The sequence below is a fragment of the Trachemys scripta genome, chromosome 8, assembly GCF_013100865.1.
Source record: "Trachemys scripta elegans isolate TJP31775 chromosome 8, CAS_Tse_1.0, whole genome shotgun sequence".
Taxonomy (NCBI): Eukaryota; Metazoa; Chordata; order Testudines; family Emydidae; genus Trachemys; species Trachemys scripta.
Window position 1 is genome coordinate 67,137,019 of NC_048305.1, and position 72,089 is coordinate 67,209,107.

Below are 72,089 nucleotides of genomic sequence, written 5' to 3' on the forward strand. Positions count from 1 at the left end.
ACAACAACGGCTAGCAGTCGTATTGTACCATCTGCTGTCCACAAGGCAAGGCAAGAGGATGCTGCTGTGTAGCACTGCAGTACCACGTCTGCCAGCAGCACCCAGGAGACATACGGTGACAGTGAGCTGAGCGGGCTCCATGCTTCCCGTGATATGTCGTCTGCACGGGTAACCCAGGAAAAAAGGTGAGAAATTATTTTTTGCCGTTGCTTTCATGGAGGGAGGGAGGGATGGACGGAGGCCTGATGACATGTACCCAGAACCACCAGTGACAATGTTTTTGCCCCATCAGGCATTGGGAGCTCAACCCAGAATTCCAATGGGCGGCAGAGACTGCAGGAAATGTGGGATAGCTACCACAGTGCAACACTCCAAAAGTCGACGCTAGCCTCGGTACTGTGGGCACACACTGCCAACTTAATGCGCTTAGTAGGGACACACACAATCAACTGCATCAAATCAATTTCTAAAAAATCGACTTCTATTAAATCGACGTAATTTTGTACACTAAGAAAAGTAATACCATTCCACTTAACAATTAATGTCATCATGTTTCAGTATTGATCTTATTGGTCATTCTTCCTTTGGATCTTCCATAGCTTGTGACAATGTTTCCTCTATTAACTTATAAATTGCAGCCTCTTGGCAGTGGCAAAATTCCAAATAAAATAAGTCTGGATTAGTATCTCAAGTCCTGAGCCTGCTTTCATTGAAATCAATGACAAAACTGTCATTTATATTGGGATCAGGTACAGCCTATTAATTAAAATGACACTAGGTCAAATTCTGCCCTCAGTTACACCCATGGAACCTTAGTAGGGTATGTGTGTGTATCAAGAGAGAATTTGGTCAATTGGCAGGCAATTTAGACTTAAAATGTAGAGGTTAGCTAAAAAAAGAAAAATAATAAAACCTACTACTCATAGAAATCAATTTAAACAGGTTTTCTGGTTGGGTATAGTCTCTTACAGTTTGTGCAACTATTGCAGGATTGCTGTTGCATGAGAATCTGAAAGTGAACAGACTACAAACAAAATGAAACTATCTTAATTGTCAAAGTTACATAAAGTGCAAAAAGTAAAAGTAAATTGGATATAGCAAATTATTTTTAGTTTTGTAATGTAAAGCATTAGTAGCATAATCAGGGTTTTTTTTAAAATGTGAACTTCAACCTGGCAGTTTCCCTTTAACCACTTCCCATTGTGTTTTATAATATTCATTCTGAAATTAGTATCACATAAATGCCCAGACTCAGTGTTGGTGTGTGTAGTATGTAAACGCCTATGAATCTTACTATATGTGCTCTATTACCACAGTATCCGAGTGCCTCACAGTCTTTAATGTATTCTCTTCACAATACCGTGTGAAGTATGATCTCCATTTTCCAATGGAGATGCTCTAAGTGGCCTCCAGGAGGTGTCCCACAAACAATGCCCATCCTGACCGTTCTGGTCAGCACTTCGAACTCTGAGGGGACTGAGGTACAAGACTAACCTAAGATCACAGAAGTGTGCAGGGAATTAAACGCTAGTCTACTGAGTCCCGAGGCACCCTAACCACTGGACCATCCTTCCTCTCCATGCAGAAGAAAAGAGAGACAATAGTCACCATAAATGGAAAGACCAAGGACAGCAGAAAATGTGGATGAATACAGTTTGAAATAAACAGAGTATCTGCAGGGTCCCACCTTGCTAAGCCCTGACCCGCTGCACGCACTGGTACAGGGGGCTGTAGTTGGGTTTCAGTGAACGGGGAGCTTCCGTTACCTGGGTGTCCCTGGCCTACAGGTGATGTTAAGAACTCTCTATTTCCAACGCAGCTTTCCCATATCGACCCTTCTTCTCCAGCTGTCCCGTGTAGCTCATCCCAGCCGCCGCACCCAGCTCCGCCATCGCCGCCGCCTGAAGCGAGAGGGGCTGACACTGCACAGGCTGGTCCCGCCCCTCCTTGAGCAACCCCGCCCGCCGCAGCTCTCCCATCCCCCCCGCACACCCGTCATTGCGGCGGCTTCCTTGGCTCGCCTGGCCCAGCCCAGCCCCTCCCAGCAGCCGGCTCCGTTGCTCAGGGAGGAGAGTAACGCCCCGCCCAGCCCGTGGCGAGGCAGGCCCAGGGAGCCGCCCTTCCCCTTCCCGCTGCACTCACTGGCTGCTCCTGCCGGGCTTGCCCGGGCTCTGCCTCCCCGCTCGGCTCTGGTCTCTCCTTCCCCGCTCCCCCCTGACTGCCTGCGTCTCCGGCCCGCTTCCCGCCGCTCCGCCCGTCCCCAGCGGCACCATGTTTCGCTTCCTGCGGGGCTTGGTGCTCCCCAAGGCTGCCTGCGAAGAAGCCAACAACAGCTCCAGGTACGAGAACCTCTTCAAGAAGCTGGACCTCAATGAAGACGGGAGAGTGGACGTCGCCGAGCTCCATGAGGGCCTTAAAGCCCTGGGCATCCCCCTGGGCAAAGATGCAGAAGAGGTAGGGGCTGGGTGGGGCTGGGGCCGGAATGGGTGTGAGAAGAGGTGTCTCCTGTGAAAAAACTCTGGCCTTCGAGGCAGTGAGCAGGCACTGGCCTCTGCAGTAGTGAGTGGGATGTCCCCAGTGACCACTCGCCTCTGGCCAGTGTGCAGAATGGGGCCCAGCCCGCCCAGGAGACTGTCTACACTACAGAGTTTTGTTGGCAAAAGGCAACTTTTGTCAACAAAACAATGGATGGAGGTGTACATACTGCAAGGCTCCTCCCGCCGGCAAAACTCTCCTGCTTTGCCAACAAAATAAAACTATCTCGACATGAGGCGTAGAGTTTTTTTTGCGGCAAAGTTAGATGGACAAAGTGTCAGTGGAGACACCACGCTTGGTTTCGATGCTGTAAGTGGCCTCCAGGAGGTGTCCCACAATGCCCATCCTGATGGTTCTGGTCAGCAGTTCAAACTCTGATGCCCTGCACCCAGGTACACAGGCATCTCCCCGTTTCCCCCTGCTTTTAAAGCCAGCTGCTGCAAAGCTCTTTGTCTTTCCCTGAATAGTATGATTACTCCCCAGCTGTTTTTTTATTTGTTTGCTCTGTTGCCCATTTCAGATCCCTTCTGCCCTGCGGAGGGGTACAAGGCCAAACCTATTAGAAGAAGCAGGCCTTATAACCAAAATGGAACTACATTTCTAAAGTCATTTTGCTGTATTTAGATATATCTTGTAAAAGAAGGGCTAGATCCTCCTCCAATATGTGTTGGTGTAAATCAGGAGTAACTCATTTGAAGTCCGTGGAGTTACAGTAGTCTAGGTGAAAGGAGAGACAGGCCTAAAATATACAAATCTTTTTGTCAGGGTTCTGGTGGGAAACAATTTTTTTTCCTTTTAATATGTCTAATTTAGATATCTTAGGCCAGACAATTTTTTAAATAAAATGCCAGGACTGCTCGAATCATTAGCTCTTTATAACCCCAGTCTTTGAAATGGATCTGCATTTCAGTGGGACTCTGTGCTGTCATAATGGTACACTTGTGTGCATTTAATTCAGGACTGAGGCCTGTGTTTTTAATTCCTTAGTATACAGTTTTTATTGTAGGAACTATCATGTATAGGCTCTCTGTAAGGCTGTAAATAGATTAAATGTCCTGAGTCAAAATTTTATTAATAGCTTGGCAGTTGGTCATTCTGTGGGCAGTTGGGCTTGGTCTTGCTCACAGTGTGTCATCTTTGGTATCTCGCCACCCCTTGTTGCATGATACCTGATAGCACATTCCAGGCCCAGCATAATAAAGAGAATGATTTGCTGATTTTGGCCCTGGCTGTACAATTTGCATCTCTCTGCTTGCATGATCTGAGTCATGGCAGTGTAAGTTCCTCTTGGGCAGCAGATAAGAAAAGTTTTAGTACCCTCACCCGTCAGCCTCCGTGTCAGTGGGGTGTAACATTAGCACTGGCTACTGAAGAGGAGGATGCAAGGAGAAATGATGGACATGAGCCTGGCCAATGGAGAGTTAAAATACTTTTTTTAGTTTATATGTTTATAGGACACATTCCATGACTTCACACACACACAACCCCAAAACATTCATACTTCACTGTGTTGTGATGTTCTTGTTGACTCATTGCACTTGCATGCGCTTTACTGTCAGTGATATAATTTCATTTATGAATATAAAAATCTGACTATATTACAGAAATACCATGGGCCAGATTCTTAGCTGGTGAAAATCACCCTAGCTGCACTGAGTTTCATAGAGCTATGCTGAGTTACACCAGTTGGCTAGGGGTATATTGTGAAATGGCTTATCATACATAATCCTATGGATAAGAATCTTCTTATGGTACGGTGATTTTATTCTGAGAAGGCAACATTTGATCCAATGTGTGTGACTTTTAATTAGATCTCCTTGTTAGCCAAAGCTGGGGAGATTGGCCTTACTAGGATAGCTAATCTTAAAAGTTTTCCTTTGTTTTAGTTATCTTCAATTTGTATTGACTTTCCAAATTTTGTTATCAAACCTGAGATTAGTTTGGCAAGATGGATAACTCTATCCAGTGTCACATACACAGTGTATCTCAGACGTCTGTGTAACACGGGAGGGCAAACTACAGCCTGCGGGCTGGATCCGGCCTGTCAGGGCTTTCAATAAGGCTCCCTGCCTGCCCTGGCCCTGCGCCGCTCCCAGAAGCGGTTGGCACCACATCCCTGCAGCCCCTGGGTGGGTTGGGGGGGCAGAGGGCTCCGTGCAGTGCCCTTGCCTGCAGGTACTGCCCCCCACAACTCCCGTTGACCGGGAACGGGGAACCACAGCCAATGGGAGCTCCGGGGGTGGTACCCGCAGGCGAGGGCAGCGTGTGGCGAAGCTGCCTGCCCCACCCCACCGCCAGGAGCCACTGCTGGACATGCTGGCCACTTCCGGGAGCGACACGGGACCAGGGCAGGCAGGGAGCCTGCCTTAGCCCTGCTGTGCGCCACTGTCACCCAGGAGCCGTTCAAGGTAAGCGGTGTCGGGCTGGAACCCACACCCCTTCCTGCACCCCAAGCCCATGCCTTGAGCCTCTTCCTGCACACTGTACCCTCTCCTACACCCTACCCCCTCTCCCGCACCCCTGCCCCAGCCATATACTCATGGCCCTGCATACAATTTCCCCACCCAGATGTGGCCCTCGAGCCAAAAAGCTTGCCCAACCTGATGTAACATAACCATAGTGTAACATTATGCATTTCTCTCATTTTTATTATATGGAATAAATAATTTGTTTTTTAATAATGCAATGAATTATTGATTAGGCCTCCACTTATGGGGAAAAAACTGGTGTGTGTGGGTGTGTGCACTTATCTTACAAAGAGAAGGGAAACCAGGACAAAGTGGCCTAATCATAATGTTACATATAGTGTGTATTCTTAAAACTCATCACTTTCAAGTTGATCTTGAATAAATAAAAGATTACCATACTTAAAGGAGCTTTTAGCTTCCTGACTGTCCTTGGTATTCATTCATATTCTATATTGTCATTACCCAAGGCAATTTATTAATATTCATACAGGACAATAAAACAAGATATGCACTTTTGAGACAGAAACACATATCATATGGCCTCCAAATCAGAGGGATTGATTTTGTTTTCAGTTGTGAGGGTGCAAATCCAGAGCAGGTCCACCAAAGTGAATGGAGTAACAACTGTGTAAAATAGGTGCAAGTGAGACCAGTACTGGATGCGTTGAATTAGAAAATCTGATTTAGTTGCAGTGTTCAAAACCATCATTGCAATGGGTGGATTTGTGTTCTTTATTTTTTATCAGTTACTTAAGGGAGGGACGGTACAGTCTGTTTGCTTAACTATGAGAATTGTCAGTTTTAAATTGCATACCAGCAGTGAATATCAATCCTACTTTGTATGCTCATTATTGAAAACCTGTTGCACCAGTTTCATGCCTGTAGTAAAGTTGGCCTTTTACCTGGTGCAGGGGATGAAGAGTGTGTGTGTGCGGGGGGAGGGAGCACGTTAGGGACCCAGATTTTCTCATATTTAAGGGAAACGGAATGTTTAATTTCTCTACCTATGGCACTGAAAACCCCATTTCTAAGATTATAAGTAAAAAAGTTTTATCATGGCAACCTCCTAATAATTGTGTCAGCCTCTCCAGTTTTGCTTGATAACTTTTACATATGGAAAAGCTGAATCAAATGTAGAGACTGAGAATCTCTCTGCCAATTACTGCTCAGTTACATCAGTGTAAATTGGAAATAAATCCATTGAAATCAGTGGAGTTACCTGAATTTACAGTGATGTGACTGAGAGCAGAAATTCTTCCCTTCCTTTAGCTGCTACAAAATTAAAAAACAAAACAGAACAGAAAAACCCTACCTTCCATAAGTCATGCCATGCATGCAAGGGTGGGAAAAATATATGGAATGCACTCAACTTCCTGTATGTTGGTTGTTTTAAACTTAGGCTGTACTGTAGAAATAGCCTATGTCAGCAAAATGTATGTTGCTCAGGGGTGTGAACATTCCACCCCTCTGAGCGACGTAGGCTACACTGACATAAGCATTTATGTGCACAGCGAGAGAGCTTCTCCCTACACCCTGGGCATGTCTACACTACAAAATTATTTCGACCTAAGTTATGTCAGCATACAGCTGCCGCAGTAATTAAATTGCATTTGCACATCCATTCTACGCTCCTTCTCCCACCAACATAGCTTATGCCGCTTACAGAGGTGGCTTTTTTTTTTTTTAATGCCTAGACGAGAGCGCTCTCCCATCAGTATAGAGCGTCTTCAACAGATGCTCTAGAATTGCGCAGCTGTACCGGTGCAACTGTGCCACAGGTAGCCTCACCTCCCGTTCTTTTCCTGTGCTTAGGTAGCTACTCAGTTTCTTCTGTCCTTTTCTGAGTTTAAACAAAGTAAAATTGTCCTGTTCTGGTGCTTTGTTTCACTTCAAGTCTTAGACTTGGTCTACCTTACAAATGTATGTTGGTATAACTACGTCACTCAGGGATGTGGAAAGTCCACATCTCTGAGTGACATGGTTATATCGACATAGCACTGTCTATACTGAGGGTTATGTCATCAGGAGGACTTCTGTCAACATAGCTACTGCCTCTCAGGGTGGTGGAGTACCTGTGCTGATGGGAGAAGCTCTCCCATTGGCTCTATAGATAGCATCTTCTCTAAGTGATACGGCGGCACAGCTGCACTGATGTAGACAAGCTCTAAGGCCTGGTCTATGCTATGGAGTCAAGTTGATGCAAGGCAGCTTATGTGTAAATTTAGCTCCCACTGGCATAACTACTCCACTACACTGATTTAATACCTCCACCTCCATGAGAGGCGTAGAGTCAATGTTGATGTAGTACAGTAAAAGCTGTTTTATCCGGCATGTTGAGGGAATGGTGGAAGCTGGAAAGTGAAAAATGCCATTTAACTAAGAGGGAGGGAGTTTGGGTGCAGGAGGGGGCTTGGGGCAGCGAGTTGAGGCATGGGAGGGGGTGCAGGGTGCCTGATCCGGGGGGCGCTGACATTGGGCAGCTCCCCGCAAGTGGAGACCTGTCCCAGCTGCTCCTGGGTGGAGGCATGGCAGGCAGCTCTGTGTGCTGCCCCGCCCTGCCCAAAGTGTGAGCCCCACAGCTCCCATTGGCTGGGAACCGCAGCCAATGGGAGCTGCGGGGGCGGCACCTGCAGGTGGCGGTAGCACACAGAGCCACCTGCCATGCCTCTGCCTAGGAGGAGCCGGGACAGGTGGCTGCTTGTGTGGAGCCAACCGAGGTGAGCGCCCCCCCCCCCCCCCCCGTATCTGGCATCCCGTACCTCCTCCTGTACCACAACCTGCTGCCCCAAGCCCCCTCCTGCACCCAAACTCTCTCCCAGAGCCTGTGCTCCACACCCTCTCCTGTGCCCCAACGCCTGCTGACCTGGCGCCAACCGGACTATAAACAGGAATTTCAATGAAGATCAGAAATGCCAATTTATTGAGTTTTCCGGTTGGTGAAGTGCCGGATAAAACAGCTTTTACTGTAATTAGGTCGACGCAGTATCAGCGTAGACTCTGCATTGCTTACAGCGACTGCTACCGGCTTGCAGAAGCTGTCCCACAATGCACTGAAGTGACAGTATAGTCTGTACAAGCACTCCTGATGAGGACATGCACCACCGACCCAAGAAGAGCATAGTGTGGACATGCAAAAGCGATATAATTACTGTGATGGCTGTATGCTGATGTAACTTAGGTCAGCATAATTTTGTAGTGTAGACATGCCCAAGGTGTATACAAATGCAAATTCAGTGCATAAAATTAAGTACACATATAAGTCTTTGCAGGATTGGGGCCTATGAAAAGATAAATCTCATGCTTCATGGTGTAAGTTAACTACTTGAATGGTTCAAGAAGAAATTTCCCTTTCATATTAAAGTATTATATAATTGGCCTCTTGCATAAGGAGGGATAGGGTATCTGGATTCTTCTAAAGAAGCATCAGATAAAGGTCACTGTCCATTTTGAGTTAATGGACTATATGGTACGCTCTGGTATTTCCTCTTCCCCTGTTCTCATTCAACTTTATTCATTTCCAATATTTGATCAAACATTCTGGCAAGTGAAATAACATTGTAGCTATATGAGGATTTATGTGCACAGCCCTTAATTCATCTCACAAAAGGACCCCATAGAGCACACTAATAAAACATGAGGAATTGACAGTCTACTTGTCCTTCATCTTGTCAATTTGCAACAGACCAAACCCAGACTTCTTAAAAATTATAAATGTGCATATATGAAAAGCTGCCAGAATGGCACTGATTAGTTTGTAATAAATACTACTTCCCAGAATCAAGTGGAGGTACAGATCACATTACAAAGTTGCGCAAAAGCCAAATCGACACACTATTTCAAATCAAACAAAGAGGAAATGCAATATGGCCACAGTATCATATAGCTTTCCATAGACCGCATTAACTATAATAATACCGTTAATGCACAGTCATTCTGAATAGTGGAAAAAATCCTTTTGCTGAGAAGCAAAAGGAAAATAAATACGGATTTCTTTTTAAAATGAGAGAGAGAGAAAAACTGGGACCAGATCCTCAGTTGGTGTAAGTTAGTGTAGCTCCGGTGATCTGATCTACTCAGAATACACTGAAGGTGTTAAACTAGCATCCCATAAACAATGCATTTACATGTAGAGTTCTATTTCTAGTTCTACGTGAATAACGTAGCTGAAGTCGAAGTACCTTAGTTCGAACTTACTGCGGGTCCAGATGCGGCAGGCGGGCTCCCCCGTCGACTCTGCATACTCCTCTCGCGGAGCAGGAGTACCGGCGTCGACGGCGAGCACTTCCGGGATCGATTTATCGCGTCTAGACAAGACACGATAAATCGATCCCAGAAGATCAATTGCTTACCGCTGGACCTGGAGGTAAGTATAGACCTACCCTCTTATGCTGTGCTACTTCAGATTCTTGGCAACTTTTAACTCCCAATCCATGAGACTTAGGGCTGGTCCCCACTTAGTCCGGACTTCGGACTAAGGTACACAAATTCAGCTACGTTAATAACGTAGCTGAATTCGAAGTACCTTAGTCCGAACTTACCGCGGTCCAGACGCGGCCGGAAGTCTCCCCCCGTCGACGCCGCGTACTCCTCTCGGCGAGCTGGAGTACCGGCGCTGACTGTGAGCACTTCCGGGATCGATCCCAGAACATCGATGGCGTGCCGCCGGACTAGCCGGTAAGTGAAGACTAGGCCTGAGAGCAGGTCTACACTAGCAGTGCTACATCGGTGCAGCTGTACCGAGGCAGCTGTGCCACTGTAGCATGTCTGGTGAAGATGCTGTATGCCAACAGGAGAGCGCACTCCCATTGGCATAATTACTCCACTTCCATGAGAGGCGGAACCTCTGGTGACATAGCGCTGGTGTGGACAGCGCTTAGGTCACTGTAACTTGCATCGCTCAGGAGGGTGTCATTTTCACACCCTGGCAAAGTAAGTTAGATCAACTTAAGCAGTAGTGTAGACCTGCCCTCAGTTGAGAGAGTTAATCCAGGCTTTACAATGCCTTTTCTGCATGCCATACATAGCAAACTCATGGGATTGGCATCTGATTCGCTAGGCTCATTTTGTGGATTTTGTTGCTTGGCATGGACTGGTGAAAAGATCTCTTGCTCCCTAGTACTGTAAGAAGGGAGAGCTTCAGGTCAATAAATGGTGTAAAGTGCTAACAGGGACAAAGTTGTCATATAGTGATCAGCATCGCACATTTATATATCATGGTTCCTTCAAGCTTCTTGGATGGATGGATGGATGTCAATTTTGGGAACAGGAAGAGACCACTGCATATATTTTAAATGACAGCAGTACTCCTGGGAAGGAAGGGAAATAATCCAAAATACAATGTCTGGATAGGTAAGCCTGGCCTCAGGTTCATTTGGGTTTGAAAGGATCTGTACTGGAACTATCCCTCAGCCAGTGCAATGTGGAAATACTGATTTATTTATAGAGTTGTATTTAGTGTATTTAATAGTGTCATTTACAGAGTTCCATAAGTGTTCTTTACAGATAGGACAAGGGGCCAAAGTTAGCCTTGGTGTTAGGGGTACACATCCACTGAAGACAGTGGAGTTGCACTCACTTAAGCAGGGTTGAATTTGATCCAAGAAGCTTGCAGTCTAATACAGAGGTAACATTAGACTAGGATGCAAAGTTAGATGATCCCATATGAAGGGATATTCAGTAAGCAAGCTTTCCTTCTGCTATACCCCCTCTTCAGTCTAGGGAAAACCTGTGAAACAAGTGGTCAGTATACATGACCTGCCTGGTTTTAATATTTAACGTGAAAACATCTGGTCACAGCTGGGAAGATAGTTACTGTTCTTATTGTGGTGCTGTTTTGATCTTGGCTTTTTTGTAATGCATTTGCAGCACTGCACTCTATTTACTAGTCATAGTTTACGGAAAGATCATGAGTCACTAATTGCACCAATTAAGAGTCTTTAAATGCTGTTTCTTTGTCCTTATTTTCTCCTCTAGATGAAGAGGCAGGAAGTTGGAAACACCCAGCAATCTCTTGGTGACTTCTGACTTTTAAGCATTCATAAGATTTAATTAATCAGTTAAAATAACAAGTTAATTTGATTGAGAATTATTTCATAAAACAAAACCAGCCTCCTCACCCACCACTTCTTTATTTTGGAACAATGATACATTCTGAATGTGAAAAAGTTTCCCTTTATTTAAAAATCATAGTTACAATACTTTAATAGTGACATTTTCAGGGATTTAAAAGAAAAATCTACATACAAATATAAAATAACTTCTATCCTCTTCTACTGTGTAGGTACCATCATGTTGAAAATATCAGTGGGTCATAATTGTACCACTCAGTAATCTAACAATGTGACAGGTCAGTTATAAAGGTATCAGGTGCAAAATATTTAGTGGATTATTTAAGAGAGACTGTTGCAGGTTTACCTTGTTTGGCAATGAATATTGTTTGTTTATTAACAACAAATCATAGCTGTGGATGTAGCTGAGAATACTGGGGAAAATTAAACACTGCAGCATTCTTACCTATTTCCCCAACCCAAGTTTTTTATTTCTTCTAGTGTTTCATTCCACCTCCAAATGCTTGGGCTTGTGTTGCCTTAGTGTGCTAGGTTGAGAAAAGGTGAAACAGAGTTAGCTGTTTGTACAAAAGGCACCAGAAGCAGAAGAACAGTGACAAACTGTTCATTTGTTAGAAACCACAGCTTGAATGGTATAACATGTCAGAACTGGATGTTCAGTCAAAAAGTGGAAGGCCTTGATATTAAAATACAAATAGACAAACAAAAGGCAATTTTAAGGTTTGTGTACCATTAAATCTGCTGGTGCGCTCAACTAGTAGTTATCAGCATTGTTGCTATGTCTCGTGTAATATCTTTATTGCTTGGGTTCAAAGTTTCAGACAGTGAGTCGTGAAATGGCATGCCTTGGGGAAACATGCAAACAACATTTTTTTTCCCTTGCTGTTGGACCTAACCAAGGGTGTGGTGAGCCAACAGCAAGTCTGTACCAGGAAATAGCAGGCTAGCTCTCCTGGCAGCTCAGGCTACCAGCCTCATCATTTGCCTCCCTAAGCCTCTGTTGTCTGGTTCTGGGGAGTAACAGGGAGGAGCCTGCATTGTAATTCATCTAATTACCCCTTATGGGGAAAGCTGGAGAGCAAGAGGAAGCAGCAGGCAGGTTCCAGGAGGACAGGAAGATAGAAAACTATGTCTGGTACCAGTCTACACCTGCAACGAAATAGAAATTTGGTGGCAAAAGTGTTGAAACCTGTGGAATCTTAGAAAAATGCCAAATTCTGCAACCACAGAATAGCAGAGTCCATGGGGCCCTTGTTGGGGTGAAGGAGCAATTCATATCTGAGTTATTGTTTCAGGTTCTCTGTAGACTCAAGCAGGCATCACTGCATTGTCTATGCTCACAAAATACATGGGCTGCAGCCTATAATGAATTTCTGATCTTCCAAGCATTGCTGCTCTCTTCTTTTTGTTTTTAAATTTAGGGCAGAGAGGGGAAGGAAGAAGCTTTTAGTTTTGGAATATAAATTCTGGTTGTTTTTCAGTTTCTTTCATAATCAAGTCATTTTGTTTTCTGTGGTGTAGCTTCACAGTCAAATATCTGGGTCTGTTCCCAGTGCTAAGTTGGGGGCGGGGGAGAAATAGAGCACTGTGCACCCCGTCTATTTTCAAAGTCTGACACATTTAAAAAAAATTAAAAACATACCTTAAAAATGTGTAAATTAACTGCATTCACGACCTATTTATTTTCAAACACATGCTTTGAATTCTGAAGAGCCATTGCAATTAAATTTGTATTTAGGACACTATCCAGTTTCCACTGAAGATAATAGGGAGTCCCTTTATCTGATGTTGGTTTGCCAGAATGAAAACTGCTCACTGGATGTATGTATTGGCCTGCTACATGCCAATTAGCTTAGCCTAGAGAGCATATCAAATGGGTTGATGAGAATTTTGCCCCAGTATCTGAGGATAAATTGACCTATTATGTGTGTCAGCCTATCAAAATCCAGGTTATCTGTATTTTTTTTTTTAAAAGCTTATGGTCTTTTTCATGTGTAAATAAGGATCAGTCGTGCAGCTATCTGATTGGCACACTTTTCCACAATTCATCTAAATAAATGTTGTCTTTAAAAATTTCCTTTTATTATTATTTATAGAAATGATATAGTGTATAAATAACACACACCACTATATTCTGGCATCATGAAAATAATTCAGTTATTGTTCTTGCACTCATGAGTGATTGCTCTTCTCATATGACAAATGAATTAACAAATTACTACATGGCAAATTAATTAACAGATAATCAACTAATTTGCTTCTGATACCAGATTTTCAAACAGTTGGTGTCACAAATGAAGTATGTGCTGTAAGATGTCCACCAGCAGGAAACGCAGAAATGTCGTCTTCAAGCCAAAACTTTATCTCAAAAATAAATTGTAGATTGTATAGATTGAAAGAAGATTTTCATCCTAGGAACTTCCAGAATTCTAGGGTGAGCAAAATGGATGATCCTTCTTTTGAAACACACCTCCTCCTCCCCCTCCTCAATCCCCTCTTCCATCTCTGCCATGTCAAAGTGGTTTGGAGAGGCTCAGACTGTGGCAAATGATTGTAAAGACAAAATTAGGGAGTCCACATTTATAACTTTCTGCTGACTTCCATATAAAATGTGTTGAGTTTATAAGTAAAATTTATGTTTTCTAATTGCAAGCCCTACAAACTCAACCAGGAATCTCTATTCTCTCGGACTCTCTTGTTCTCCAGTAATAGAGATTCTATAATTGGAACTTAGTTAGTTAGCATTCTGTTGCAGCTATGAGCCAAAACATAATCTTGATCATTTTCCCATAGGGGTGTGTGGGGAGGGGAGGGGGTGCACACAGAAGTATGGAGTAGTAATTTATTTTAGTCAATGAAGCATTTGGAATATAAACATGTTTATTGGTTTAGACAGTGCTACTTCTAGATAGACAAGGTGGACGAGGTGTAATATCTTTTATTGGATCAACTTCTGTTGGTGAGAGAGACCCGCTTTTGAGCTTACACAGAGCACTTCTTCAGGCAAGCTTGAAAGCTTGTTGGTCTAATAAAAGATAGTACCTCACCCACCTTGTCTCTCTCTAATATCATGGGACCAACATGGCTACAACAACACTGCATACCACTTCTAGATGTCACATTTCTGACCAGAACTTCAGTGTAACAACCTCTTTCTATAAAGGACTAATCCAGAAAACAGACTCTTATCTCCTAACTAAGAAAGTCAGTGATAAGAAATCTGTTGATGAACTTCTGAGTGATGTTATTAGTAATGACAGAATCTGGAAGGACCAACCACACTGATAAGGGTGTTTGAGTGAGCTCAGCTTGGGTGTCCCTCATCAACCAGTTGTTGCTAAAAGGAATGAAGTTATAGCCATAATCTACAGTGTATTAAGAGCAGTAATACTGAAACAAGTTGTACCCTGCAGTCAGTTAAGAATAGTTGATATAGTGCAAAATAAAATGTATAGTTGTTTTTAAACTGTGCAGTTTGCCATGCTAGAGGAAGGCATGTAAGTCACTTTTTATTTATTTCATAACTGAGTGCCATGTGACCTTCCCCTTCTAAATATTTATTCACAATTGTCTAATCTCATGAATTTTGTTCAGAAGATCAAAAATGTTTAAAACTTCAAATATGGGCATAGATTGCTTTAGTGGAAGGGTTGGGGAAGAAGAAAGAGACAGTTAACATACCAAGATGTTTTAGAGATCTCCTCCTGGCCTGTACACCTAGCACATGATAAATTTTTAGTTTTCTTTAAGATCAGTAGATTCTTTGGATGAATCTTATTGGGCTATTCATTCTTGGAATGTGCTTTTTATTTCAAGGCATGGCTACACTTGCAAATGTAGAGCGCTTTGAGTTAAACCAGCCTTCGGAGAACGCAATAGGGAAAGCGCTGCAGTCTGTCCACACTGACAGCTGCAAGTGCACTGGCGTGGCCACATTTGCGGCACTTACAGCAGCATTGGGAGCAGTGCATTATGGGCAGCTACCCCACAGAGCACCTCTTCCCATTCTGGCACTGTGGCTTGTGGGAAGGGGGGCATTTTGGGTCCTGTCCCAATGCCCGTGATGCATCGGTTCGCATCCCAACAATCCCTGTGTTTCCATCCATATTTGGTGCCATCTTTCAACGTTTTTTTGTACTGCACGCTCTGTCTTCCCTTTCAGTCTGCGGGAATGGAGCCCGAACTGCTGAGGAATATGCTGACGAGTCTTGCCAGCACGTCACGTTTGGCAGTCGAGTTACTCCTTAAGATCCAAATAGACAGTGAGGACTCTGACGATGATATCGACTCGAGTAACGCATATGACACGAGATTGCTTGTGGCATTCACGGACATGCTCACCACCCTGGAACGCTGCTTTTGGGCTCAGGAAACAAGCACTGAGTGGTGGGATCACATTGTCATGCAAGTCTGGGATGACGAGCAATGGCTGCAGAACTTTCGGATGAGAAAAGCTACTTTCATGAGACTGTGTGATGAGCTCACCCCCACCCTGCGGTGCAAGGACACGAGATTGAGAGCTGCCCTGACGATGGAGAAGCAGGTGGCTATTGCAATCTGGAAGCTGGCAACTCCAGACAGCTACTGATCGGTTGCTAACCAGTTTGGAGTGGGAAAGTCAACCGTTGGAATCGTGTTGATGCAAGTTTGCAAGGGCATTAATTGCATTTTGCTCACAAGAACCATGACTCTGGGTAACGTGCATGACATTGTGGCTGGCTTTGCACAAATGGGTTTCCCTAACTGCGGAGGGGCGATAGATGGGATGCATATTCCAATTCTGGCACCAGCCCACCTAGCCTCCGAGTATGTTAATCGGAAGGGGTATTTCTCTATGGTTCTGTAGGCGCTTGTGGATCACCGTGGGCATTTCATTGATATTAACTCAGGCTGGCCTGGAAAGGTGCATGACGCACGTATCTTTCGGAACACTGGCCTGTTCAGGAAGCTGTAAGCCGGAACTTTTTTCCCAGACCAGAAGATCACAGTAGGGGAAGTCTAAATGTCCATTGTGATCCTTGGAGACCCCGCTTACCCTTTAATGCCGTGGCTCATGAAACCCTACACAGGGAACCTTGACAGCAGCAAGGAGCGGTTCAACAACAGGCTGAGCCAGTGCAGAATGACTATAGAGTTTGCTTTTGGCCGTTTAAAGGGCTACTGGTGCTCTCTGTATGGGAAGTTGGACCTGGCTGATGACAACATCCCCGCAGTTATATCCGCGTGCTGTACCTGCCATAACATTTGTGAAGGGAAGGGTGAAAGATTCACTCAGGCATGGAACTCAGAGGTTCAACACCTGGAAGCTGAATTCAAACAGCCAGAGACCGGGGCTATTAGAGGGGTCCAGCATGGGGCTGCAAGGATTAGGGATGCCTTGAGGGAGCAATTAGAGGTTGAAAGCCACCAGTAATGTTTGGTGCCCTGCATGGGAGAGAAGTGCAGTGGTTCCAATGTTAGTAGGAATCTGTGTTTGCTACGCTGACTTGCAGGGCCTGTTGCTTTCCTGGGCCAAGGTATCTTTTACTTTATGCAATAATAATAATGTTTTCAAAGCCAAAAAATCCATTTATTGAAAAGAAACACAACTGCTTGGGAAACAGAAAGGGCAAGGGGGTGGGGTGGGGACCGGTACAATCACAGATTTGCATATGTCCTGTTATCATACTCAACCTTCCTGTCTGGAGTGCTGTGCAATGAGTGCTGCACTTCAGGATGGTTGTAATGCATGGTAATGGGGGTTGAGTGCAGTGGGTAAAGGTCGTAGTTTTCAGGGCTGGGTGGTGAAGCTACAGGTGTTGGAAAGTGTTGGGGAAAGTGGGTTGGAGGTGACATGTGGGCACAAGGGAAAGAGTTTTGGGACACGGGCTGCGGGGGGCGTGGTAGTGCTCCGCCTGCATGGCTACGAGTGCCTGGATCAAGTCTGCTTGGTGCTCCATGATGCTTATCAGTTGATCCGTACTTTGCTGCTGGAGCTCTGCGCTTTTGTACCAGCACTCCTCGTTCTGTTGGCGGATCCTTTCACTCTCCCTCCACTCCTGCACTTTTAGATTCTCGTTAAGGGACTACTGCATTACTTCATGCAGCATGTCTTCTTTGCTTCTGTGGTCCCTCTTCCTAATTCTTTGCAGTCTTTCGGCTGGTGATAACATGGACGGCTGAGATCTCAAGACTGCATCTGTAAAGGCAAAATACAACACTTAACAGAGGCAGCATTGTTCACACCAGACAGAGCAATGATTCCCCCGTACTTAAGGGCAAGCACAGTCTACATCAGGGGTCGGCAACGTTTGGCACGCGGCTCACCAGGGTAAGAACCCTAGCAGGCCGGGCCAGTTTATTTACCTGCTGACGCAGCAGGTTCAGCCGATCGCGGCCCCCAATGGCCGCGGTTCGCCGTCCCGGGCCAATGGGGGCGGCGGGAAGCGGCGCAGGCGAGTGATGTGCTGGCCGTGGCTTCCCGCCACCCCCATTGGCCCGGGACGGCAAACCGCGGACATTGGGAGCCGCGATCGGCCGAACCTGCCGCGTCAGCAGGTAAATAAACTGGCCGGCCCGCTAGGGTGCTTACCCTGGCGATCCGCGAGCCAAACGTTGCCGACCCCTGGTCTACACAATAGCATAATTTGCCTGTCCCAAAGCAAGCGCACACAACCCATGGGAGCCCCAAAATGGTGACTAAGCACAGGGTCAAGGAGGACTGATTGTTTCACAGCTGTACTGTCCTCTGGGTTTCTGTGCCTTGGGGAGAGCCAACAGCTGCAGGGGGTCCCTATACTGAACACTGTCCCCACATTTTCCACAGGAGTTCATCCTGGAAGATATCTTGCTGCTGAGGTGACCTGGGAAGCAAGGGAGGGTCTTCTACTACAATGCGGCTTCTGCCCTGGCCCATATGCAGCTTGCCTGTGTGCAGCAACGATCCCCCCACCCCTCATAGCACAGTGGTGCGGACATGTTAGCCTGATTGGGACAAGGACCACAGTGGCTCTCCCAAGAAACCTGCGCAAGCGCATTGCCCAAGTTCTGGATGAGACCTTTGAAGAGATCACTGAAGCCGATTACCATGATGTGAGAGAGCACATCAACGCCCTATTCCGCATCTAGGCATACAGCCCTAACCCTCCTCGCCCCAAGAGCCCACACCAAATAACTTCCTTCTCAAAATAAAAGTTGATTACCGGAAACCTCCTCTGGTGTTTGTCCTTCCCCAAGCACCGGCCGCCGCGACTGGCCACCTTCCTCCTGGCTTGAGAACAGCTCCTGGCTGCATGCATCTAGGGATTCCAGGGTGTCTTCCTCCTCCTCAGTACCCTCACTCCTGCTTTCCTCCTTCTGCCTTGTTAAACTGGGCTCTGAAGTGTCCATTGTGGTCCTCGGAGTGGAGGTGGGGTCGCCCCCAAGTGTCGCGTCCAGCTCTTTGTAGAAATAGCAGGTCATGGGGGCACCACCGGAGCGGCGGTTTGCCTTGTGGGCTTTGCGGTAGGCATTCCGCAGCTCCTTCACTTTAACTCTGCACTGCAGTGTGTCCCAGTCATGGCCCCTTTCCATCATGTCCCTTGATATCTGCCCGAAGGTACCATAATTCCTACGGCTGGAGCGTAGCTGAAACTGGACAGCTTCCTCCCCCCAAACACTGGGGAGTGCTCCATACTGGGAATTGCCTGGTGCATGGAGGCATGGTCACCTGGAAAGATGCGCTGAGAGCACTCCAAGCCTGGCTGAGCAAACAGGAAGGGGATTTTCAAAATTCCCAGAGAATTTAAAGGACGGGTCTGATGGTTGGTCACCTGAGGGCAGGGCAGTAGAGTTCAAAGTGATGACCAGAGTGGCTAGAACAAGAATTGTGGGACACTTCTGGAGGCCAATCAGAGCGCATTAACAGACCAGGGCATCCACATTGGCGGCGCTTCAGCGGGGGCACATCAAATGTTATTCCACTTGCCAAGGTGGATTACCAGGAGCGCTCTAGCCGCGGAGTCCGGGTGCTCTATGTGCCTTGCCAGTGTGGACGCATCATGAGTTAAAGCGCCCAGGGCTGCTTTAATACACTCTAAATCACAAGTGTAGCCATGCCATCAGTAAGTTGTAACTGGTTACAGCGGAATGAGCACTCATTGCATATTGAGTGATTTTGTCTCCAGATCAAAATAAGCAATGTGGTTTCAGTAAAATGTTATAGTTCAGAATAGCCATACAAATTTGTACCGAGATTGATTACCTACCTATATAAGTGCCATAGGTATGCAAAGCATTTTACGACAAGGCCTGCATAAGATCCTGTGGTAATATAATTCATACAGATAACAGTACATGAGTGGATGGCTAAGGTAAGTAGAATGGAACTGATGCGGACGTTCTTGGGAGACCATTTTTGTTTTAGTGCATGTAAACCCTGATTTGCAATTACTTGAGTCATGTTAGGTTCTTGGTTCATTTGTTTTATAATCCCATCCTATTCAGGAGCAGGAGTGGCAATGGGGAGTGCCAGAGTGCAGACAAGCCATAAATTGGCAGGGATGTTGTATTTATACAATGAGCACATTTGGATGTAACTGGTTGTCACAGATCCTAGCAAGCAATGCCTCCTGGCCATCCACTAGAGCCACAGTGAGAGGAATCCAAAGCCTCTGTGCTAGGGTCTCCTGGGGTGTATTAAGCTTCTGGAGCCTCAGCAGGCTGCATCATTGGCTCCTCCCTGAGCTTTTCCATCACATTTCCTGGGTACTGACCCTCAGTCTGCTATCACTCCTCAGAAATGGGGCTCCTCAGCCCACCTGTCCTAGGCCCCTAGGACTAGTGCTGGCCTGTGAGAGACCCCAGTTACTCAAACACATACCTCTCCCAGAGCTCCACCCCAAAGGTGTGAAACTTCTGGTTATAATTTAACTCTCTTAGGGGCACACAGCAGTTGTCAAGCAGTCAACACACACAAACTATGCACAGAGTCTAACAACTTTGTTATTTTATGGTTAAAGTACAGGAGAGTACAGATTATACAAACCACTGACACTAAATGCATGTCCCCACCTCAGTTTTCTCACCACTGCAGGGCATTCTTTGGGTTGGATTGTTGTCCCTTGGGGCCATCTGGGTGCAGGAAAGCAGGTAGGGCCCCCTTTCCTAATGAGGCTGCTACATGCTGGGTGACCTCTTCCTCCTGGAGCTCCTTACTCAGCTTCTGACCCCTTCTTTCTCTTGCCTCATGCTTCCTCTTCTTGTCTGGCTCCCCTATTCCTGTGTGTTTCTTTATTTAAACCCCTCTTGGTTACCTGATCTCTTTTGTTCCACTGCTTCTACCACCCCCACTATCTTTGGAGGTGTTAAGCTAAAACTGGATTTCTAAAGCTTCAGCTACTTTATATCATGTCCTTTTGTGAGTTTCAGTACTATTGTTAACCTTAAGTTAACTTTCCCTGGCTTGTATGTATCTGCTACAGGCCCTGTCAGCAATAGTGGATCCACATACATATAGACACTCATAATACAGCAGTTTTTCATAATACAGCTTCACAATATCAATCTGAATTCATAAATTGTACAGATATAGCCCTGATTCATCACATTTGTATGAAAATATTTAAACTAGAAACACATTCATTTTTTTTTTTTTTTTAGCAGAGATTTCAAACGTACCATGAGGTGCTTTGAAATATATTCTTCAGAATTCTGCTCTCAGATCAGGCTCTGATCCCCTGAGTGCATCTCTAATTCTGTATTCTGTCTCATTAGGAACTCTACGTGTGCCAGGAGAGTGGAATATAGGCATTCATATCCATCCTGAAGTATGAGAGCAGAACTTCACCTTAAACTCTATACTCTAATCAGTGATTCTCAAACTTTATTCATTTACATCCTACCTTAAATTTTTTTGTGTGAAGTCAACATCAAGCTCCTGTACCACAGTTTGGAACCCCTGCTCCAAGAGATTAGCATGCTATAACTCCCCATTGTCGTCACTTCTTTACACATAAGCAGGGCAAAGTGTTGAATGTAGACTAAATGTCTAGTAAGGGCTTGGCTACACTTTCAAGTTAGAGCGCATTAAAGCAGCCTCAGGCGCCCTAACTCCCGACCCGTCCACACTGGCAAGGCAGTTGGAGTGCCTGGACTCTGCAGCTAGAGCACTCCTGGTAATCCACCTCCATGAGAAACATAATGCTTGTTGCGCCTCAGCTGAAACGCCCCAGCATCAGTATGAACGAGGTATTGCATTACTGCGCTTTGATCGGCCTCCAGAAATGTCCCATAATCCCCTTAAGTCAAGTGGCCACTCTTGTCATTGTTTTGGAATTGGCTGTAGGAATGTGGATATGCCCTTTCAAAGCTCCATTTGTGACAGCCAGCATGCTTATCTGCTCCGGGACAAAGCAAGCCACTAGTGTAGAATGTTGCTTGCTGTGAGTGCGTGAGAGAGAGGCGGGGGGAAGAGGGGTCTGAACTTACAAGACAGCATGCTGACACACTCTCAGCACTCTCTTCCCCCCACATACACACAACACACTCCCGGTCATACTCCACCCCACCCCCCGCATTTGAAAAGCATGTTGCAGCCACTTGAACGCTGGGATAGCTACCACAATGCACTGCTCTTTGTGGTGTTGCAAGAGCTGCTAATGTGGCCACGCCAGTGTGCTTCCACCTGAGAGTGTAAACGCTCGGCAGCGTTTTCCCTGCTGCGGTCTCCGAAGGCTGGTTTAACTCCCAGCGCTTTACATCTGCAAGTGTAGCCATGCCCTAAGTAAGATCACAACTTGAATCCAGTTCATCCCTGTGTCAAACATGTATTTATATAGGCTGTATTTAACCCTTGGATAATTTCATAGGTAGAACTACATTTAAGAGTGTGTTTTATTTGTCTAAATGTGTCTTATCATTGCTTCCTAACGATTGTCTTACAGACAGTCATTTTAGTATAAAATGGAAGTAGCAATACTTTCCTACCCAGCGTGGGTGTGTTGAAGTTCAATTGGGGGTCAGTTTTAGAGAGCGAGGAAAAGTGTTTCTTTCCCAAACTCTACCAATGTGAGATGCCTGTCACAGTTGATTGTGCAGATCTTAATATTACAAAGCACTTTTCTTTCATTCATTTTTGATCAATAATATTTCCTTCATTATTTTTCTCTCAACAGAAAATTTTTAAAACTGGAGATTCTAACAAGGATGGGCAGCTGGACTTCAAAGAATTTATGCAGTACCTTAAAGACCATGAGAAAAAAATGAAACTAGCGTTTAAGAGTCTGGACAAAAACAATGATGGTATGTCTTTATTTTCACCTGACCTGGGGTTCAAAAACCTGTTTGAAAGAAAAATGTGTGATACCAATTACTGAACTAGATTTCAGAATAATTCAGTACAAGATGGTTATTTCCCCAAAACATTCAAGGACCTAAATATATTGTTTGTAATGTAAATATTGATTGTAATAAATGGAGGTAAATTTTTTTTGTTGGAGTGTAAAATTTGCTGAGATGGAACTTGTATTGCTAATATGGAACATATATCCTCTCCAATTAATTTCCATTGGAGTAGGAGCAGGCTTATAATTTTGATTGCGTATCCACATCATAGTCAAATAACTAATTATATAAGGATTATATTCTCCTCCAGTTAACAGCCTTCAAGATGGCAGACCTAAGGAATTTTGCCCTACAGCTAGAGGAGCTGTGAGGAAGTCACTAGTTGGAAAAATATATTTTTCCCTCTTTGATAAAGGGAGACTGACTCACTGGGTGTTTGTGATGCACTGATGTATTACAAAGACTGAGCAGATATTATCCAATTATATCATTTAGGACTTCAGTGTAAAAGTGTATTAAATGGTCTGTGCTGCTTTGTTTGTACTAAATGATAGTTTAAAGACTTCCCAAATCTTTAAGTAGAACAAAGATCATTGTCATGTGAGTTTACATACCAAGATCTGAAGAAGCTTTTAACTTGCACATATTTTCTTTTAATGCTTTAAGGAAAAATTGAAGCGTCAGAGATTGTCCAGTCTCTCAAGATATTGGGTATAAATATTTCAGAACAACAGGCAGAAAAGATTCTAAAAAGGTCAGAAACTATTCTTATTTCTAGTCAGTGTTTGTGACTTTGTGTATTCTTCGAATGGTTGTTCATAAACATGTTTACATAATTCCAAATCAGATGTAAAAGGATAATTTTTAATCAAAGATAACTATTGATTAGCAAAGTACAACACTGTCTAATTTTTATTTTCATAGTAATTTAAGACTGAATCGGAGTCATGCTAATATTTAGGTATCACACCTATCTGCATAACCAACAGTAGTTGGCCTCCAGTTTAACAATAAAAACATGCTCTATTTTTTAGAGGACTAAAGAGCCAGGCATACCCTTCCAAATGTGATAGTATAGTAGAATTCCTATTCTACTAAGTATTTGAGTTCATAAAATTGAAAGATTCATAAATCGAACATCTCAAACTTACAGTAGGTATGGTGCATAAGTTGTAGCATGGTGCACTGCATTGTTTTATTGTCCTTCAAACCACTGCAGAGTGTGATTTCCAATGCATTGAAGACATTGGAAATGTGAAGGGATGTCAACTTGTTTTTCATTAATGTGATTTTTATTATGTCCGCTTACCCTTCCCCCACACCTCAGTTGGGAAAAACGGTTCGTGTTACTGAACAGTTATAAGATTGGTATCCACTGCTGTATGTGGATTTTCACACTCGTGTGAGGACTGGTTTGCATTGGTTCACAGGACTTTAAGCCTGAAAAAGTTTGCAGGTAGAGTAACCCGATATTTTATTTATTTATTACTATTTTCCAGACACAATTTAAAATTTTGCATACTTTTGTTTTGTTTTAATTTCAGCATTGATGCTGATGGGACAATGTCAGTGGACTGGAATGAATGGCGGGATCACTTTTTATTTAACCCAGCTACAGACATTGAGGAAATAATCCGTTACTGGAAACATTCTACTGTAAGTTCAGCTTGTATTTTAAAGGAGATCTATTTTATGTAGATATATTTGTGTGTGAGAGATTATCCCATATCTTTGACTCCTCACCTGGATTCTGCTTCCAAATCCATCTCTGCCAGAACTAATTTTAGAACTTCAAACCTTCTGAGAAGCTTTAGATAGCTGGTATAGTTTGTGTTTTTTTCCTCCCCAGATGTGGTGGTCTTATCCCATCTTCCTGCCCCAAACATCCTTGTGTGAATATGAGTATTTAGTCCTGGATCAGTGAAAAGTCTAAGGTCTGGAATCTTGCCAACCATTAGGACTAGAAATAAGTACTTTGTCCCTTTGGAGAGGCCTCACAAAACAATGTCACATAATAGTAAATCCTTTTTCTAGTTACTATGTGAATTTTATAACGGACTGTTGCTTTCGTGTGATCATACAAGTTGGAGAATTATTTTAGCTGTTTCAGAATATTGGTATTGTGTCAGCAGTTTCATTTAACCAGCAATTTTATCATAAAGTTCACAAAATTGCTAATTTCATGTAGACTTTAGGTGTGTGTTTGCACACATACATGTACATGCTCTGTGTAGAATTTTAAGTAAGAAGAATAGAATAGGTAATGGCAGGAAGTAATGCACTACATTTGTCTCAGCCTTGGTAAGTTCAATTCCTCAAGAGTGGAAATCTTATTTTATTAATAATTCTTTCATATGCAAGCAATTCTTTCATATGCAAGCAATCCAGTAAAATATTGCATGTGCACAAATAAATAATTTGACAGAATGACCGTGATCATTTACAGGAAAGTTAAGACCACATGGCTAAAAACTGTAATTACTTTAAATATAATGAGATCATTTGAATCCTTAAGGATCTGTCAGCCTTTTCATGATAAAAACTTGCTTATAGGTGTTTACAATTTTGGTTGATTTGCAGTACACAATCCCAACCTGAGGATAATTTTATAGTTAAAAGTTGGAGGAGAATATTCTTTGACCTTTATTAAGCTATGAAACTGTAAGAAGAAAACTACTCTTCATAGTTTTCTATTTTAAAACCAGGCTAAACGTATATACCTGCCCTGGTTGATTTCACAATGGGAGTATCACATGGTTAATAACATCCAGCTATCCTCTTAAATGCCTCGCCAAAAGAAAACATGAGGCAAATATATGAAATTGGATAGCTCTGGGTCTATACTATTTAGTGAAAAATGCCCAAGATTTTTTCTGTTTCTTAAATGATGAAAATTACAAGTTCTTTTTCTGGTTATTATGGAACCTCCTCATCTAATCCTAAGTATTCAGTTTAGAAGTGTTCCATGAGTTCTACAATTGTTGCAGTTGGCCTACTTGGTCATCAGCTGAATTCCAGTTACCACAGCAACACAGGTGGTGCCCTACGTAGGCAAAATGTTTGAAATCTTGTTTCAGTTTCTCACGGTAACAGCCTTTTGAAAACTATTTTTATTTTAAAATTGAAGGCTCTTAGTTCTGATTGGACTCTGGTGAGCAGGAATCTAAATTAGCATAGGAGTGTTGTGGGCTGGCTATCGTAATAACTTTTATACAGTAAAATCCCAAAAGGTGACTTTAGCTTTCTTTCTTTTTTTTTAGGCTTAGGTGTAAGGTGATATTAGTGTCCAGTGCATATAAGGCCAAATTCTGGCAGGTGCTATTAATATAGGCACAAACTAGAACACCCAATCAACATTTTCAAAAGTAACTGGTGATTTTGGGGGCTTCCATTTTGGATGTGCAACTGGAAACCCCTTACATGGACCAGATTTTCATGGCTGGTCTAGACTTCAAAGTTATCTTGGCTTAACTACATTGCTCAGGGTTGTGAAAAATTTCATGCCCTGTACGATTTAATTAAGCTAACCCAAGCCCTGGTGTTCATCACTAGTTCAACAGAATTCTTCGGTTGTTGAGGTGGATTTTCTACAGCAATGGAAGAACCCTTTCTGTTGTTGTAAGTGTGTCTATGTTACAGTGGCACAGTTGTAGCTGTGCTGCTGTAGCGTTTCTAATGTACACATACTCTACATTAGAGTGTTGAGCACCCACCCTTTGGGAATCAGGCCCTTTTAAGATGTCTCTAATTAGGCACCCAAAATCACTCATCACTTTCAAAAATTTATGTCTCAATGGCTAGGCACTATAGAAATGCAGAGAGATAGTTCCTGCCCAGAAGAGTTTGCAGTCTAAATAAACAAGACAAAATGCTACAGAGTGTACTATCTCCATTTTACAGATGGGGGGGCGGAACTTGAGGCATTAAGAGTGGTAGCATCTAAAATTAAATTCAGCAACAGTATAAATATAACTCACTTTATTAAAGGAAAAAAATTAATCCTCCCACTCCCCAGCTACTTTGGCAGTAATTGCTTTCTCTTATTGGAAAGATTTTTCGCTCTCTCTTTTTAACGGCAAATGTAACTCATATGTGAAACTGGATTTGTAGTATTAAATGGTGCAGTCCCTCTAATTTATTATTATTACATATTCTGTGATGAAAATGAAGGTATATATTTAAGTTATTTATAAAAATCTTTAGCCTTCTGTCACGGGAAACCTTACCCCCGTCACCTTTGATAATGTTCACTGTTGTTCAAGTTGAACAGTAAATATTTTAAAGTAAACACCTATCTGGCAGGGAGATTTCAGACTTTCACAATGGAATGATAGTCACTAATGTCTCTTCAAAACATTCAGTAAAATTGTTGGTTGGAACAAGAAAGATCATAATGGATTAGTGAAATGAATCATATAATTAGGTGCTATATTAATTTATCAATAGAAAGCTATTTTTAAATGTGTGTCTGTAAAATACATGAATAAATTACCTTGAATGATTAATCTCTTGACAGCATCTTTAAGAGATTATCAAACTAATCCTTAAAGGCTGCCTGGATGAAAGGTTAGTAGATGGTAAGCATTTTGGACTTGGACACTGTCTGGAAATCTTTACTGAGCTTGACAAAATGTCTTCATTACAGCTATGCTCAAGAAAGGAGTTTGTCATAATTTTTAATGATGATGGTGCTGTCTTTGAAATGGTGGGTTTTGGGTGGTGGTGTTCTAAATATATTTAAAGGGAACAAAGGGTCACTTTTGATTTTTGTTGTATAGAATTGCTCTTACTGTAATTTCATTCCATTGTTATACAATTGAAGTATGTACATTACAGATTATTGATAGCTATTTTTATGTCTTTAATGTAACTTTTTTATGCACTGTCATTTGGTATGGTATCTATTTGTAGTCAAGCCAGTGTCAGAACTATCAGTAAAATCACTAAATAGGAAATATAGTTATTGCCCCTTTCTGCTTTGCATTGTGACAGGTGTTGGATATAGGAGATAGCTTGACTATCCCAGACGAATTCACAGAGGAAGAGAAAAAGTCTGGGCAGTGGTGGAGGCAGCTCTTATCAGGAGGAGTGGCTGGTGCCGTCTCTCGAACAGGTACAGCACCATTAGATCGCCTTAAAGTCATGATGCAGGTGAGTTGCAACATCTAAGCAATTTTTTTAATTCTGGTAAATCACTTTTCCCCTTTAGCATAATCTGGGCCATGTTGTGGCAGTTTTTTAGAGGAGTTCCAGCTGGCTGGGAGTTTTTGTAAATTAATAGCAGAATATAGCCTCTTACTTCTAGAGAGGCTCTCATTGTGCTTTTAAAACTGTTTCATAATTTGTATTGATTTAGATCCTAATCCTGCAAAGATTGACTACATCTAACTATTCTTGTGGGCATAATGGTTTGCAGGATTAGGCCGTAATTTGTAGATGTATTTTGCACCCTGATGGTTGCATGTTTGTTTTATGCATTTTGTTGCTTTTTTTTTTTTTTAAGAATTCAAATGCTGCATTTTTGTAATGAGACTTGCTTTGTGGTGTGTTGTGGTACAGATATTATATTAAATATGTTCCCGTTTGATATCTGAAATGATTAATAAAAGACTGATACGGGAAAATACATGTACCCTCTCAAAATCAGTTGTGCTGGTATAAACTACAACAGTGTATTAAGATCAGCAATACATTTCACACTTTTTACACACTTCCCATACATTTTTTCAAAATTACAGGATTTTAAACAGTAGCTTGCTTTATGTTTTCTGAGTCTGCCACATAGAAAGTACTACTCAATCTAAAAAGCACATTATGTAGTGTTTCTATAGTATGCATTATAAGAAATATATTGCATTTCTCCTGATAATGAGCATTTATATTCCCTTTCGAACCAGTAGCCAGTTTGGAAGAAATATCACAACTGCTATAAAAATGAAAGACTGGAATATTGTTACTATAGTGTTAGCTTTCAAGAAATGCAACAGATAACGTTAATGGTGTGAAAACAATCCTTAGTTTACAGTCATATTGCAGCATCTCAGATTGACTACAGCTATTCAATTATGAGACAAGTATTTATACTGTCTGTCTTATAAGAGTTTTGATTTAAGTTTGACTACAACTTTTATCCTTTGTTGCTTAAAAATGAGTCCCCTATCCAATCTAAGCATTTTTTTCTTACTGTGGTTAATAGGTTCATGGTTCAAAGTCAAATAAAATGAATATATCAAGTGGCCTTAAGCAGATGGTGAAAGAAGGAGGCATCCGTTCCCTTTGGAGGGGAAATGGTGTGAATGTTATTAAAATCGCACCTGAAACAGCTATTAAGTTCTGGGCATATGAACAGGTAATGTGTTAAATCAAGGTGATGAACACTAAATACAGAAAAACAAAGAATGCAAATGATGATGGGAAAATATATATATAAATGGTTTTATTGATCAAATTTAAAATAGTATCATGACTGGTTGATAAAATATGTGAGTAATGTGGATTATTACTGTTGTACTGTGAACAATGTAGGAAAGAAATCAAACTCGCATCATATGAGTTTAAAGCTACCTACTTATCTGTGTAACTTTTTATGGAGAGGTGCTCTAATGTTAAATACTTCAGTTTTGATTTCTAAATAGTAACCACATAAAAATTTAGCACGTTGTTTTAGCCTAACACATACCCATGTACAGGATTCCTTTTAAGTCAAATGCTGCAGTAAGATGCCCTCAGCATGGGTTTCAGAGTTATATTTACCTCTGAATCAGCTGTACACAAGATATTAAAGGCCTAATCCTCCTTTGGAATAGAGATCTCCCTGCGATCACAGTTTTAGTTTGGAATTCTAGAACACCCAGTAACTGATCTTTGCTTTCTCATCTGTGAAGATGGCAGAGTCTTGCTAGGGCCAGAAGTAAGAGCAAAGTAATGTACAATACATCCACACTCTTCTGTGCTGTAAACAAATAACCCCAAACCCAAAGCTATTTTAAAAAATTATCCTTTGTGTATAGGATATCTGATTTACAACTTCTGATGAGAGGTGGTAATTTGCCCTAATGTGCAGTTATTGCTTACCTCCCTCAGTACATTACTCCTTACTTCAGCTCAGCTTATCAGTAACTGATACAACTACTCAGGCAGAACAAAGACAAGACTGCAGTATTTGGCTGTCTATAGCAAGTGATATGGTGCACATAAGGCCTAATTCTCCATTCCTTGAGTACCCATTCACTTAAGTTGGAGTTCTGGGTGTGCAAGAAATGCAGGGTTCTCTTCTGTTATAAAAATGCAACCATATAGGTATTGAATGACCAAAAAAACAACATTTCTGCAGAGTTAGGGTTGCTTATTGATATGTCGTCCCCTTGCAGAACGTTGAGTGAATCAAAACTGAAACTTCTGAAAACCAGGAAATGCAGAGTGAAGGCATCCAATCTTTAACTCTATCCTCCTTCAGCAGTTACCCAATTCATCCCATTAACACATGTACTGCTCCTCCTCTCCATAATGCCCTCCTTTCCTAGATAAGTTCATGGAGGATAGGTCTATCAATGGGTATTAGCCAGGATGGGCAGGGATGATGTCCTTGGCCTCTGCTTGCCAGAAGCTGGGAATGGGCGACAGGGGATGGATCACTTGATGATTACCAGTTCTGTTAATTCCCTCTGGGGCACCTGGCATTGGCCACTGTCAGAAGACAGTATACTGAGCTAGATGGACCTTTGCTCTGACCCAGTATGGCTGTTCTTAAGCATTCACATGTCTAATTCCCCCCTCATACTCTGATTTTATTCCCCACAAAATAAAACTGCCACTCATGACTCTCAAATTGTAGCACTACAACCACTCAGTTAAAAATTCTTATTGTGTTACGTGGGTGCTTGTGATTAACTTATCCTTAGTTATGTTAATTGAAGGATGACTTCGCAGCAGTCAAACAGAATGAGCTCTAATTCATCCAGTGATTAGTAACTTTCAGTTTAACAGTACAGGGCAGCATAAGGAAACTTTTTTTTAAGACAACCTGTAAACTGGTAACCTCTTTGTCAAGTGACCCCAAATTTGAATCTCTAGCTCTACCCTGTGCCCTCATGAGAGAGACCAAATTTTCAAACCAAGCCGACTAACCATTCGGATTTCAGAGTACTTAGAAGACTTGAGCTTTAAAGCATATAAAATGGTGGGAATGAAAATCCTCTAGCTGCTTTTCTGTACTGGTACATGTTCATTGTAAAAACGTACAGTAACTCCTCACTTAAAGTCATCCCGGTTAATGTTGTTTTGTTGTTACATTGCTGATCAATTAGAGAACATGCTTATTTAAAGTTGAGCAATGCTCCCTTATAACGTCATTTGGCAGCCACCTGCTTTGTCCACTGCTTGCCCATTGGAGCTAGCTGGTGGGGGCTTGGAACCAGGGTGGACCGGCAGGCCCGCATCAGCTCCCTGTTCACTTAAGTTCCCTGTGCAGCAGCTACCCAGCAGGCTATCAATTGCCGGGCAGTTCAGCTGTCCCTCCCCCCACTGCCATGTGCTGCTCCTGCCCTCTGCCTTGGAGCTGTTCCCCGGAGCCTCCTGCTTGCTGTGCCGGGTGGGGGTCGGGGAAAAGGGGGACTAATGTCAGGGTGTCCCTCTTCCACCCCCTGCTCCTGCACCTGCTTACCCCATCTCCATAGGGGGACACACGACAGGGCTCAGGATGGAGGGAGCTTGCCAGCATAAGCTGCTGTCTCAACTTGCTGATCTACTTTAAAAGGCATCGTACTTAAAGTGGGGTCAGCATACTTAAAGGGGCAGTGTGCATCTCTCTCTCTCACACATGCTGTGTGTCTCTGTCTCTTTCTGCCATGCTGTCTCCCCTCCCTCCATTCGTGCTGCCTTGTAGAGTATGAGGCTACATTAACAACAATGGGTTAACCCTCAGCCGATTGCTAATTCATCATTTAGCAGTAAGGAATTCCCTGGGAAATATCCCACCCTCTGACTTCACCACCTCAACAAAGCTTCACAATCATCATCGCTGTGTACCAGTATTAAATTGTTTGTTTAAAACTTCTACTCTGTGTGTGTGTGTGTGTGTGTGTGTGTGTGTGTACACACACACTTTTGTCTGGTGAAAATCTTTTTCCCTGGAACCTAACCCCCCCCTATTTACATTAGTTCTTATGGGGAAATTGGTTTCACTTCAAGTCACATTTTTCAGGAACATAACTACAAAGTTAAGTAAGGAGTTACTGTACATTTTCTTAAACACCATTCTCAGTTTGGGTCCCTCAGAGATTGTGTGTGTGCAAAGCACTACCTTGGATAAAGTTTGAGAGATCTAGACCATTTTGACCCTCATCACATCAATAGCTTGATTCCCCTCCCCCCTGCAACTTTTTTTTTAAGACTATTTTTTCTCAGGCTTATATGTCCGGGACCCTTGGCACAAATGATTCTAAATTTGGGTCACTAATCCTACCCTGTACCCCCCTGAGGCATACCAAATTACAAAGACTAACCAAGTCAATTTTAGAGGATTTAGAAAGGTTGATCTTTAAACCGATGTCTTGGGGCAACCTTAACTATAGAGGTGCTCCCGTGCCATTATAGTATGGGCAGAATTGATCCCACTCAGTGGGACCAAATGTAAAGGACTTTCACAGGCTGGAAGATCTATGTTTTTATAAATCATTACACAGAGAATTAGAATGTAAATATTTTTAAGTTGTGTTAATTGGACAACTATAATGCAAACTTAGTGGGAAAACCTCTTGTCATATTTCTGCTTCTGCTGGTGGATTCTACCTGCCTCAGAAAGATGTGTGATATATTTGTCTTTATGTATTTTACCTACACAGTATAAGAAGATATTTGCTAATGAAGATGGAAAGATAGGGACCGTTGAAAGATTTGTATCTGGTTCTTTGGCTGGGGCAACAGCACAAACCTCTATTTATCCCATGGAGGTAAGCAAGAGAGGACCGGGCTCCCATTGAAGTCAGTGCCAAAAAACCTATTGACTTCACCAAGAGCAAGATAAGGCTTTTTTGTGGAAACATTACAGGAGTTCTGTCTACATCACAACTTTCACGTGCATTCTGTAGATTTACTCCTTCAGAATCACACCATAATGCTACTTAACACTTTCTGGGATACAACATGGAATGTTCTATACACCTCTACCCCGACATAACGTGGGCCTCGGGAGCCAAAAATCCCTACCGCGTTATAGGTGAAACCCCATTATATTGGGGTAGCGGCGGCAGGGCTCCAGTGGTGATTTAAAAAGCCCCGGACTCCGGCTGCTGCGGGGAGCCTGGGCCCTTTAAATCGCTGGCTGAGCCCCGCTGCCGCAGCTCCAGGGTAGCAGTGGCAGGGCTCCAGTGGTGATTTATAGGGCCCAGGGCTCCCTGCAGCAGCCGGAGCCCCAGGCCCTTTAAATTGCTGCCCAAGCCCCACTGCCGGAGCCCCGGGGTTACCGCGCTATATGCAAACCCGTGTTATATCGGGTCGCGTTATATCAGGGTAGAGGTGTACTTAGATTTTCTGGTGTTTAGTGTTATGTGGGGTTTTGCTGTTTTCTGAGTTTTATTTTATTTAAATTGCCTTATTTAAAACAAACAAACCCAAACCACCATGTGCATATGTGTTGGGGGCTGTGTTGTTTCTCTCTTAAAATGTTAGAAATTGGATTGTCACAAATTGCATGCTAAGTCTCCAAGTCTGGAAAGCATCTTTGTTCAGCGGGTACGTCCAGACTACCTGCCAAATCAGCAGGTAGTAATCCATCTATTGGGGACTGATATATCGCGTCTTGTCTAGACGCGATATATCGATCCCTGAACGTGCTCCCATCAACTCTGGAACTCCACCAGGGCGAGCAGCGGTAGCGTAGTAGACGGGGGAGCCACGGCCGTCGATCCCGCGCCGTGAGGACCCGAGGTAAGTCGAAATAAGATACGTTGACTTCAGCTACGCTATTCCCATAGCTGAAGTTGCGTATCTTACATCGACCCCTCCCCCCAGTGTAGACCAGCCCAGCAGAGCAGTTCAGTGTGTATTTAAGTCCCATGAAGTAAAAGACGTAAGCATATGCTTAATGTTAAGTGTGTGCTTAAGTACTTTCCTGAATGTGGCCCTGCCACTGGGACTGGCCCTCTGAAGGCCAGGCATCTAGCCTGACAGGCTTCACTAAGGCAAACGAGCCAATCCAGATCCACCTGTGGATAGTTAATTGGATAAGCAGCTGTGCAGTAATTAATTAATTAAAGAAACACTTGGTTTATAAATGGTTCTGAGGGTCAGGCAGGAGACCAGAACATAGAGGGGAAGCTCCTGGGAAGAGAGCTCTTCAGAGGAGCTGGGTAGGAAGCTACGCCCATTGGTAGCAGAGGCTCCTGGAGAGAGGAACACTCCCCAAAACATAAAGAGAGACAGCTCCAGAGGGGAGAGACTACAAAGCTCTTGAGCCAGGGAGGCCTGGGAGATACCCTGAGATCACAGGGGAGAGACTGCACAGCTCCAGGCAAAGGAGAAGCCTGGGAACTTAAGGGAGGAGAAGGCTTGTTTACACACTGTTTGGCTGTTGATTAAATAAACAAAATCCCTGAAGGGGCATTGTTCACTGTATATAAGCATCATTCAACTTATTGGTGTCAAGTATCGGGGGTAGCCGTGTTAGTCTGTATCTACAAAAACAACAAGGAGTCCGGTGGCACCTTAAAGACTAACAGATTTATTTGGGCATAAGCATGCATCTGAAGAAGTGAGTTTTTTTACCCACAAAAGCTTATGCCCAAATCTGTTAGTCTTTAAGGTGCCACCGGATTCCTTGTTGTTCAACTTATTGAAAACCCGCTGGGGGAACTGAAGCAAAAATTTAACTGCAGTTCTACACCAGAGCACCAGGGGGCACTCCTTTGGTGAGTCCCTGCCATTACAGGGCCCAAGTCCCTGGCATGGGGTGAGGAGGCCTTGCCTGCAACAGAACCAATGCAGGTCTGCTGTGCAGAGTTGGGGTTAGATTTGTAGCTTGTGCAGATAAAGTTAAGCTACCTCTGTTGGATTTCCTTGCACTATGGGCAAAGTGGGCAGATTGATCTGCTCCTCTGTGGAGTCGCTGCTATTATACCTCCATACAACAGGTAGCGGCTTTCAGAATGGTATTACAGCAATTTTTCCAGCCTCAAGAATAGAGTAATAGCTCCAGAGTGGCTATTTTTCATTCTGCAGCCTGGGTAGAAAATCAGTTTCCTCTGCCTGAAAGATGAATGACTCTAGTATCACACAGCATAGTTGCCCAACCTGTGTGCTGGGACCAGGATTTAGGTCTGTTCAAGCATCACAGCAAGATTTGAAACTGATATAAAATGGTGATTCACCCTGAACTCTTTCTGATACAGAGTATCTCTCTGTGAAGATAAAAAAACAATGGCATTCTACATAAACTATGGTGGAGTTTTTTGTTTTTAGTTGAGTCATTATTGTCCTTAGAAAATCAAGTCACAGCTGGCTTCTAAGCACATAGAATAAAGCAACCAAATGTTACAGTGTTGGTCATTTTATATGCAAATGGTGTACTATACAAGAATGGGTGTGGAGGTATGTAGGCCCTGTTCTACAATAAGGCCTGGTCTATACTTAAAATTTAGATTGACGTAGCTGCATTGCTCAGGGGTGTGAAAAACTCTCACCCCTGAACGCCATAGTGATGCTGACCTAAAGCCCTGTTGTAGATGTGGCTAGGTAAGTGGAAACCTTCTTCCATTGACATAGCTCCTGGTGCTCAGAGAGCTAGATTACTTACAATGACAGAAAAACCCTTCCATCACGGTAGGAAGCCTCTGCACTATGGAACTGCAGTGGTATACTACAGGTCTGTAGCTGTGCCACATCTTCCTAACCGTGCCATAGTATTGCAGTAAAGCTGGTTTTTATGGTGTTCCTGGCCAAGATTGGATGCTGACGTGCCAGACGTCACATATGGGAGCCATCTCTTACGAGACTTCCAAGCAGGCCAAATTCCTGCTCAGGGAGTTTCATTTGAACATGGTGTTCTTCGCTCCCTATCTTGCAATGCTGGTGTAAAGTCACAGGCACTGTTAAACAGCTGTTGTGTTGCATTTCAGTAGTGAGTGAAGTGATCCCTGTATATCCCTTAATTATCTCATAAGGATGTCATGAGTCGTCTTTAATGTTTTTAATATGATTTGCAATCCTCAGTTGAAAAGCTTGATCCAGTGAAGCCTTAGAAGGAATTAGTTCATGTTCCTGCACAGTCTCTGCTTTCTAAATGCTAATTTTGCTAAGCAACAGCCCTAATTATAGGCTCTAGATATCTTGTAATTTGTTTTAAAAAAAATTGTCTCTCTTGAATATGAGAAGGGGAAAAAAGGCAAATCACAACTTTCATCTTATTCTGATTTTGACTAAAAATAATACACTCTGTTCCTTCACAACCATGAGCTTGTTAGGCGGGCTATTCCTCTTACAAATGATAAAACCTTGAGAAAACTAGTGCTAACTGAACCTTAACTCTAGTTGTTACAAAGGAGACTTTAAGCAGCAAATGCAAAGAGGTTCACTTTTTGGAAATAGAAACTTATGAGTATGCAAAGATTTGTTGTGCCAGGTTTCCTATAGGTAATCTGTGTCGTTACCTGTCAAATAATTAATTCTACGTTTCTTCTACCTTCAGGTCTTAAAGACCAGACTGGCTGTGGGTAAAACAGGACAATACTCTGGGATGTTTGACTGTGCTAAGAAGATTTTAAAAAGAGAAGGGTTGAAAGCCTTTTACAAAGGTTATGTACCCAACATTCTGGGCATAATTCCTTATGCTGGTATAGACCTGGCTATCTATGAGGTCAGTTTGTTTACTTGATGCGTGTATTATTTCTTTAGACACACAAAAATGTAAACTGCCCTCCTATTACCCTCTTAAAATATGTATCATTCACTCACATCTGTAACTTACTTGTAGTTACACTTATTTGTGGATTCAAAAAATATCTGCTGTAGTATGCTCAGGGCCAGTTTTTAACACATTTTTCCTTACTGTGTTACAGTATTGCCAACCCCATGATTCAAAAATCATGAGTCAGACCCACCAAAATCATGAGATTTCCCCCAGAATCATGAGTGTTTTGTTGTGGTTTGGTCTGTCTGGATTTAGATGATTTTGGCTCCCACTGTGGGAGCTCTCACCCCCACATCTGCTCCTTCTGCAGCTTCAGGGATTCTTTACCTCTTCTTTCAGGCCTGTGGGGAGTCAGCTGCAGTGGAGTCTCCTCCTTCCCAGGCCTGGAGGAGGCCTGTTGCAAGGAGGGAGATAGGAGAGGAGAGGAGCAGAGGAGCGATGCCATTGCTCACAGGAAGGAAACGGGAGGAGAGAGCAGAACTATCCTGAGCTGCTGAACTTTTTTGTGTCCCCCTCCCTTCCTGTGAGAACCACTTTGGCTCCTGAGGGGGGGAAAGAGAGAGCTCTGCCTGCTTCCTGCAGCAGCCCTGAATGGCTGCCCTTCCCAGGAGGCAGGTGAGTAGAGAAGGCAGCCAATTGGGGGCTAGGGGGCTTCTCCCAGGCAGGCCTGAATTATCTATTTTCTATCTGTTTTCTTTCTGAAAGAAAATTTATTACTCTTTGGAGCAGGGGGCATCTTTCTGTTCTGTATTTGTACAGTGCCTAACACAGTGGGGTCCGGGTCCATGCCTAGGGCTCCTAGGTACTTTGGTAATACAAATAATAAATATTGCTACTACTACAGGGAGATAAAGTGGCAGGATTGGACCCTTGCACAAGTAGGTGATCCTTTCATAGTCAACCTCTTTTTCCCTGTAACATCCAACGGCATTGCTGGCATGAGTAAGTGTTGCAGGACCTGGCCCACGTTTTGGAAGCGGATTTTGGTAGGTTTAAATCAGAACATTAGATAGCTGGTTGTTGCAATGCAATATACTCATATCTTTCTTTTTAAACACCCCCCCTCTGGCCTGCAGCACATCCCTTCTACAACAAGCTTAAACCCTAAACACCTGACACTATTGCATGTTATGTAGCCCTATGGCTATGATAGAGTTGAACATATGTAATTATTCCCTCTCATTATGACTGGATTATATTAATGTGAATATATCATAAATGTGCTTTACACTGAGGGGCTGCCTACACATAAAATTAATCTGATATAAAATAGGGTGTGAATTCAAAGTGGATTAACTATTCTTGATTAATAAAGCATCCACACATAGAAGAGCATGTGTGGATGCTATTATTCTAGAATAAGAGTGTTTTATTCCAAATTATATTAATCTACTTTGGGAGTGGATTAAATTAATTCAGAATAAGAGCGCCCATACATGGATTTAATCAGAAATAGATATTTCTGAATAATTTGATGTGTAGACAGGCCCTGAGGACGTTTCACCAATGGCTCATTTTGTAGCACTGGCTACCAATTAGCTTCTGGGTATGGTTTAAAGTGTTGATTTTGTCCTATAAAGCCCTAAATGGGACCCCTAAGACTGACCAGGACTAGCTAACATGTTTTTAAACATCCACTCTCTTTGCCTACACTGGGTGTAAAGGGGTCTCTAAAAACATGTTAATTAACACAAATTAGCTAACACATTGTATACTTTTTTAAAGACTCATTTCCCCAGTCTAGACAAGCAGCAGAAGTGCTTGAGCTGAAGGCCCAAGTTTAAAGCAGTGGTGAGACCTGATAGCATTTTCTATGAGGGGGTCTTCTATTGTGGTACTCATTTTCCCACCTGCACTTGATCTGAAATACCTTTGTCAGCCTTCTGTGCACAGTCTGTCTTATGTAACTGGGGTATAGTCACTTAATTCTGAGAAATATGCTTCATAATAAAACTTGAAAAGGCAATTTAATATTTTTATCTATCACATTTTTAACTTTTATTTTGTGGTGCTTGTGGATCACCACTATAAGGCTTTATCCTCTACTTGTTGAGTGCTGTGGTCTGATCAAAGAAAGCTCTTAAGCATGCTCTTACTTTAAGCATCTAAATAATACCACTGAAGTCACTGGGCTTACTTATATACACATAAAGTTAAGCACATGCTTAAGTGCTTGTTGGATTGAGGCAGAGCACTCAACACCTTGCAGGATTGAGCCCATGAATGCATTTGGAATATTTTTATGGAGACAAAGGAGCACCTTAATATTGTTGTTAGCTATAAAGTCTGCTTAACTATCTATTGTAAACTTTTATATACCTCATTCAAATCTATTTATGTTTTCCTGGCAGGCTTTGAAGACTGCTTGGCTAGATGGTTATGCATCAGACTCTGCTAACCCCGGTGTCTTTGTGTTGCTTGGATGTGGTACTGTCTCCAGCACCTGTGGTCAGTTAGCCAGCTACCCTCTTGCTCTCATCAGAACTCGCATGCAGGCTCAAGGTGAGAATTGGGATTTGGGTTTGGGAAGAATGTCTTTTAAAGGTATTTATAATTTGGAGAATAATCCCTACTGTTTTTAAAATCCCTATGCCTGTTTTTAAGGTGTCTAATACCATACTGACCTTGCCCATCTAAACTTTTGATTGGCTTTGTTAGTGCTTGACACAACCTTCATGTTACAGATTCCAGCTCTGTGTGTTTTAATATTTATATTTTATAGATTTGTGTCAATCACCTTATATATTTTAACCCATTTATGGAGCTCCTATCACAAGCTATGTAAAGACCATATTGTAAAATCAAAGGACAAAACTGAAGTTTGTATAAATAAATAAATAAAGCACTAACCACCAGAGCAAATGCATGGCCAGAGGAGACCAAGGAATTTGGTGTAGAGAAAAGCTCTGTGACCCTCAAGGAAAATAAGTCCAGCACTGAAAAAGGGTTACTTACCAGCTGTTAAAAGAACAGGAGTACTTGTGGCACCTTTAAGACTAAGAAATTTATTTGAGCATAAGCTTTCGTGGGTGAACGAGCCCCTCATGGCATGGCTGATGTGATTAGGTCCTATGATGATGTACACCCTGCACATCTACCAATGTGATATATGCCATCATGTGCCAGCAATGCCCCTCTGCCATGTACATTGGCCAAACCGGACAGTCTCTACGCAAAAGAATAAATGGACACAAATCTGACATCAGGAATCATAACATTCAAAAACCAGTAGGAGAACACTTCAACCTCTCTGGCCACTCAGTAACAGACTTAAAGGTGGCAATTTTGCAACAGAAAAGCTTTAAAAACAGACTCCACCGAGAAACTGCTGAACTTTAATATGCAAATTAGACACCATCAAGTTAGGCTTGACTAGAGACTGGGAATGGCTGAGCCATTACACACATTGAATCTATTTCCCCATGTTAAGTATTTTCACACCTCTTGTCAAACTGGCTATCTTGCTTATCACTACAAAAGTTTTTTCTCTTAATTAGCCTCTTAGAGTTGATAGGACACCTCCCACGTTTTCATGTTCTCTGTATGTGTATATATATCTCCATTCTATGCATCCGATGAAGTGGGCTGTAGCCCACGAAAGCTTATGCTCAAATAAATTTGTTAGTCTCTAAGGTGCCACAAGTACTCCTGTTCTTTTTGCGGATACAGACTAACACGGCTGCTACTCTGTTATCAACTGTTGCAAATAGGTGAAAAGAAAGGTAGTAGAGCGAGGTCTCAGACAGGAGAGGATAGATCAACTTCCAGCATGTTGTTAGTGCAACAAGCAAGGTATTCTTGTGGACCTTTCATGGGAGGGAGTTCCAAGGCACAGGTCTGCAGCTGAAAGAGACTTGCCCCAAACTTAACGACTGAGAGCAGACGTTGCTGTGCTAGGAAATAGTGTTGAGAAGACTCTGTACCAAGTCCGTAGAGTTAGAGGTGGTAAGTTGTGCATCTGTGTAGTGAGGAGCTTTATATGATTAGAATATTAACATCACTAGAACTGCTGAACAATGGAGATTGCTATCTTCCTTTTCTTTTCCAGCTCTGTTGGAAGGAGCCCCACAGCTAAACATGGTTGGACTCTTTCAAAGGATAGTTGCTAACGAAGGAATCCTAGGACTTTATAGAGGCATAGGCCCAAACTTCATGAAAGTGCTTCCGGCTGTCAGCATCAGCTATGTGGTTTATGAAAAAATGAAGCAAAATTTGGGAATAGCATGAAAAGAAGGAAAAAGCTGATAAGCCTCTAGCCTTCTCAGGAATATTCAAACCAAAAGGATTTCTCAAATAACTGGTTTGTTCTTGTTTATAATTGGAGAACAGATCACTGTGCAAAGAAGCTGTGGTTTTGTTTTTTCCCCCCAAGCTGGAAGGAACTGCCTTAGTTTCTAACCTCCAACCCCAAACTGCTATTAATATACTATGGATTTTAAAAATAAAAAAACACAGCATCTTTAAATCAGCTACACGTTAAGACTATCAGGAAACCACCTACGGTTTAGCTCTTCGCTTTAATTTTTTTGTAATTACTGCTCTCTTAAATATGCATTTGACTGGGTGAGGCCACATTTGGGAGAAGTGTATACTGCATTGGTATTAAAACTCATAGATTTGTCACACCATCTTATACTCAAGCAATTCACAACTGTCCTTTTGCACTTACCATCTGTAAAGGCATATTGCTTTTTTGATAAACTGTTAAAATAAGTCCTGGGAAAACATTGTCTTAGAAGCAGGTAAGAATAGAACACCACATTAAACTTTGTCTCCTGATAGCTTTTCTTTCAGGATGACAAAATGTTTGGCTTTTATTCCTCTGCTTTTCCTCTAAAGAAATGAAAGTGCAAGGGGATGTTGTTCTATGGCATCAGAATACCTCAAGCTGAGTTAAATTCTATGTTTTTATGGTACAGTCACAATGACCTTCATAGCTCATTTCACTGGGCTGCTTTCCTCTTAATTTATAAATGCTGGCAGCATTAGCCAAGACTGCCTTGGTTCTCGATGCAAGTTTTATAGGATCTTAATAGTTAGCACCAGAAAAGAACTACTGGATCACTAAACTCCCTGCAAACGCAGGTTACAGTTCCAGGATAAAGGAAATATCTAATATGAAATTGATGCTGGCTGTATCAATTGGAGTGTACCAAAACAAGCAAGTTAGTAAAGATCACAGGGCTGATTATTGGGAGGCTTTTGAATGATTTTTCTCAATGGGGTTTGGAATGCTGTCCTCTTCTTCCTAGAGTCTGAGGACTCATTTGTTTCCCATTCAGAATGGTTGCAGTTCAACAGCATCCTTCTAGTTGATAATATTGGAGGGGGGAGTTGCTGTTGAACAATGTGAGGCACTTTCTCCCCCCACCTTCCGAACCTGAAGGTCTGAGAGCACTGGCTCAGGGAGTCAGACTGGGACCAGAAAATGAGATGATGTTGCTGAGTGACTAGGCAGAACACCACAATCAGACCATTAAAGTGGCCCTAGGTTTTTATATTAATGAGGAAAAATACAAACAAAGCACTCAAAGAGCCCAAGAACTCATTTTTGATAAGCTATTATTTCACAGTTTCTCCCATATATGGGATGGATATTTTAATGTACAGACACTTTGTAAATGGCTTCCCCACTAAGGTATATTTCAGCTGCTTGCTGGCCTCAACACTGGCACAAAATAACTGGTTTTGTAGTGTTAATTTGCACTAATTCCATGTGGACGGACAGAACAGATAGAATTTGGCCTTTTATGTAAGACACACACACAGTGTAACCATTTTTCATTCTTGATCTTCTAAATCCTGAGAGTTAATCTGGTGATATTATAAAATGGCAGCTTTTTCTGGCTTTACCTTTATTTAACCTACCGTCTAGTTTATGCACTTCTTTTAAAAGCCAGAGTCTATTGCTCTACAGAAGGTATTGTGGTGCTTATGTACAATGTCTTTATGATCTGATTGTCCATGTTCTTTTGTCTTTGCCAATCTCTTTGTACCTGCATATAATTCATGGGATCCAGTTTTGTTTCTCAATTATCCCTTTGATTGTAACAGATATATTCTTTATGCAATGCAAGGATGACCTATGCAGCGCCTCTTGTGTAGCAGACTCAGTCCATTTTGTTAATATTGTATAAGTGTCATTATGAGTGTTCAGTTGTGGTGGGGACATTTTCAACTGCCAAAGAACGTGAGACTATTTGAGTTTTAACTTTTCACCATGTGCCTCTAATGGGCTGTGTTCAAATTATGTATTCTTAGTCTGTGTACTGAAAAAAGTTGATCACTTTTATAGATCTGTAAAACTACCAGTTTATAATAAATGTTTGTTTCCTAATCTGTCTGGGATGTATTATGTTTTTCATGGTTTGGAAAACAGATGTTCAAAAGTGACAATTCCCTTAACTCCAGTACTGTGTGCTTTAATGTCAAATGAAAGACAAAGCAGCTCTAGCCAAAAATTAGTACTGAAATCAGTGTACCCTGTACCCATTACAATGGTATTTGAACACCTATTTTAGCATTTAAAGGCTGTGTCCTGGCTACACTACAGAATCAACTGTCAGAGGTCCCAAATGAAGTATTAACACTGTTCTATCTTGCAGTGTAGATGGGAACAAGCAAAGTCTCCAAAGTCTTGATCCTTAGCACAGTTCAAGGGACACTGTAAAACCATGATTTGGTATGGTGTACACGGCAAGATGGAAGAGCATTTTACCTGTCCAAGAACAGACATGTTTGTAAGAGTGACTTAACATAGCTGAAGCTTGTTGTATACTTAGTGCTTGTCCGTCTTTAATTTAAAGCTAGCTTAGAAAGCGAAGGATCAGTCTATACAACCTTTTCAGAACAACTGGCTTCATTTCCGCTGTACACTTAATGGTTTGTTTGCCCAGCTAAGCATGGAGCGAATGGCCAGCATAAAGAATTCCTTTTGATGTTGCAGTCTTTCACATCACTCTTCTCCTTCTAACGGTTGAAATTCTACGGGAAGAAGCCTCCCAAAATTTGAATGTCACTCAATATCCTAAAGTACTGTGCATCATATATAACTAAACAGAGATTCTGTACAATTACCCTCTTAACCTGGTGAGTTAAGGGCTGTGTATGATTCCTGACAGAACAAACATGTCTGCTATTCAGCTCTTTATTCAGAGAAGGCAAGAATGTGCATGCGCAGAACTGTTATTGGAAAGACTTAGCCCTAAATATAGAAAAGGCAAAAAAAAAGGATCTAGTGCCACCTGCCTTCTGATGTGTTTGGAGGTAATGGCAAGAAACTTACAGCACAGTTTCTGTACTGAGACGGTCCTGCTAGCTATTGTGAAATTGGATATTAATTGAGAAGGTAGTTGTATGTAGGGATGTGTATTGGAAGATGTATAAATCATGTTGTCTGAGTCAGTATAAAATGTTGTGTGTGTGTGTGTATATATATATATATGTGTATATATATATATATATATATATATATATATATATATATATGTGTGTGTGTGTATATATGTGTATATAAAACTAGTACTAAAACATTGCTTTTCTTTAAATCTGCTACCCTGAGAGGCTGAGTTCTACAGTCTTCTCACTGGTATCTGGTCCTGATCAGATATTCTCAGATATACCACAGCTATCATAATTAAGAAAACACGACTGCCTCTGATGATTGGTTTTGAGATAGCAGTGATCCACAATGCAAACAGTGCCATATTAGGTTAAAAAAAAAAAAACACATTAAGAATATTAAGATAGGCAATGAGGATGTGGAAGAGAGAAGACTGGGATGGCAGGATGAAAGTGACAGGAGAGAAGTGTCTGCACCCATTAGAGGGAAACATTTGGACCAGCATCTCCCATTAAAACCATCTGGCACTAGCAGAGAAGCAGAACACTGACTATAAATCAAGAACCATTTCTTCATACCTGCTCCATAACTTTCAATGTACTCCACACCACTGATGATGGCACAGTTGTCAGTGGGCCTTTATTAAAGGAAAGTACGATCCAAAAACATAACAGAGTTCAGTCTTGAAATTATTAGTGTTGTAGTTGTTGCACACACCTTTCTCCTTCCCACTCCTCAAATGATCTGTGGCTTGAACAAAACTTTTGTTAAACTCTGCAGCCCATGAAAATGTGTTTTTCTCCTTCCTATATCTATTTACATCATCATTTGCTAAATATGCTACATGTCTGATACTGCTTCACTTTGCAGTTTCAAGACATTTTGGTGCAAGGTAGTTAGATTAACTTAGTGAAATGTCTATAACTCATACAAACAATATCCATAGGGCCAAAGTGTGGAATTAACATTTTTCATCTATAGATCTCAAAGGGTAAATATAACTATTCTCATCTTACACATGGAGAAATTGAGGGACAGCTAGGGTAAGTGATTTATTCAGTCACACAGCAAATCAACAGCAAGGCCAGGAATAGAATCCTTGATTCCTTGTCTACTGCCCTACCTGCTGGACCTTGTAGTCACAGCCTTGGGCTTCTGAGACACACAGTGCTTGTAATAGTTGCAGCATGCTCACCCAGCCTGGCTGGTCGTCTGTAGGAAGGCTCATGCACACATCTATTCCCTACTTCCTTTGTTAAAGCTAGTGATTACAGCAGACCCAGCCCTATGTGTTTCTGAGCCAAAGGATTCCCATTGTGCCCTGCCCCTTCAAGTGGGAGGAGAGATGGGAGCCACACAAGGGAGGGAAGAGAAAGGATCTCTGCATCCTTGCCCCCTCAAGCACCCGTGCAGAGTCCAGCCATTACTCTGTACCCCTGCTGCACCATTAAACTGACATTGAAGGAGCAGCTCAGTGATCAAAAGGTGTCTGTACAGCTTTTCTGAGCCAGCCAGTTAGCACAGCTGCAATAGGAGTGTTGGCCAGCCAGTCACTCCTTAGAAAACAACAGAGGGTCCTGTGGCACCTTTAAGACTAACAGTCTTAAAGGTGCCACTGGACCCTTTGTTGCTTTTTACAGATTCAGACTAACACGGCTACCCCTCTGATACTTAACTCCTTAGAGTACATCTGTCCACATTGCTTGCCTCAGAGCTGTCTCTCCAAAATGGTGCCTCCAAAACTGCTGCAGCCTAGCCCTGGGTTCTTTGAGCCTATTGATTCATATAGCCCTGCTAATGTGAAGTGTAGTATATCACTGAGCACGATGCAGTGAAACAAAAACTTGCCAATTACACCTCTACCCCAATATAACATGACCCGATACAACACGAATTCTGATATAACACGGTAAAGCAGTGCTCCGGGGGAGCGGGGCTGCGCACTCCGGTGGATCAAAGCAAGTTTGATATAGCGCGGTAAGATTTTTTGGCTCCCAAGGACAGCGTTATATCAAGGTAGAGGTGTATTTTCTTTTCTACAGAATGAGCAGCACACACTATTCCAATGGTGAGGTAAGATGTGGCTTTTCAATGGGCTTCTGACTTGGTCACCCATGAGCAGTGAGGTATTTATCTCTATGCCTGACATTAACTGAATATCATGCAAGAGCTTGAGCCCCTTCATTGTGATGCCTGTTTTTACTCACCGTTTCGTTTAAAACTCTTGGGTTGGTGGCAGTTGCATGCAGCAGAACCCACTTGCACAGTCCATCTTTAATCGGCTTAGTTAGAAGTTTAGCCTGGAGGTGGATCCCAATGAACAGCTTTTGTGCTGAGGTATGCAAACCCCACACTAGGTAACACAGGATTAATGAGCTGTCATAGCCTCAATCTGCTGCACCACACCTGTGAGAAATGTTAGGCCTGGAGGGAGAATTTTAAAACAGGAAATCACTGCATAATTAGTAGCAGACCAGAGGAGAGTAATCTCCTAGTGCTCAGCTCCTAGAGAAGGGTTAGATGAAGGCTGGAGCTTTGCAAATGGCTGCTGCCTGGCAGCCGCTGGCCCCTCCCAAAAGGGAGGGATAGCCTGACTCTGAACCACTATTGTTACAGACTAGCTCAAGCCTGATTGGGCCTACTGCTTACCAGAGGCTCTCTGAGGAAATAGTCCTACCATGTCTGTGTGACAATTCATTGGTAGCCCAGAAGGGGTGGACTATCCTAGACCCAGGTAAAGTGTTTAGTCTCTCACCACTTGACCTGTGTGGTAGACTGCCTGACTATTGCCAACCGGAGGCCAGGTGAGTGTAAAGGCCCTGTCCTGCCCTCCCCGCCTGCAAAGTGCCCTGAGAGAGGAGCACAGCACAGTGAAAGGAGGCTGCTGTTCAGAAATGATTGTTAGGAATACCAATGTGAGCAGACCGTTGAGGAAGACCTATCAGAAAGGTAATCTGAATAAGATACTGTCCACACTGAATGGGAGTCAGGGATGGCTGATTATGTATTCATAGTCCTTTCCCCATAGTTTCATTTGATTCAGAACTATCCAATTGTGCACATTGTTAGCCAATGTAAATTGTAGGCTCCTATTAATATTAGGGCTTGTCTACACAGAGGAATTGACCATCAGAGCTATAACCAACACCCACACACCCCATGCTGGTCAGTTTCCTCATCGTGACAAGTCCTTGTCTTATCCTCCCTTCCTACTATTTCTTACACTCATTTACCGTGTCTTGTTTAAGATTATAAACTCTTCAAGGCATGGATCTTCCTATGTGTTTGTACAGCACCTACCACCCTGATCAGGTGGTACGTGCTGTACAATAGGGCCCTGATCAGACTGGATGATACCACAATACAAACAAATTAACTGATTAAGCCTTTGCTCAGGAATAAAAAAAAACCTTCCGCGGGTTTATTTTTTCACTGTACAATGAAAAACTAACCTCATTGAAATAGCTCTGTAAAAATGAGCAAAGATAGGTAGATAAGATAAAGGATCAGCGTTTCTCTACCCTTAATATTCAAAATACCATCAGGGATATTTTATGGAAAAGTTGAGGCAGCTATGATCCCAAGTCCTGCTAGAAAATGCATAACAACCACTGCCAAGCATTGCATAATACTATGAAATTTAGATCTAAACAGTATATAAGAAAACGGTAGACTGTAAGAACCCCAATTCTGTGATATGCATCCGAAGAAGTGGGTTGTAGCCCACGAAAGCTTATGCTCTAATAAATTTGTTAGTCTCTAAGGTGCCACAAGTACTCCTGTTCTTTTTGAGGATACAGGCTAACACGGCTGCTACTCCGAAACCAATTCTGTGAGACGCTGAACTCTGAGAGCTGAGGGAACTCAGCACCTTGCAAGAATGGGCCCTGAACCAGGAATTGAAGAACAAGACTTGCAGTGATATTGCATATGGACAGTTCTAGCTAAGCTCTAACACCTTACGTTGTCTTGTAAGATGCAGAAAATTTGGATACCATCAATGTAAATATTCTCTACATCCCTAGCAAATGAATAGCAGACACATAATGATAGTTAGCAGGGTGCCAGATATCTGAAGCTACATGCCTTTGCAAGCGTACATTGTCATCCAAAGGCAGGCTCCCCATTACATTTCATCCCTTCTTCCTGACCTCTTCCTTTAACACTTCAATGCTTTTTTAGTGAGCTTTGCAAGGTAATGCAGAAATTCATCTACCCTTCTCTCCTATGGGCTGTGTGCGCCAGTGTTATACAGACACAGCTTCTGCAAGCGACAATAGATGCAGACAAGTGTCCTCTATGTGGTAGCATATGACTATGCTATCCAAACCCTATGAAACCAAGGCAAGAATGTTTTAGACCCACTGCAATATTATGTGATATAGCATATCCACCACCATACTAAGTTATGTGTGTAGGAAATGAGAAATAATCTAAGGATGGAGGGCAACACTTTATTACAGCTAAATGGCCAGCACTTTTATCTGAGCTGGAGCCATTACTATCCATTAAAGAAAGCTCTCTAGTTACAGTACCTGACCTACCTTTCAGCTCCTGTCAGTACACCTCCATCTAAGGCACAGGAGTACTAAATAAAAAAAGGTTAACTACAGTGTTTTTTATTTCCAATAACTCATTTAAAACAGCCTAACTCTGTATACATGGTAAGTCCCTAACCCTTTCTTCGAGTTTAAATTGCATAATTTACATGTATCTAGGCTTTAAACACAGCAGTGCCATCTATTGGTACACTGCAGTATAGGTGTAAAGAAGTGAACTGCTCACAGCTTTCCAGGTGTCCCCTGCCAAATGTGTAATGTATTGTACAGAGTTCAGATAGCTGAGCGGCTCTACAATGGGAAAGAAGCTGGCAGGTCTCTACCATGAGTGGAAAATGCCAGCAGCAGCAGCATGGGCAACTTTCACCTTTGTTCAAATAAAGGGACTCTAGTTTGTAGCTGCACAGCCACAGACCTGCTTGGGTCCTATGTGTAGTGATCCCAGGTGGCACTGGATTCCAGCTGCAAGACAGGCAGCTGACTTGTATGAGTTCTTGGGGGGAAAAAACTCTTCCTCTAACTGAAAAGGTTATGCAGTGACCAATAGTGGGGTCACACACTCTGTAGCTTCTGTCAGCTAAGCTCACTGAACACACCAGAGGTTTCTTGCATTCCTTCATTTCCCTCCCTCCCCTCAGGGCTGTTCTAGGGACCAGCAAACCAAGCACATGCTTGGGGTGGCACAATTCCAGGGGCAGCATTCCGGCAGTTCGCTCTCGGAGTTGTTGTTTTTGTTTTGTTTTTTGTTGTTGCTTGGAACAGCAAAAAAACTAGAGACGGCCCTGCTATCCCTGTGTGCCATCCTCCCAACCCCCTGTTTCAAGGGTTCCCTACAACTCCCCCTTATCTCCCCTGTGCCATGGGTTGTGTGCCCTCATTTACTAGGGTTCCCCATTCTTTCCCATAGCTAGTGCTCTGTGTATCTCCCATTCAGGGGTCTCCCATGACTTGGGCTGTGTTCACACTCCCATTTGCACTACCATTATTTTTAATCTGGTATTCAGGGTGTTAACCTGTTAAATTCTACAGGGAGGATAAGCAGAGATGACATGAGGTACTGTTGTAATGCAAGATGTTAATATGGCACCTATATATAGCTCTTAAAGAAGGCTCTCAAGTTACAGTACCTGACCTATCTTTCAGCTCTTGTCAGTACACCTCAATCTAAGGCACAGGAGTACTAAATAAAAAAAGTTAACTACAATATTTTTTATTTCCAATAACTCATTTAAAACAGCCAATCACTGTATACATGGTAAGTCCCTGTAACCCTTTCTCAGAATTTAAATTGCATAATATACATGTATCTAGACTTTAAACACAGCAGTGCCATCTATTGGTGCACCACAATACTGTAGTAAAGAAAATGAACTGCTCACAACTTTCCAGGTGTCCTCTTGCAAATATGTAATGTAATGGCACCTATAACTATATAGTCTGAGCTATAGAAAATGGCAGAGCTGGTTGAAGCTGTACTAAACAGATGGTAGAAGATCTATGTGTCCCCCCTTCCCTCCCTTGGTTTTCCAGTTTCCCCCAAATTTAACATGGTTCAGGCCATTGATCCTTAGAACATACCCTAAACTTTAGTGTTCAAAAGTTGTTACATATTTAAAGATGCTATCAAATTAAGACCTTTGCAAACTCAGCCAATGTGAGGAATATTCATTCCACGCAGCCCCTGACTGGCTTACGGTGGGGGCCAGAAGGGGCCAATTAACTTTATAGGCTGCACCTGAAGGGGAGTCAGAGCTTGATAAGAATTAATTACAGCTGAAGCCAGTTGGGGTAGGATTATAAAACTGGAAAGTGAGGCTATAAGGTGGCTGTAGTGAAGGGGCTGTAGCTTTTCATGACAGGCAAATAGAATCAGGGGGGGGGAAATAAATCCTGGGATACTGGCCTGGTCTAGGTCTGGCAAGGGTGAAATAGCCCCAGGGAGCAGAAAAGGATCTGGTAGTAAACCCAGAGACAGGCCATGAAGGAGGTTGGGGGCAGAAAGGAGCCCAGGAAAACATAGACTGAGATGGAGTCATAGTGGCCTTGGCTGGAACCCAGAATTGTTGGGTGGGGGCCTTTTGGTTCCCCTCCCAGCTGTGGGGAAGTGGCACAAGATCTAGAGGCGGAGTGAAAGACAATCTGAAATGGCATCTGGCCAGCTTGTCTGGTGAGGACTTTGATACTGTGGAAGTGGGGGTGAGAACTGTGTAGTGAGCTAGAGGGCTGAGTCTCAAAGAGGAAGTACTTCAGTCACAGAGACACACACACACACAGCATGAGCAACTGACAACAGGAGTTGCCATATAGGGCAACATCTGCTTCCTGGGCCTAGACACAAAGAGGTGCAACTGTAAAGGGCTCCATTCACCACAGCCAATAATAGGGATGTTCAACTTTTTTAAAAATAAGATTGTGCGAAATGATAGATCCATAATTAAATATAGGGACATAGGCCTATAAATGTTATAACAACTATCTTGAATGTATTTTTGGAGAATTCTAGATAAGGTACTTGTATGTCACACTGTGACAAGTATTGATTTTAGTACCAGATGGTCAAGGTGAGGACGGAAGGTTTAACCTTCCTCCCTCCCCCCCAAAAGGCAGTTCAATAAAGTGATTGCGTACTATGTTACTATAAGTCTATTGAGTAAGATCTCTTATGAAAATTTGTAAAGTGCTGAACTTAATAGTCATGATGAGATGTACAGGGTGTGTATGTTTTAATTGTAACTCTGGTGTGACTTCAGCATCACCTCACAACAAGTGGTGAAGCAATCAGCCAGAAAAGGGCTACCTCCCCAATGAGAGGAGATCACTGTTTGTTTGTTTTTCCTTTCTTCCTTGGGCTGAACAATGGCTAGGTGCTTGAAGCCAATAAGGAATCATCAAAACAAATGGGAACAGCTTGAAACTGAAAAGAAAACAGCAGTCTTCAAAAACTAAAGAGAGAAGGGAGTTTTCCTTTTGATCACTACAGATATTCCAAGTGGGGAAAACTCCCCCCAAACATACCTGTAACCCTTTAAAATGGAAGAGGTTTGACCTGAAGGGCACCCAGAACTAGGGGGACAGTCTCAAGGTGGGAGGTTGTCAGTGATCAATGGAACACTCATATAGCTAGGGGGTATACTGGGAAACTGGTTAAAGACAATAAGTTTCCCTTTCTTAGAAAAGGGATTTTATCTAATATGAAAGTGTAAAGCCTGAAGTTGTCTTTGTTGGTTTGTTTTTCTTTTAAAAATGGTGGCACCTTAAAGACTAACAGATTTATTTGGGCATTAGCTTTCGTGGGTAAAAAAACCCCACTTCTTCAGCTGCGTGGAGTGTAAATTACAGATACAGCCATAAATATACTGGCACTTGAAGAGAAGGGAGTTGCCTTACAAGTAGAGAACCAGTGTTGACAAGGCCACTTCAGTCAGGGTGAATGTGGTCCACTCCCAATAATTGATGAGGTGGTGTCATACCAAGAGAGGGAAAATGGCTTTTGTAGTGAGCCAGCCACTCCCAGTCCCTATTCAAGCCCAAATTGATGGTGTTACAATTGCAAATGAATTGTAGTTCTGCAGTTTCTCTCTGAAGTCTGCTTTTGAAGGTTTTTGTTGTTGTTGTTGTTGTTGAAGTTTTAAATCTGTTATCGAATGTCCAGGGAGATTGAAGTGTTCTCCTATTGGTTTTGTATGTTACCATTCCTGATGTCTGATTTGTGTCCATTTATTCCTTTATTGTTTTTCTTTGTAACTTTGTTTGCTCTTCTTTACCATTTCATCTTTGAATCTGTAGTTTTTCTTTTAAACTCTTTATTTTCATTCCAAGGAAATCTGTGCTGTGCAGACTCTCTGGAGTGTGTATGCCAAAGTGAGCTGATAACTGGTGGGGGAGGGGGACTGATAAACCAGAGGGGAATGATTCTAGTGTCTAGTAATGAAGAACTCAGGGAGGATGTTTTTGGGGGAGAGTTGGGTCTGGAGGGGTTGTTGGTATCACCCTGCAAAGAGTAACTAGGCTGGTGAGAACCAGGGTAAGACCTTCTGCATGTGGGCAGGCAGCTGATGTCAAGGAATTTGGGGGCCTCTGTGCTGTGAACCATAGCTGCAAAGTTACAGGGCAGGTGGTGACAGACCCCCTTACTGGTTTGGGTGGACCCCAAAACATCACACCCATATTATCATGTATCTGTGCACCTTATAATTTTAATGTAGTTATCCTCACAACAGCCCTGTGAGGTAAGGAAGTGTGATTAGCCCCACTTTACAGCTGGGGAATTGAGGCACAAAGGAATTAAGGGCCAGATTTTTAAACGTATTTAAGCACCTAAAGAAGCAGATGGGTGCCTAATGAGGCTTTCAAAAGCACCCAGGTGCATCACTTCATTTCAACTGAAAATTCCCCTAGTCACCTACCTTCATCTTTAGGTGCCTAGGGAGGAGATGACAATCTTCACACAGGCTGCCCGGTTACAAGCGGAAGCATAGCGAATGTCATATAGACAACTGAACATCTTTAAAGGATCTCCTGGCCAGAAAAACAATGGCAATAACAGCCCATGTCAGGGCCAAACTTTCCTTCAAATAGGCTGATTGCTGTGAATTATGTAGCTCAGCATTGAGGGACTATCTAAAGCAAAGTGTGAATACATCGCAACTATCCTGCAGACTTAAAACATTGATGTTCTTGGACTAGAAGAAATGTCTGGAGAGTGAAAGCCACCAGTCAAAGGATATGTCCTCATATCTGCAAGCCATCACCCCAAATATGGACTCATGACACATGTAAAACATGACCCTAAGGATCCTGTCCTGGCCACCAAACCATCCTGCATGCAATCACTTACGTGGTGGCACCAAGGGCATGTATCTAGCTATCCCAGAAGCATTAGCATGGCTTTCAAATTTCAAGATTCAGTTATATTCTCAGCCTGTTGTTTTTCAAATGCTATATGAAAAGGTGCCTAAATACCTTTAAAAATCTGGCCCTAAGTCATTTATGAGCTTGTGAAAATTGTACTCGTAATATTTAAACTCTATATTTTTATCATGTTATCTTAGCTCTGTTCCCACTTGTTTTCCTGGCTAGATGGTTTATATACATCCATGTAGCAGTATTGTTGCAAATGGTCATTGGAATGCATGTAGACAAATGCTAGAATTCACTTCTGTGGAACTCAACACGACAAAGAAGAGTCATAGTCCTTTCTCATGTCTACTTATTATGGCACTCCTGTTACTGAACCACACTCAGTGGCTGTTCCTGGCTCAGGGGGCAGAGTTAAGTCCAATTTATGTTGTCTTTGTGATATCCATTTCACAGGGATGGGGAAAAGTGAAGATCTACCCCTCATTGGGGACATTGCAGTCTGTATATACTATGTGTGCTGCCCAACCCCAAAACACCAGCATACCCCTATACTCTGTATGTTACCCCCAATGACCAGTAACTGACGCTTGAAATTTTCTGTATCGTTTATTTTTTAAATATTCTGAGGGTGCTCCATGTGTCATATTTTGCTATCCTGAGACCAGTGGATGGAGAAAGATGTAACTCAGCAAGTTCTGACAGGGCGACTCGCCTCTGTCAGAATTTGCTACCTCTGTCTCTGAACAAGAGGAGGTATATTTTGATGGAGTAGCAAATATGATATGCCCCCAGTAACAGATTTTGCTGCAGATAGAAACTGCTTTCTGTCAGAACTTGCTGAGACTACAGCAAACGATAAGAAAAGAAGGGAAAACAGTGAAAGCATTTGATCTATAAAGTATTAAGTAAGGCTTTTATTTTAACATTCCTTGTCTCCTTTAGCTGGTGAGAGGTTTTTTAGAAGTGTGTGTGGGTGGGGAGACCCCAAACCTTATTTGATAGGTCTTTAGATGGTGGTAACTGCCCTTCTTTGGGGAAAGAAGTTAGCTGAGATGGATTGGATCTGTTGTTGTTAAAATCTGATTTCACTTCTTAAAAGGAAAAACAAGACCAATACATACAAGAGAGGAAAGAAGACTAGCAAAGATATAAAATACAGCTTCTGGCTCTGGTGTTGACTCCCACTTGAAACCTCACTGCTGGAAAACAGAAGCTTAGCATCAGGGCCGGCCCACAACATTTTGGCACCTGAGGCGGGGAGCTCAAATGACACCCCCATGGCCCCTCGCTTGGGCCAAAACTTTGAAAGTTCTCAATTCTGCCTTCTTCCTGTTCTTCTCTCACGGTATTGCTCTGCTACCTACCCCAATAAAGGAGAACTAACAACTTAAAATGCTGTGTTAAAAAAATTTTAGGTAACACTTACATTTGCTGTTCAGGTGTTTGAAAGTTAACTTTTCTTGTCTGCATAGTAAACACTGGCATTTTTATCTGTTTGAATAATCAAAGTGGTGCTTTCCGTGCCTTCTTGGTTGCAAAGATTTGACTGCTTCCTGCTGCAGGTCTACAGTCTGGGCCAGTTCATGCTCATTGAGATGGTTGCAAGGCCGACCAGCCTCTCCTGTGTCATTGTGGAGCATAGATGTGGTGTGTGTGGTTTTTTTTGGTTTTTTTTTGTTCAACTTGGAGAAGCTGTGTTCTCCACTGGCAACTGTTACAGGAAGTGTTAGAAGTATGCGCAGAACAATAAAAGCATTTGGAAAGAGGGTGGTCATCTTATTTGCGCACATATATTCCAGGACACCCTTTGGAGTTGATCCTGCTGAAATGTATCTTGAAAGGGCTTTCAGTTCATCACCTAAATCACTTGCATCAATATCATGCATGTCATCATATGTCAACACTATCTCTAGTGCCCTGCATTGCTGGTGTAGGTCTTCAGGTATAGTAAGGCATTTTGGAATATCATACAACATTCAAACATACTGCTGTGTTCCTTGAGCTGTGTGAAACGTCTTTCAACTGACTGTATTGCATAATCTAGCACCTGGTTCAAGAATTCAACTTTGAATTGTTGTTTGGAGTCTCTTATGGGATTATCCCGTGCCTCGTAATCAAAATGTCGTCTTCAGTGACTCTTGAATTCTTGAATGGGTGGGGAAATAGCTTCAGTGTGAAGTTCCTCTGCCAACTTCTGTGCACTCTTCAGAATGTTTTGAAATCCCTCATCTGACTGGTAAGACTGTAGGTATGACTTTGTTTTGTCCAGTTGTTCCATTGCTCCAGATATATTAAGGTCAACACCTTGGAGTCTCTTGCTTACAACATTTATTTCAAACAGTATGTCATGTCACAACACTAAGCCACACAGAAATTTGAAGTTATGTATGTTTCTGGTGATTCCATTTCCTTCTGCCACTATTCTCCCACAAACAGTTCCGTTCCTGTCATAGCATTATCCTCCATAATGACAACTATGGCACCATCTATCTTCCCAATTTGGTGTTTGATAGGCTTTATCGCCTCCACGCGACTTTCCCATCGTGTGACATTCAGTGGTTTCAGTGTCAGAGAGGATGTTCCCAGATGTTGCTTCAAAACTTTCCATTGATGAGTTGATGCAGAGAAAAATACATAGCTGCTTTGAATTACATTAAAAAATTCAGCAGCCTCACTAGAAGCTGATGCTGCATCACTGACAAGTTCAATGAATGAGAACTGCATGGGACAAAAAAAGCTCCAGGGTTTAACTCTGGGATCCGTGTCAGCACTCTTCTGTTTTTTCCTCTCCTGTTAGCACCGTTATCGTTGGCCTGACCTCTCACGTCAGCTATTGCAATTCCCGTAACTTCCAGCTTTTTAAGAAACTACAGGAGCTGGTATGACAAATGTGCATCATCAATGTCAATAAATTCTAGAAAATGTTCTGTTAGTCACCATTGCAGGGACATTTTCACTAGGTTCGGTTGTTACAAAACGCACCATTGAAGTCATTTGTTCCATATGGCTGATGTCAGGTGTGCAGTCCAGAATAACAGAGTAATATCTTGCTGACTTCAGATCTGCCACAATCGTCTGTTTCACTTTTGATGCCAATAACTGTATGATCTCATTTTGAATAGTTTTTCCAAGATAGTGGTGTGTGTACATTTTTTGGGTGGTGATTCTTCTTAGATGCTCCTGGAGTACAGCATCAAACTCAGCCATCAGCTCCACAATTTTAAGGAAGTTTCCATTGTTTGGCACATACAGCTGATCTGAAGTGCCACGCAGTGTTAGTTTTTGAGTAGCAAGCATTCTCACAATGGCAATGAACCTTTTCAGAACATTTTGCCAGTAAAGAGAGACTGATGCAATCTTCTCTTGATGCTGATCATCTATGGTGGCCTTTAACCTTAGTCTCATCTCAAGCTCTTTCCACTTATGGAATGCTCTCTGGTGATTTGCTACCTTCTCATGGCATGCCTCATTTCTAGCCAGATTTTTCCAGTCCTTTGTTCCTGTAGAACCCAAGGTGGCTGGAACATTAGACTGGAAGAGTTTGCAACACAAACAGTATGCAGCATTCTGGGTTTTTGAGTACATAGCCATGGCCTCTCCACTTTGTCACCATTGGGGATTTCACGCCAGTAACTTGTTGGATGGAAACTTCTATTTTCATTGTCTTTGGGGAATATGAAGTTTTTTCACTTGCTGTGGCCCACACAGTACAAGGAAGTCCCTCAGGCTACTGCTCAAGTGGGTCCACAGTACTGGATCATCTAGACTTGAGGAACTAAACTCAGCAGCAGCTGTTTCTTGCGCCTCCACCAAACTCCTCTGATCTATGCTTTTCTTCAGGAATGTGCATGGTTATATCCATTTGAGATGGAGATAAGAATGCTGCAGTAGTTGCCAGGTCACCTGCACTCTAACTGGAAGATCAGGCATCTCCTCACCACTCACATCTTCACTGGGGCCAGAAGGCTCACCGTGAACATTTGTGTCTTTGTATCTCAGGAGAGCGCCTTCTGTTGACTGTCTGTTCTCCTCAAGTGGGTTCAGGGAAGCAGCAGGAAACAGGAAACTGGTGTTAATCAGTCCAAGCTCCTGGGGGTGCTAGAGAGGTATACAAGAGGCTCCTCCTCTCTCTCCCTGCAGCTCCTGCTGCTTTCTGTTATTCCCTCTCACCTTTTCTCCTGCCTGTCTGTTATGTCTCTTGTGCCCTCCTCCTTCCAGCAAAGCACTCCACCATCTCTGTGCATCTAGAGCAGAGAGAATACATATGCACTAGCAGCAGACACAATTTTCTACACTCTGGGTCCTAGTGGTGCTCCCCCACAGTCTGGCACCTGAGGTTCGCCTCATAGTAAGCATGCTGTCTTATCAGCCAGTCTGAGACCAGGCAAACTAGTGCAGTGTTGTGCTGTTTAAGGCATTGCTTTTAGCTGAAACTTTGGTTACAGGCTTACAGCAGTGCTTCAAAATATACAGTCTTGGCCAGCTAAGCCAGACTTCTATTAGATGAGGAGTGGCGGGGGGAAGCGGGATAGGAAAGAGAAGAAATAAGGTGGGAAAGAAAAAGGACAGGCAGGAGGACTGTGTTACACACTGGTGGGGTTGGAATTTAGCCAGAGTTGTGGAGGTGGTGGTATCATTTGGGTCTGTCTCTCTGGTCCAGCCTGGTCAGGATATCTTTTGTGATCAGGATGACAAAAGCATAAGAGAATTATGTTGGATTTTGGAGTCCCAGGTGATGGTGGCTTCTTACAGCAGTTGTTGGCAGACAGCTGCTTTTTCTGATAATTTCTCCCCCTCCCCAAATTTGTAGTATTTAAGAACCCTAAAGGGGAGTGTAGGGCAAAACAGTCCATCTTCTCATTATTTTGTCCAGCAATAGGCCTCATTTCCAACACACAAATTTTGGTTCATTGATATTTTTTTAGGGGTGTGTGTGCTCACTTTCCATGTTTACAAAGCATCATCTCAACACAGTTTTTAAATTATATTAGTAGGCCTTTTTTGTTTTAATCTAAACAAAAAGGCCTAATATAATTGAAGGACTTTGTTCAGAGCATGCCTGGTAAGTGTATGTGTGTATTTAAAAAAAAAAAAATGTGTGGGACTGAATTAGTTTAGTCTGTCTCCCTTTTCTACCTTTGCCCATCAGCATTTATTATTATAGATTATTGTGACACTTTATAAGCTATTATACACCTTCTACAGTTGAACTCATAATTTGGGTAAATTTGTAGACCCAATTATCAAACATAATGCATTCTGATTCCAAGCTGCCTGCAGATGGATCAACTGTGGCGCACACAGCTCGTACCTGATAGCTGGCTCATAAATATTTCATGTTGCATTAGCCAGCCACGGTTTGGGAAGGGATCAGATACCAGTGCAGCACAGCATTTCTCCTCAGGGAGCTTCTGCTATACTTCAGCTTTCTTCTTCTTGACTATAAATCACACTCTGGTACTGTCCATCTCTGTATCCCCTTTGTTATGTTAAAGCTGACATAACTTCATGTTCAATGCCCCTACTGGAACATCTGCCTTTTAGTTTATGATTTGACCAATAGGTTTTAGTCAAATTCACTATATTAAGGAAGAAGAGAGAATAAAGGGGAGATTTATTTAATCAATATTACTTGTTTTGGGAGTTTTTTGGAGTGGGTACCTAATACCTACACCTTGCTTTACATATAGTTTGGACAATGCTCCAGTGCCACTAATCATTGTCACAGGGCGATACCTTTATTAGGCGAGAGTATAACCCAGTAGCTAGGGCATTAGACTGGGAGTCCAGGAGATGTGGGTTCTTATTTCAGCTCTGACAGTGACCTTGTCAAGTCACTTCACTTCTCTGTGCCTCTGTTTTCCCCTCATAAACTCGGTCCCTGCCTCAACTAGATTACAATGTAAACAGACAAGACCATCTAACACTGTGTTTGATCAGTACCTAGTAGAATGAGGCCCTGATCTTGGGTGGAGACTTTTGGTGCTACTAGAATACAAATAATAAATAATATTCTGATGCTTCCTTAACTCACTAATCTTGGCTGTCTCTCACAAACCCCTCCAAGTGCTGTTGCCACTCAGTAAAACTGTATCTGGAGCCCCTTGACCAACTAGATTGCATCTTTCAGAGTAGCAGCCGTGTTAGTCTGTATCCGCAAAAAGAACAGGAGTACTTGTGGCACCTTGGAGACTAACACATTTATTTGAGCATAAGCTTTCGTGGGCTACAGCCCACTTCTTCGGATGCACAGCTATTTGTTAGTCTCTAAGGTGCCACAAGTACTCCTGTTAGATTGCATGGATGCTCCCAGAGCCACTCTGGAATCACACAGAGAAAGGCATCAGTTAAATCGCCCCCCCACTCCAGCCTTATACCACAGGGAATATATTGTCTTGCACTCCTCAAGACCCTTTTTTGAGCAATGGAAGCTTATTAATTGGTTCACCACATCATCAATGGAAAGTGGACACGCACTAGCCTTTGTAACCTGAGCAGATTTACCAAGCACTTCAGTCAAACTCACTGGTAAGGATAAACATTACAGTAAGTTTATTAATTAGAAAAGAGACTTTAAATGATAGGCAAAAGTCAGTAGTTACCAAAGGAAAATAAAAGATAAGCGTGCAGTCTAAATTCTCAACCTTATTAGACTATGCAATATCTGGACTAAGCAGTTTTCCTCTCCCCACTGGATACTGCAGGTTGGTTACAGTCTTTCATACACTGGCTCTCCCTGTTAGCCTGGGGCCGTCTCCTCAGTTCCAGCATTCTTGTTGCCTTCAGTGTAGGTGTGGGAAGACAGGACCAACCATGGGGCCTCTATCCTCTATTTTATATCATCATTCCACGTGCTTGGAGAACACCAGTCCAGGCCTGTCTGGTGGGCATTGCTGACTCTCCAGGCAAGGTTGAGAAATTCCCCTAGTGTGACCTTGTGCAAGTGAGTTTTTGAGATGTAACTCTCTTGCTGGACAATGACTATTGATGGTTGTTCGGCACCTGCCTGGGCATTGGTTACCTTCCTTGTTGTCTCTGGGGAGCTAATATTTGGGTGATTCCCCAACCCACAGCATATTTTAGTGACAACCATATAACACAATCTCATAACTTCATATGTACTAATGATATACATATTTAGATAGAACAATGGCTTCCAGAAAATCATAACCTTTCCCATGATACCTTATGTCATGCTTTATATGAAATATCAGTTATATTTAAATGATGAATATGGGGATTATGGGGTGCTCCCCTGAGGTATAGAATGTCACAACATTATGATCTGGTGGGATAGGTGCTAAAGGTATAGATTATGGCTGCATTAGAGAGTTTACAGCAGTGCAGCTGCACCACTGTAAGATCTCTCCTGTAGCAGCTTTAAGCTGACAGAGAGCTCTTCTGTTGCTTTAATTACTCCAGCCCCAGCGAGCAGCAGCAGCTATAGTGCTGTCCACACTGGTGCTTAGGTCGGTGTAACTTGTGTCACTCAGCAGTGGTTTATTCACACTCCAGAGTGACACAAATTGTGCTGACATAGGCTGTAGTGTAGACCTAGACTGTACCTAGAGAAAGGAATTTGACTTCCTGTTTGGTTGGCAATTTTAGCACTGCCTCTTTGTTTAATTCACTGGCAGTGCTCCTTACAATATGACAGCAAACCAACCCTAATCCCCAATATGGAGCATATCAGACTGCTGAGAACGGGAGTTACAAACCTTACTTGCAGAGAAAAAGTGTTCAGCATCCAGAGAAAGGAGAGGAAGGATGTAATGTTCTAATGATATGTAAATTTAGCTTCTCTGTCTAACAGGGGCCTTGGTTTTAGAACTCAAGATGGGGTGCAGAATTTAGCATGCACATGTAAGCAGAGTCAGGATGAGCTGTACCCTGACATCTGGTGGTGAATTATGGCAAGTGTGGAAAAGAACTTCAGGGGCTGATTTTGTTTGCATAGGCACACCCACCCCGCCTTTGGCAGCTGTGGGATCCCCAGTTTCTCTGTTATTGGGGCAGGAGGAATAAAGTGTTATTACCCTGATTATGTGAATCAAGGACAATGAAACAGTTTTATGACAGAGGGTCTCACCATCACCTAAGTAGCACTTGCTAGACAAGGGGCATGGGTTCCAAAACTCAGTGAATTGAGAGAGGTTAGGGACAGGTATGTGTACCTGATGGTATGGGCCCCTTTTGAGGGCTTGGAACATCAATTGCACCACCTTCTCTCTCCACTATTGAATAGCAGAGCTAATTTTGATTCCCTTAGGAGTCTAGCTAAAGGGTACTGAGCTGAATTCACTTTGGGCCAATGGTGCACCAGCACTGGGGCTCCCCAACTAGAAGCTGAAATCACTAAAAGAGCTAAAATTACTGAGCTGAGATCACTGAGTGCTGTGTTAACTAGTGGTGGAGTCTGAAGATATATTGTTAAGCGGCTGGCAGAGTGGAGCAGTTTGCAGGATGGTTGGAGCGGAACTCTGAGCGGAGCTGAGCAGTTGGTGGGGACAGCTGGAGCTGTTCATGGGATGGCTGGTGGAGTGGAGCTGCTGGCAGTGCGGAGTAGTTTGCGGGGACAGCTAGAGTGGCTCATGGGACGGCTGGAGGAGCGGAGCGGCTGGTAGAGCGGAGCCGTTTGTGGTGAAGGCTGCAGCGGAACTCCACGGAGAGGTGGGGCAGTCGGCCTTGGACCATGTAAGGTGCCCCTTAATACCCTGTGTGCCCCCCCCCCCCCTTTTCACCCAGGCTTGTGGGGGGGGGGGGACTCTGCAGATAAACTTTTGAACTCTGGGGCGGCATTGACCAGGGACAGAGACTTTTGGGTTGTTGGACTTGGGGGTGATTGGACTTAAGACCCTGAGGGGAAAAGGACACTGCCAAACTTACGTGGAGGTGGGTCTTTTGCTCGTGGTTTGTGTTATGAATCCGGTTTGTGGTGTTTCCCCAACATAATGCCGCATTGTTTCCCTCCTTTATTAAAAGGCTTTTGCTACACTCAGACTCCGTGCTTGCGAGAGGGGAAGTATTGCCTCCTAGAGGCTCCCGGGGGGTGGTATGTAATTGTCCCAGGACACTGGGTGGGGGCTCGAGCCGGTTTTGCATTGCGTTATTGAAACGGAACCCCTAGGTACTGAACCCGGCCCTTGTTGCTGCTAACTCAGAGGGGCAGAAGGGTTACACACAGAACAGGCAGGAAGGGAATAAGGGAATTGCAACTTCACCTCGCCTTAGGGTGACCAGATGTCCCGATTTTATAGGGACAGTCCTGATTTTTGGGTCTTTTTCTTATATAGGCTCCTATTACCCCCCACCCCTGTCCTGATTTTACACATTTGCTGTCTGGTCACCCTACCTCACCTTCCCCCCCATTCACACAAAACATGTTGTCATGTATTTATACTGCAGTTGTAAAAACGAAAGTAGATATTCCATTATTTCCTTTTTCCCTGCCAGTTGCAAAAAGCCAGCTAGATGGAGATGATAGTAGAGCTGTTTTCTGTTTAGAATGCCTTAAATAGTGCTGCTACCAAAACACTTGTGAAGGTTTCCCCTTCCTCTTTCACACCCTGGAATTATCACCAGAGATAATAGGTGAAATTCTGGGCCCTACCTGGCTCCTGGGAAGGGTGTAGTTAACTCCTACTCAAGTTTCCCAATTCTCTTACTGGTACTCATGAGAAGGCCTGTGAAACTGTCTGGTTGTGGGAGGGAGGGGAAAGAGTGCTTTGGGGTGGTAGAGGCCTAAACTCCAGGACTGGGATGAATTTAAAGCTAGGGAATGTTCTATTTTTTAGTAGCATTTAAAAATTATAATTTTAAGTGCCAGCAATGTGCTAATATGCAGGTTGTGTTAGATATCCTGGTTAGTTGAATTACCTTATTTTCTTGTAAACAGTCCTATACCCCTCAAGAATGTCTCTTGGATGAAGAGACCTTGCTGACAAAGACATGAAAGGTGAGTGATAAGAGAATGAGCCTTGATGCAAATTTGGAGTAACAATGTTTAGCTCTTATATCAGTTTTTCATCTAGGGATCTCAAAGTGCTTCAGAAAGCAAGTATCATCATCTGGGATTAAACCAGGCAGATTCCCAAAGGGAATCCCTGCTGTGTAGGGAATCTCTGCAAGTATAGCTGCCTTCTACACCAGCTCTCGTCTGTATTTCTGGTGTAAGAGGTGAGTTGGGGGCATGGTGGAGCTGAGCTACACTTTGTCTGATCTTCCACTGCTAGAAGGTCCAAGAAAGGAAGTTAGAATAGCCCTTCTGCTCTACCTTCTTGCACAGCCAAGTGGCCAAGGATCAGGGACCCATAAATGGGTCTCTGTGGTGGCCACTCTAGACATCTGATCCGCATTCTGACATAGTGAAGAATCAGGACCACAAGATGTAGGGCAGAGGAGTGTTGGGCCCTATATATTGTGGTGTTTGGGCTCTGTCCATAGAGGGGAAATGGCTTTTTACTGTCACAAAAGTGCATTCAGCTGTTTGTTTTCTGGTTCTTGTTCTTAGGGACCAAAACTACCCCCCCCAAAATCAGCCTACAGTTAACTACTTTGTCCAGTAGGTGGCACACCTTTCTCAAACTAGACACAATCAACTCAGGATTAAATAAGGACTGGGAATGGCTGAGCCATTACAAACATTGAATCTATCTCCCCTTGTAAGTATTCTCACACTTCTTATCAAACTGTCTGTACTGGGCTTTCTTGATTATCACTTCAAAAGTTTTTTTTCTCTTACTTAATTGGCCTCTCAGAGTTGGTAAGACAACTCCCACCTGTTTATGCTCTCTGTATGTGTGTATATATATCTCCTCAATATATGTTCCATTCTATATGCATCCGAAGAAGTGGGCCTGTAGTCCACGAAAGCTTATGCTCTAATAAATTTGTTAGTCTCTAAGGTGCCACAAGTACTCCTGTTCTCCTTCCACACCTTTCTCAGTGCTGAGAGGTGTTTTGCACTGCAGACTATTGCCAAAACAGATACTCTTTGGCGCTGATACTCAGACCTCAGTGGTTCAGGGCCAAATTAGTGATCAACACTACCCAAAAGAGCCACAGTAGTGTGAATTCATTGTTTCATTTACTATAGTACCATATATTCATATTTAAACAGCATAACGGGAAATCTTGGTAATGCTATTATTTTCATAGCAAAAACTATTGTTTTATAAACTACAGTTGGTTAATAACCTAATAAAAGCATCCTGATTGGGTAATAACTTAGATTGGTTAAGAATTACAGCAGTGTTTTAATATCAAGTGCTGCAAAGAGCCACAGGAGACACTTTAAAGAGCTGCTTGTGAGCCTCAGTTTGAGTATCACTGCTCTCTAGTCTTGGAGAGTATTTTGTTAAAGTTCTTAATGTCTGTTCCCCATGAGTTGGAAAAAACACTGCACCTTTGAGGCAGGATATAAATACTCTCCGCCTTCCATAATTATGTGGAGAGGGGTGCAACCCAGTTATTTTGCCTGATGGAATAAAAGCCTAGCTGGGCCCCCATCTCTGCCCGTTTTACTGGCTAGACGGCCAGTGGGAAGTCGCACCTTTTTTTGTCTACAACATCTGACTAGGAAAGCCCAGCTAACATTTTCACCTCAGCTCTTGCTCTTTACGCCTCTTCTTCCTCTCTCCCTTCCTCTCAATTTTAATAACAGGTTCTTTCAGTGTTTGTATCTATCATTTGCTTTTCTTCATCTTCGTCCCTTTTTCTGCTGTCATGTCTGACAGGCTAATTTAGGGCCTGATCATTCAACCCTTTCTTCATGTAAATAGTACGTGCTCACATAAGGAATCCCGTTTAAACTATATTATGGCTGCAATGAGACAGCACCTCTTGTGCTATGTACAGAATAGGACACCCCAGTAACAGATGGTCAGCAAATTGAAGGGACCTCAAGGGAGGGATCCAAAAATGGCTAAGGGGTTTAGGAAGAAAGTTTCAAAATTAATAAAATGTATCCTGGCTATACAACAGCCAGCTCTGGAGTATATGAAGGGTGTAAACACCAAGATGAAGGAGGAAAAGTGAACACGGTACCAGTAGTGGGAGTTGGCTAGGGGGAAATGGGATCAAAGTGAGCAAATGAAATTTTAGGCTGAAAATCAGTAAGTATTTCACTACCAGGGAAAGTCTCCCAAAAGATTCTCATTGCTTGGGATGCTATTTAAAGATGGAATTAATTCAGACCCATTAGGACATGCGATACAATACAATCCTGCACTGCCTGTGTGTTGACCAGAGTTGAACTAAGAGATCTCTTGCCTTTGTCTATGACTACTGTTTTTCTCCATCATACAGAATTATTGTTGTATCTTCCCTTGAATCTATACCATTCTCCTCCTAAATTCTTGAGAATTGGTGAGTCAGAGCTTAAACACTGACAAGGCACATCTTGTTAAAACAAATAAGAGGGATACGAAATGTCCACACTCCAAATCTAAAGAGCCCCATGTGTTCAACTTCATGTCCAACCCACATACGTTCTGATAAGAATGTCCAGAGAATAATTTGATTTCAGTCATGTTTAAGTATTAATATATCAAAAAGATGATGTAAGTAACTTCTTTTAGAGAACTAAAAGTCAGAATTTCTCAAGCTTTCCCATTGTGGTGTTTAAAAGAAGCCAGCTGATTTATTTCTAAGACTATGATCCCAAATGGCAAAAGTTCTGGAAGATCTGGAATTTTAAAAAGTCTGACTACTAACAGTTGTCTCTAAGGGGATTTATACCATTCAAAGACATCCAGGGCTGGAGTTTGTCATAAAAGAAACAGTAGGAAACCGATGCTCTGGTGCCACCTTAATCTTCAGGAACTGTTGCTCACTGGAAGTATTTGAAACTTGTAATTACAGGCTTTTTTAACTTTCAAGTCTATCTCATTAGTATTTGAAGTTTAAATACTCGGTGGGTTTGTAATGGAATGGATCTGTTGAGAATGGACCTTATACTTTGAAAAAGAGAGATTCTGCTTTCAAAGGCTTTCTACAAATGACATTCTTAAATTTTTTTTGAAAGGTGCTTTTTGGAGGTGAACCTATTATCAATATTAGGATTTTTCAGTAATCTGGCCTGTTGGAATATCTGGGCTTCAGTCTGAGTTCTCAGGCTTTAGACTTACCCAAAGTTATTTTGTCTGATGGCTCTTCAGTAGCTTATGTGAAATCGGTTTCATGGCAGTCCAATTCCTAAAGGTCAGGAGACTGCATCACAAACCATCATCACAATGAGTACTAACTAGCAGCTTGCTGACAGCCTTAACGGAAGACTGAGGTTGGAATGGGTATGGAACATGAGCTACTCTCTTGCCTTTATAAGTGCTCTCTCCAGGTGTGAATTGAGGCATGTGAGTAGGGTGGTTTGAGGATGCTTGTGGTGCTTTATTTGTACTGGGAATAGAGAACTTCAGTCTCTCAATCTGCCTTTCACAAAATTTGCATGAGAACTTCTGTGTCAAGATGAGACCCACAGCTAAACAAGTAGAAGTAGGGGAGGCTTTGGGTCACTGTGGGATGGAAATAGAAGAAAGCAAACACAAGAATATCAGCAAAAAGAATGAGGGGTACTTGTGGCACCTTAAAGACTCACAAATTTATTTGGGCATAAGCTTTCATGGGCTAAAACCCACTTCATCAGATACATGCAGTAGAAAATACAGTAGGAAGATGTGTATATACACAGAGAACATGAAAAATGGGGGTTGCCATACCAACTCTAACGAGACTAATCAATTAAGGTGGGATATTATCAGCAGAGAAAAAAAACTTCTGTAGTGATTATCAGGATGGCCCATATCAAACAGTTGACAAGAAGGTGTGAGTAACAGTAGGGGAAAAATTAGCATGGGGAAATAGTTTTTAGTTTGTAATGACCCATCCACTCCCATTCTTTATTCAAGCCTAATTTAATGGTGTCCAGTTTGCAAATTAATTCCAGTTCTTCAGTTTCTCATTGGAGTCTGTTTTTGAAGTTTTTGTTGTTGAAGAATTGCGACTTTTAGGTGTGTAACTGAGTGTCCAGCGAGGTTGAAGTGTTCTCCGACTGGTTTTTGAATGTTATAATTCTTGATGTCTGATTTGTGTCTATTTATTCTTTTGCGTAGAGACTGTCCGGTTTGGCCAATGTACATGGCAGAGGGTCATTGCTGGCACATGGTGGCATATATCACATTAGTAGATGTGCAGGTGAATGAGCCCCTGATGATGTGGCTGATGTGATTAGGTCCTGTGGTGATGTCCCTTGAATAGATATGTGGACAGAGTTGGCAATGGGCTTTGTTGCAAGGATAGGTTCCTGGGTTAGTGTTTTTGCTGTGTGGTTGCTAGTGAATGTTTGCTTCAGGTTGGGGGGCTGTCTGTAAGCGAGGACTGGCCTGTCTCCCAAGATCTGTGAGGTGAGGATTCGTCCTTCAGTGTAGGTTGTAGATCCTTGATGATGTGCTGGAGTGGTTTTAGTTCGGGGCTGAAGGTGACGGCTAGTAGCGTTCTGTTACTTTCTTTGTTGGGCCGGTCCTGTTGTAGGTGACTTCTGGGTATTCTGCTGGCTCTGTCAGTCTGTTTCTTCACTTCAGCAGGTGGGTATTGTAGGTTTAAGAATGCTTGATAGAGATATTGGAGGTGTTTGCCTCTGTCTGAGGGATTGGAGCAAATGGGGTTGTATCTTAGAGCTTGGCTGTAGACAATGGATCATATGATGTAGTCTGGATGAAAGCTGGAGGCATCTAGGTAAGTATAGCAATCAGTAGGTTTCCGGTATAGGGTGGTGGTTATGTGACCATCGATTATTAGCACTGTAGTGTCCAGGAAGTGGATCTCTTGTGTGGACTGGTCCAGCCTGAGGTTGATGGTGGGATGAAAATTGTTGAAATCATGGTGGAATTCCTCAAGGGCTTCTTTTCCATGGGTCCAGATGATGAAGATATCAGTGTAGCGCAAGTAGAGTAGGGCATTAGGGGACAAGAGCTGAGGAAGCGTTGTTCTAAGTTAGCCATAAAAATGTTGGCATACTGTGAGGCCATGCGAGTACCCATAGCAGTGCTGCTGACTTGAAGGTATACATTCTCCCCAAATGTGAAATAGTTGTAGGTGATGACAAAGTTCAGCCACCAGGTTTGCCATGACATTATCGGGGATACTGTTCCTGATGGCTTGTAGTCCATCTTTGTGTGGAATGTTGGTGTAGAGAGCTTCTACATCCATAGTGGCCAGGATGGTGTTTTCTGGAAGATCACCAATGGATTATAGTTTCCTCAGGAAGTCAGTGGTGTCTCAAAGATAGCTAGGAGTGCTTGTAGCGTAGGGGCTGAGGAGAGAGTCTACATAGCCAGACAATCCTGCTGTCAGGGTGCCAATGCCTGAAATGATGGGGCAACCAGGATTTCCAGGTTTATGGATCTTGGGTAGCAGATAGAATACCCCTGGTCAGGGATCTAGGGGTGTGTCTGTGCAGATTTGTTGCTGTGCTTTTTCAGGGAGTTTCTTGAGCAGATGGTGTAGTTTTCTTTTGGTAACCCTCAGTAGGATCGGAGGGTAATGGCCAGTAGAATGTGGTGTTAGACAGCTGCCTAGGAGCCTCTCATTCATATTCTGACCTATTCATGATGATGACAGCACCTCCTTTGTCAGCCTTTTTTATTATGATGTCAGACTCTCTTCATCATCTGGACCCATGGAAAAGAAGCCCTTGAGGAATTCCACCATGATTTCAACAATTTCCATCCCACCATCAACAAAAACAGACTCCAACGAGAAACTGCAGAACTGGAATTAATTTGCAAACTGGATACCATTAAATTAGGCTTGAATAAAGACTGGGAGTGAATGGGTCATTACACAAACTAAAAACTATTTCCCCATGCTAATTTTCCCCCTGCTGTTACTCACACCTTCTTGTCAATTGTTTGATATGGGCCATCCTGATAATCACTAAAGTTTTTTTTCTCCTGCTGATAATAGCCCACCTTAATTGATTAGTCTTGTTAGAGTTGGTATGGCAACCCCCATTTTTTCATGTTCTCTGTGTGTGTATATATATCTTCCTACAGTATTTTCCACTGCATGTATCTGATGAAGCGGGTTTTAGCCCACAAAAGCTTATGCCCAAATAAATTTATTAATCTCTAAGGTGCCACAAGTACTCCTCTTTCTTTTTTGCTGATACAGACTAACACGTCTACCACTCTGACAACAATATCAGGATTCCAAACCCCCTCATATATTTTCCTCTTAGATGCACATAGAAAAATACACTGTATAAAGTGTTAAAATAATGCTTGATCTTGCCTTCATAAATAGAACCAACCATGTAAAACTCTTCCTGATCTAAGGCTGTAGCACAGCTTAGAAACATGAGCCCAAGTCTCCTCTCACACCAATGTAAATCAGTATTATCTCCAATGGGAGCATCTCACTCTCTCTCCTCAAAGCTCTCTTGCTCCTCAGATCTCCTTGGCCAGCCCACTGTCCCTGCACTCATGTTCCTCCTGAGGCTCTATTATGTTGGACAATTGGTCAGGAGCTTTCTTTGGGTGTGTCTCCCTTGCTTGTCATGCTCCATGTCTCCTTTGGGTTTATCTTCAGATGGGGAGAGGAGATAGCCTGCTGCAATGAACCAGTCTCTCTCAGTGCTTAATTTGTGCTAGGGCTGAGCTCCGGCAACTCTAGACTTGGCAGTTTATAGCACCTCTCTAGTTGCTGCATCAGTTATGAAAGTTTAAAAAAAAAATTGCTTGAGCCCTGGCACCTAATTGCTTGAGTCTCAGTACCTCTTTCATTACAAATTAAGCATTGGTCTCAAGAAGCCCCTGTTGGGAGGATAGAAGTGCATGGATTGTTTCTTAAACTCTGCTCACTGCTGGGACCTCTGGTTGGGGGAGCTGTGAGGAGTTGGCACTACCTTAGGACTTTACAGTTGTCACTATCCAGCATCTTCTGGGCACATGGAACAGAAGGGCTAAAATTTAAATCCTCTTGCTCCAAAGGCAGAGAGGCCTACCTCTTGGGCAAAAGAGAATTTCTCTAGGGGTATAGAGTCTATGATATACAACAGAATAGTTCTGATTTCTTTCAGTAATCATAATCTTAAATGTAAGTAATGTTAGAAGTATTAATAAAGATCAGTGGTGTAAACATACACTAATCAGATCATTACAATATATTTGAGAATGTTTTGTTAAGATGACACACTTCTTGTTGTTTATTTTACACGCAGAACACTCTTGATTTGCTGAGGATTACTGGAATCTATTTTTTTTTGTATACATTTGCTGAAGTAGTGCTATTTAACTGCATGACTGACATCTGAGCATAGCCATGCTGGGAAGATTTTTATTAAATTCACTTAAGATATAAAATATTAAAATGAATAAAACTGACAAAAGCTGGGAAATGTCCAGGATAAACTCCGTCCTTAGCTCATGTTGCTGTGCCATAGTCTTGTAACATATGTAGTATCTTCCTCAGTTCTGAGGCCACTGATAAAGGATCTTAACAGCTGTAGTAAAAGTTCAAAGAAGGGCTATAGAATGAATTTCCTGCTTTTTGTCCGCCTTATATTTGCTTCCTATATAGTTTGGTGTGTAACTTCCTTTAAAAATTTATTCATTTTAAAATAAAGAGAAAACAAACATCTATCAGAATGTAAGAGTTGAAATGTGACTGAAGCTGCCTTTTAGCTGGAAACTTAATTAGATAATTTCTAAAGACAAGTATTAAAGAGTTTATAAAATGTGCATTCATCCATCTCCTGTTGATCTCGAGTGGCTTGTTTTCTAATTATGTATCTAGTGTCTTGTGATTTAAACCAAAAAGACCATTTTGATTTGTATTATTTTGTAACAAACTTCAGTGAATTTTTAAAAAGATTTCAGGCATACAGCACTTAAAAATTCTGTTTCGTATAATGAAATCTCTATATGTTTATGCCTTATGGTTATCTTTACTGTATTCTTGCATCATACTTCCGGAGGAAAAGAGAGGGAGACTAGTGTCTGGGTGACCACCTCTGAATGGGACACTAGTTAAAGGTCATCAACAAGTGAATAAGCCTTTGCACAGCAGAACAATGGGGTGGCTGCAACCTAAGTAAAACCAGTTTTTCATATTTGGACTCCTGGAGGGTGGTAATAGACAGCAGACCACCTGATAGGGAATTTTGCCCATGTGAGGGAGGCTTTGAGGCTGGCCAGGAGGGTCATATGACAGAGGGGATTGGAAATTATAACAAGACCAGGTCTCCACTAAATAGCAATCTCTTACCAACCAGAAGAAGACTGAGCCAGAGGAGTGAGGGCTAGGAGAGGGGAACTGGAGACCTTTGGGAGTTGTCACTGCTTTCAGAGAACTCTTGAGTTGTGAGGAAATTAAGACAGGGAATTATGTTTCTTATTTTGCCTGAATTTGTAGATCTCTTGTGCTGTCTAAAGCAAAGAGAGATTTCTAAATCAATCACTTTTTAAAGTCTGCATCTTATTTGCTTCAACTATCACATGTTCCTGAAGGGTTAAATTATAAATCAAACTACCCACAAGGCTGGAGCTCTGGGGAGAGTGTGCTTAAGCTACTGGGGAGTCTTGAGCGGGGTTCAGCACTGGTCTTGGACTAGGGCAGCTGGATGCAGGGTCCCACATCCAGGGTACTGAAGCAATACTGGACAGTTCAAGGAGAGAGCCTTGAGGCCAGCGGAAGAGACAATGGCAGGAGCCTACCCAGACCAATGAATACAATGTATGGATCTAATCACATCAGCCTGGGGAAGCTCAGCCAGGTCTGTGACTGTACCACTGGAAACTTGAAGGCACCTAAGCTTCAGTCCTATTGAGAAGAATGGGAGGAGGTAGCCATTTTGAATAAGGGTAATATAAGAGAACGGAAGACAAGAGTAAGAGTGATCATGAAATCAGGAGCAGCTTTAAACCTCCTTCCCCTCTCCCTCCCCCCCCCGATATCACAAGGCTTGGAATAATAACATAACTGGCAACTCAGTAGCTACATGTTTTGTAAAATTGACCAAGTCTGCTGACAGTGTGCATTGCCACAAGTCTTTCATGA

The 72,089-nt window shown here is 42.7% G+C and overlaps 1 protein-coding gene across 1 annotated transcript; it reads left to right on the top strand.

Moving 5' to 3' along the window:
• Window positions 1-2,055: 2,055 nt before the first annotated feature.
• On the top strand, window positions 2,056-42,616 carry SLC25A24 (solute carrier family 25 member 24). The gene is made up of 10 exons (XM_034779426.1): window positions 2,056-2,454; window positions 22,204-22,330; window positions 23,039-23,126; window positions 23,917-24,028; window positions 27,365-27,523; window positions 28,569-28,721; window positions 32,215-32,322; window positions 36,054-36,221; window positions 38,627-38,777; window positions 40,324-42,616. The coding sequence occupies exons 1-10, from the start codon at window positions 2,272-2,274 to the stop codon at window positions 40,500-40,502; spliced, it is 1,428 nt and encodes a 475-aa protein (XP_034635317.1). The 5' UTR covers window positions 2,056-2,271; the 3' UTR covers window positions 40,503-42,616.
• The last annotated feature ends 29,473 nt before the right edge of the window (window positions 42,617-72,089 follow it).

Coding starts and splice junctions, on each gene's coding strand:
- SLC25A24 (XM_034779426.1), top strand. CDS start 2,272: ATGTTTCGCTTCCTGCGGGGCTTGGTGCTCCCCAAGGCTGCCTGCGAA. Junction 28,722..32,214: donor AGTTCTGGGCATATGAACAG/GTAATGTGTTAA, acceptor TTACCTACACAG/TATAAGAAGATATTTGCTAA. Junction 32,323..36,053: donor CCTCTATTTATCCCATGGAG/GTAAGCAAGAGA, acceptor TTCTACCTTCAG/GTCTTAAAGACCAGACTGGC.